At 47.6% G+C, this 69444-nt stretch overlaps 3 protein-coding genes and 1 long non-coding RNA gene across 8 annotated transcripts; 1 reads left to right on the forward strand and 3 right to left on the reverse strand.

The window, feature by feature from the left end:
• Nucleotides 1-3028: 3028 nt before the first annotated feature.
• On the reverse strand, nt 3029-29033 carry NEMP1 (nuclear envelope integral membrane protein 1). 3 transcript variants are annotated; one of them, XM_059403483.1, is made up of 9 exons: nt 28845-29031; nt 15377-15501; nt 13995-14214; nt 12167-12239; nt 10776-10869; nt 10193-10307; nt 9275-9500; nt 8317-8490; nt 3029-7576 (listed from the first exon to the last, which is right to left on the reverse strand). In XM_059403483.1, exons 2-9 carry the CDS (start codon nt 15476-15478, stop codon nt 7399-7401), a joined length of 1182 nt encoding a protein of 393 aa, XP_059259466.1. In that variant the 5' UTR covers nt 15479-15501; nt 28845-29031; the 3' UTR covers nt 3029-7398. The 3 variants fall into 3 exon arrangements, with proteins under 3 accessions (XP_059259466.1, XP_059259465.1, XP_059259467.1); XM_059403482.1 differs by having other exon boundaries at nt 28696-29030; XM_059403484.1 differs by lacking the exon at nt 10193-10307 and having other exon boundaries at nt 9275-9363; nt 28696-29033.
• Nucleotides 29034-35685: 6652 nt separating this feature from the next.
• Nucleotides 35686-37846, reverse strand: LOC132020785 (uncharacterized). The gene is made up of 2 exons (XR_009405083.1): nt 37418-37846; nt 35686-35816 (listed from the first exon to the last, which is right to left on the reverse strand). It is a non-coding gene; the product is annotated as an uncharacterized LOC132020785 (long non-coding RNA).
• A 56-nt stretch (nt 37847-37902) lies between these two features.
• NAB2 (NGFI-A binding protein 2) lies at nt 37903-43990 on the forward strand. Of its 2 annotated transcripts, XM_059403487.1 has the most exons (7): nt 37903-38225; nt 39631-40504; nt 40959-41092; nt 41430-41481; nt 41571-41703; nt 41923-42114; nt 43117-43990. In XM_059403487.1, the coding sequence occupies exons 1-7, from the start codon at nt 38143-38145 to the stop codon at nt 43224-43226; spliced, it is 1578 nt and encodes a 525-aa protein (XP_059259470.1). In that variant the 5' UTR covers nt 37903-38142; the 3' UTR covers nt 43227-43990. The 2 variants fall into 2 exon arrangements, with proteins under 2 accessions (XP_059259470.1, XP_059259471.1); XM_059403488.1 differs by lacking the exon at nt 41923-42114.
• STAT6 (signal transducer and activator of transcription 6) lies at nt 43930-57717 on the reverse strand. 2 transcript variants are annotated; one of them, XM_059403485.1, is made up of 22 exons: nt 57446-57717; nt 54644-54783; nt 54106-54244; nt 53719-53802; nt 53154-53292; nt 52975-53027; nt 52616-52764; nt 51635-51766; nt 51321-51509; nt 50903-50990; nt 50662-50784; nt 50001-50093; nt 49433-49639; nt 48138-48232; nt 47907-48043; nt 47431-47577; nt 47153-47216; nt 46937-47047; nt 46659-46742; nt 45616-45681; nt 45396-45524; nt 43930-45305 (listed from the first exon to the last, which is right to left on the reverse strand). In XM_059403485.1, exons 2-22 carry the CDS (start codon nt 54757-54759, stop codon nt 45116-45118), a joined length of 2535 nt encoding a protein of 844 aa, XP_059259468.1. In that variant the 5' UTR covers nt 54760-54783; nt 57446-57717; the 3' UTR covers nt 43930-45115. The 2 variants fall into 2 exon arrangements, with proteins under 2 accessions (XP_059259468.1, XP_059259469.1); XM_059403486.1 differs by lacking the exon at nt 57446-57717 and adding an exon at nt 56684-56757.
• Nucleotides 57718-69444: the final 11727 nt, after the last annotated feature.

Below are 69444 nucleotides of genomic sequence, written 5' to 3' on the forward strand. Positions count from 1 at the left end.
TTTTCCTGGGTACCCTCTCAGTCACCCAGGAAAATTCCTCAACAACAGGCTCCGTCTGCCCACCATCCTCTCTCCCAGGCATGCACAAAGAGCAAATGGGTCATTACACACACTTAGCTGGAAAGAGACTCGATCCTCCAACTCCCAGGCACAGCTGCTTGGTTCAAGGTCCAAACTCTACTGCTCTCACAGAAGCATTCTGCATACGCCAGGCCCATCAGCAGTTCCATTATCAGCCTCCCCGTACATGATTTATTGATCTACTAGATATACCCAAAAGGAGAAAGAGGCAAGGGAGAGAGTGAGCAAGCCAAGCGGAAGTGCCATCAGCACACTAATCCAGGTGTATGTGGACCACAGACCCCCTCTTTTCTGTGGAGAAAACAGAGCTAGGATGAGAAGCCACTTTCCCACGGTGTGATCCCAGGAACCTCAGTCTGGAATCCAGGTCTCTGTTCTCCAGGCCAGGAATCTGTAGCTGCCCACAGTGAAGGGTTTATCTGTGTGTCCATGCACTGACTCATTTTCTGAGTGCCTCTTATGTGCTCCATGACAGAAGGCATCACACAACGGCATCAACATCACAGCTGGGGTGACCAACCACCCTAGTTTGTCTTGGACCTAAGGCAAGTCCTTTAAACATGGGAACTTGAAAACTAAAACTAGGAAGGTTCTGGCCACACTGGGATGAATGGGTCACTTTAAATGGATGAGGTATGAATACACTTCCAAGTCCGTGGGGATTTCAAAATCTGTCAAAGCATTCCTGCGGTGATGGAGAGGAGGCGGCCTGGGGGATGCAGGACTGGGATCTGATCTCCAGGCAAAATTCAAGTAAATGGAGCTGCTGGTTTTCCTCCACCGCGATTCTGAAACCCCCTTCCTCTTCTCTCCATTAAATTTTCTAGTCTGTATAAGGGGCATGAGGGAACTCTGGGGGCGATGGAAAAGCTCTATATCAAGACTACGGTAGTGGTTACACAACTGTCAATTAACTCCTTTTGTCAAAAGCCAGCAAAACCTAAACCGAATTTTATTATATATAAATGATATTTCAATAGAGCTGGCAAAAAGAAAAAAAAAAAAAGAAACAATTCTAGATCCTTTAGCACTGATTACTGGCAGGGCTGGGAAGGCAGTAATCTGATTAAACTAATTCATACGCAGAAGTCCTCCCAAGGATATTCATTTTTAAAAGATGCTACACAATAAAAACAGAGAAGTTTTCAGATATAGTGAAGATGTTTGGTGGTAAAAGGTCTTCTTGACTCTCACAAATTATTTGGGGTCAGTAACATTGACTAAATACTTACTGTGTGCAGGCAACAAGCTAAGTGTTTTACACCCTTGCTATTCAAAGTGAGGTCCACCCCACATCTGAATCACCCGGGAGCTTATTAGAAATGCAGAATCCTGGGCCTCAACCCAGACTTATTGTATCAGAAGTCTGCAATTTTTTAAAATATTTTATTTGAGAGATAGAGCACAAGCAGGAAGAGAGGCAGACAAGAGGGAGAAGCAGACTCCCCAGTGTGCAGGTAGCCGGATATGGGGTTCGATCCAGGGCTGGATATCACGACCTGAGCTGAAGGCAGATGCTTAACCGTCTGAGCCATCCAGGTGCCCCTAGAAATCTGCATTTTAACAAACTTCCCAGACGATACTATGCATGTTCAAGTTTGAGAAGAACTTCTTTACATACTTTATCTTTTCTGTCCTTACTAAAACCCTATGGTGTTGCATACCTAGCAATAATGCTCTTTTATTAATTCAATGATTAATAATCACCTCCATCTCTTGTTTACCTAGTATAGTTATAGAAGGGAGAGAAGATGCCATTATTGTGTTCATCTACATAAATTTACATATGGTCTCCACCCTGGTTCTTCCTATTTTATGGTCTTTGAAAAACAGACAATAGATTTCCATGTAGCCTAAATAACTGGGAAGAGAGGACACAGGCAGAGAATTAATGCAAATGCTCCAAAGGATCCCCAGAGCAAAGGAAATAGCTAAAACATAAAAGAAAATGGAAGGTACCAGACTCCTCCCACAGAAGCCGGGCCTACACATAATTGAAGTTTTTATTCCATGGCCCTAATACTCACTGCAGCCCTGCCCCCTCTCTCCCTACACAAAGCTCTTGGCAGACATCCCACAGCTGGATCCGAGGGTCCATCTCTCATCCCAGTGGAGAAACATAGGATATTTTTTATTTTTATTCTTTTAAAGATTTTATTTATTCTTTTGAGACAGATAAAGCATGAGCAGGGGGAGAGGCAGGAGAGGGAGAAGCAGACTCCCTGCTGAGTCAGGAGCCCTAAGTGGGGCTCAATCCCAGGACCTGGAGATGATGACCTAAGCTGAAGGCAGACGCTTAACCATTTGAGCCACCCAGGCACCCCACAAAAGATACTTTTAAAAAAGAAAGAAGTAAGGATGCCTGGGTGTTTCAGTCAGTTGACCAAGTGACCAAGTTGACCCAAGTTCAGTCAGTTGACTAAGTTGACCAAGAGTGTCTGATTCTCGGTTTCCGCTCAGGTCATGATCTCAGGATTGTGACATCGAGCCCCAAGTAGGGCTCTGCCCTCAGCAGGGAATCTGCTGGAGATGCTCCCTCTCCCTTTGCCCCTCCCCCCTGCTCAGGCTTTCTCTCTCTCTCGCTCTCAAATAAAAATAAATAAATCTTATTTTTAAAAAAAGAAGAAGAAGAAGAACTAAAATACAATCAGAGTAGCTCCCTGAACTAGGAATAGCCTATACATGTTTTTTGCCTGTGAGACTGCATGGTCACACCCCATGACTCCTGCAGGAATAATTCCCCCTTGAGATCGGGCATGCTGAGAAATCATCTAGTCCAAGGATGGAAGCAGACCAAGGCAGACCCAGGGTGGGCAGTGGTGGGTAAGAAAAAAAGGAAAACAGATGGCTTGCAACACCGTCTCATCAGAAAGATGAAACTTAGAAGCTAATTGCCTCAAGAGATCCAAGTAAGAAAAGTACACATTCATTAAGACAGACTACTACATAGTCTATAAAACTTTATTAAAATTGGCATTACTTACAAACTTGTAAAATAAAAATGAAAAATATATAATAAGACATTGTTATTTTTTCTTACAGAAAAGAGTGAAAATGAGACCCATGGCAAAGAGCCATCCCTGATCGTTTTGTTCTTTTGAAACATTCATGAACATTTATTTTAAATATAAATGGCAAATCTTTTAAAACAACACTAAGGCATTACCCACAGGTTAAAACTTACCTAGGAATTCCTCAGCCCTGCTATTTTACCACCAAGTCTACAAACATGGGAAGCAGAGACCATGGCAGGCTCTAACAGTTCTGACACTCACATTACGAGCTACCTAGAATGCTAACATGACACGAATGTTGCCCATACTGTAGGAGAGTTCACAGAAGATGATTTCACCATTTTCAAGTTACTGTCAAAAGCGTGAAGAGGAAGATGACACACGCAGGCAGGGAATATGGGAGCCCAAAGTCCCAAATGTGGGGGAGGCTGTATGCCATTCCCACCCCCCACTAAAGCTGAGTGTTGATGTGGACATGAATCTGCCTTGTCTATTCCTAGCAGGCTCTGGCTCCCATCACATAAGGCACCACACACCTTTTCAAGGTAGTAACCACCTAGAATCTAACTCAACAGCAACTGGGGCCATAAGCTACGTTACCAAGAGATACTACTGGCTCACCATACTGCATAGGTTTCCTTAAACATAATCATCAATTTCTGCTACATCAAAACATAAACAAGAGGTTTTAGGTGCATCTGCCTTGTGCAAATGGCTATTTTATATGTTTATTACTTGGTTTCAGTGCCTATGTAACATGAAGGCATAATAAATCTGTCAAACAGTCCTCTCATTGGTTGAGATAAAGTTCTTGGCATTTCAATATAGGTTATTATCTCATATGTCAGACCTGAGTCCAAAGGAATACTAGAAGGACATTTAATTTCCTTTCTTCCTACTTCAACTTTCACTACTCAATTCAGAGAAAAGTTATGAGTACACAGCTAAGAACCATTTTTACGCAGGCATCCATCTGAGCCCATCCTTTTTTCTGGAAGAAAAAGATTGAGGGCAATTGCATAATCCATTTCCAAGCTTTTTATGGATATCAGGGCCGGGGAGGACTATCTGGCCTATTTGGGTCCTTTCATTCATCAAATCTCTAACGTATATGCCAGTTGGGAATGGACTGAAGGGAACACAGTCGGTGGAGAGAGGGCTAGGCCCCAGATGGGATGTATCTGCACAAAATAGAACACTGGAACCCAAAGCCTGTGATCAGCAAAACTCCCTTTGTAACAGACATGAAAGTCATGAATCTGGGGGAGAAAATAAACTAGTTTTGGTGGGATGAAGTGGCTGGTAGGACTTCCTTATTAGAAGACATCCAAGTTGCTAAACCTGTCCTTATTTTTAGTAATTGGCTCTGCAGGTCTCATGAAAGCAATCTGAGTGGGAAAGTGAAGGGGGCAAGGTTTTAGGCCAGCTGGCTCTCATATTCCCATTAATGGCAGTTGTGCTCTCCATAACTTGGTCAGATCAATTAGGGGTGATAGATTTCCGATGCTGAAGAGACCCTCAGCCCTGGGGCCAATTTACAGCTTGGTATTTGCAAGCAAGACGCTGACGCTGACGTGGCAGGAGATGTGGCTCCAGTGTCAGTTCACTCCATGGTTATCCCCTCAATCCTTTTGCATGAGATCAGTCTGAGAGACAAAACTATGCTGAATTGCAAGAGCTGTAACTGCCAGAGAAAATTAAGTGGGGGCTTCAAGTAGTGACGGAGCCAGCAGACTAAGTGGCCAAGAGGGAGACAAGAGCGGCTTCCAAAGAGGGTTTATGGAGTCAAGCAATCTGTGGGCACAAGGAGGCACTGAAGCATCTGGGGCAGGGCCACACGGGCAGGCAGAGCAAGGACACACAGCACACCAAAGGCACCGTTGTCCTTCCCAGTCTCAGAGCAGCTGCCACGCTGCGGGACCCACGGTCACCTCCTCTGCCTGCAGCTCCGGTTTCCGACTACACACACACACACACACACGCACACACGCACACACACACACGCGCACACGCGCACACACGCGCACACGCGCACACACACACAGAGTAATAAACTGGGTTTGACTATACTCCCCCCAAGTTCAAAGTCGGTGAAAAAAAGTGATCTGGAGATGGAAACGAGATTTCATGAGGAGTTGAACAAAACAGAAAAAATGTTTCTTAGCGCTTTCTCATCAAGATAAAGATAAGAGGCGGGGCAGGGAAAGTCACCCTGGAGGCAAGCCACCGCCTCCGGAACAGGCTCTCTGGGGGAAGGCACCAAAGTCTCCAGGTAATCCTGAGACCACTTGTACAGATGAATTATTTTTTCAAATTAACAGCTGCTCAAATATGCTGGATCCTGATTTCTATAAATACAGAGCAAAAAATAGTATATTCCAGAGGCCCTAACAGTTCTCTGCAGAGGGATAAAATTTTACCATGTACATAATTTACAAAGGCATTAAGGTTTCCCAGTATAAAGCTCCTTTGCCCGGCAACTTTAACCCACAGCATCTTCCCAAATCCTGCCCTTTCACTTTCCACTGTATTTGCTGCCAATTGAGGTAGTTGTCACTTTAGGACAGTGTAAAGCTATGGAAAACACTGGTGGTAATAATCAACTGGCCACCTGGATGGGAGTCTCAGAGCTGACATTTTGGAAGTCAGCACTGAGCCCAGGGCCCGACAAGATTATCTGCTAAATGGCTAGCCTGAAGGAGTCATTACAGTTTTTTAAAAAAATCACCTGCCTTCTCAGGGATCCCGGTGGACCAGGGCACCTGTGGCTGTGCTCCGGCCGTCAGTGCCCATATTCCTGGCTAGAGTCATTATGGCCTCTTCCAAGGTACGGGGCTGAAGATCACTGAGCCAGAACCAACCAAATGACAGAGACTTGGGAATTTGCTCCCTCATAAATGACATTGCTGGTTTATAAGGGTACTTTCCAATGGCAAAAGAATCTGAAACTAATGCCACTGTAATAAAAGGCAGCATGAATCTCTGATCAGAAATGGAACTGCAAGTAAGTATACTAAGTTCAAGGAAAACTGTGTCTGATTCTGAGAGGTGAATAAACATCCGGAGGCATAAAGGTGACCTGGAGGACTATTTCGTGGCAATGCAACTTGTGGCCGCTACATAGCTACAGTTTTATGTTATATTAAGGAAATTTCACAGACAGCCTCAGGGCTTGCAAATTAGCCAGATTATGGCCGGGGGAGCGGAGTACAGGTGGTAAGGAGAGGCTGAAAAGAACAGGTAGAATGGGTAGACAAAGGAAGAGAAAGGAAAAGGAGAGTTTCTTGATTCCACAGCAACTCAAAGATATGTGTCCCACTGACAGGAAAAATGGAGGACGCGTAAAAAATTCTCTCAAAAATGAGCACTTCTCCCAACTTGCAGGAATAATACTACAAATGAAGGGGAAGAGAATAAGAAATGAAACGAACTCAAAATTGTACATACTTCACAGCTGAGGAAATAGACACTTCCTGGAAGGGCAAAGGGGGCTGGAGGAATGACAAGGAAAGAACGCAAATGTCTTAAGATAGAATTAAAACTTGAATATAATAAAAGCCTGACAGACTTCCCCTACAGAAGAGTTCACAGGCATGTTTCTTAAAAATAAGCAAGACTTAGAATATCGTATGTGTGAACTAATTCAAACCCCACACAACAATTCTGGGGCTTTAATGGCTGACCCATACTAACAAACACGTAGGGGCCCATGGGCTTGTCAATCTGGAGTACTCCCTGGTTCTGGAACATGAATTTGTGACATTTAAAAAAATATATTCATTTCAAAAGCAAGACAGAAATAAAAATCTATATTCCTCTTAAAACAGCTAAAACATGGATTATTCTAAAGTCACTGAAAGAAAAGCAGAAGTGAAGGAGGCTCAGATTTGTGGATTTCTCTCTGGAAGACGCATCCTAAGGTCCACAAAGAGTTACCACACATGTAACACAGTTCTCACTTTTGAGTGCCAGCTGTGGTGGCAGAAACGCCACCACTGAGTCAATCTTTAAGAGGAGCTAGAACACCGTGCTAGCTGTGGTCATCTGGTTTTTTGTTTTTGAAACATAAACATGGGAAGCATTGAAAGCATTCACTGCTTTACCCATCCTCCCTCAGAGATCCCACGGAGACCACCAAGACCATTTCCAGAGGGAGGCCTACTTCGGCTTCTAATTTCAGTGGGAGAAGTTTTGCACTATCTCACCCTGTTTCAAGGAGTTGAGAAGCAATGGTGCACACATGCAACATGGACCACTGAGGTGCCAAGCCAGTCCATATAAAAATAACGAACCACCACCTAAGTCAGGAGGTGATCTGTTGTGTGATAGCAGGATACGGAAAATCTGAGTCCTCCTCCTCAGTGGATGTCTCCTCATAGATTTCATCCTCAGCAATGATGCTCCCTAATCCATATTCCTGCTCATGGACGGAAACCTCATTTGGTGTGAGGTGAGAAGAACCTTCCACAAAGTCAGCAAATCTGGAAGAGAGAAGATAATACTCATTAAGAACCTGCCTTATGTCCTTTCTGGTTTTCTTTCAAAATAAGAACGAAGTGAAACCCTCCATATACTCACAGCTCAAATTATACAGAGCCTGCCTTACTCTGGCAGGGAAGCAGACTAAAAGCAAGAAATAAGGAGAAAAGGAAAGCTGGGCTCAGAGGCCAACATCCCATGAAACCCTATCCTGCTTAATAAGCACTAGCCTATGCTTTTAGTTAGGAAAGTGCTAAGGTTCCTTTAGTCATCTGTAATCCTGATAAGAGAAGATTATGGGGCATTACACATTTATTCACGTTTATGGCCTTATAAACTTTATGCCATCAGGATTCCAAATTGAAGCTTCACATACTCACCAGTACGGTGGTGCCCAAGTAAAAAGGGAACACCCCCCCCACCCCACCAAAAACAAAAAACAAAAAACAAAACAAAAAAACCCACCCAGAGAGCAATGGGAAACTTAATATGGTACTGGAGTACTGGAGTCTTCTCCTCTCAATGCTGCCATCAAATCTAGAGTAGATGGTTCCTTGAGGAAGCAGAAAACAGGCTACTGCTTAACATATGATGATACATTTATCTTTTTCCCAACTACCCCTCGATGAGCAGGAAAACTAAGCTATGAATACAAAATGTTTATCTAAAAGTATGATCTCTGTTAAAACTCAAGGTCACAATCAACCTGATAGATTCCTGGCATAGATGGCCAAGAGTTTACCTCTTTGGAGACTGGATTCGAGAAACAGTCTTCCAAGCAGAGCAGTCTGGACTGTTACAATATTCTCGAAGCTCCTCTAAAGCCTTTCGCGTCTCCACTTCTCCTTGTATCCTATATTCTTCTTCTGTCAGGAGACGAGGGGGGACAGTCTTTTCCGCTGCCTTACACATCTTTCTGTGCTCACCAAAATAACATCATGAATCATTAATCAGTAATTTCTATCCAGCCTGCCCTCTAGCTTCCTTCAGTGTGCCAAGTACACAGCAGAGAGCCTGGACATTAAGAGTCATCACCCCACCTTTCTTCTAGAGACATCTTTACCTATAACATACTCCTGACATGTTAGACTAGGAATGACAAGTCAAAGTAATCAATAGTATTCACTAATGTGAATAAATTCACTTATTTTCCTATAAATGATAGACAAAATATTTGGAAAGTAGAAAAATGACAAGAAAAATGGTATAAGATTGTGGTCCATTAACTTGAGATTCCCCAAACTGATGGCATCACCTTGACTATGTATAACAGAACCACCACTGACAACCTCAGAATCTATGACCACTCCATGTTCACTGTGCAAGACGATAACACACTTTGAACTACATTTTTAAGACTAGAACTCTTGAAGCAATCTGAGAGCCAGTGTGAAATAATACAGAACCAGGTGACCAGAGGCATGTGGTATAAAAGTCTATGCTTTGCACCACCTAGTGGTAACAGGAACACATGACACTTTACTGGATGCTTTTATTTTAGATAAAATGACGAAAATAAAATGAGAAAAATGCCTTGAGAGAGTCTAAAAAGAAAGACTTGGAAGGAACAAAAGCAGAAGCATAATAAGATCAATTTCCATGAACAAACAGGCTCCCAGGTCAACGCCTCTGTACCCTTTTGCCGCAACTGCATCCCACACGGTGTGTTTCAATACAAAGTTATATTGTGTTTCGGTCACCTGTAGGTGATGAACAGCCACTGAATAGGGTACTCCAGGTTCTTAGTACACAGTGCAATGATGATAATGGCAAGGGCAATATGTGGTATCTGGATACCGGAATACATGAAAAATAGGCCCATCAGCTGCAAGGTCCAAGTCAGCAGGTTGATGCTCCGCTCATTCTCCAAGGGCCCGTACTTGTAACAGACTGCGAAACTTATGAATCCAACTGTAAGGACATAGCCTAAGAGAAGAGTTATCAGAAAAACATTCTTTCTGATCTATAACTGGTAAAAATAATTTGTGCGGGAAGCAGCAGTGCATGCGCTATATGGCGCCTACCGAACTAGGAACATGGATAAGATCTTTACCCAGGATTCACGCTTTTTTCACTACTCAAACATATTTATCTCTTGAAGTGTCTACTCTTTCTGTTGTTTCCAAATTTATCTGGTTCAAATGGAGGATTAAAGCTACATGTTGAACAACGCTAGAACAGTCTGTTTAAAAAAGCCTAACATATGAAAATCCAGATTAATCACCTCTCAAAAGATAGATTAAGGGTTATCAACTATATAACCAAAGGATCTTCACTTCATAGAAAAATTCATGGCAGAGTCCTTTGCTTCTTAAGGTCTTCAAGTGCATTTAAAATAAGACACTATTAATAAAGTCAATTTATAACTTTTCAGAAAGATGCCTATTGTGTAAAGAGAGGTATACTTATAAACACCAACCAATTAAAGTCTTTTCCCTGGCAGCACCATTTTCATTTAATGTGTCGACTACACAGGGTTAGAAATAAAGCAAAGAACTATGATTCTTAAAGATTAATAAAAGGGCATGGACTATAAGCAGGCAACATCTTTTCAGGATCAAATGAACTAAAACAACCTATAAACATATAAAAAGGAAAGCAAAACCGACAACACTTACTTAAAAGATACTGCCAGTAACACCTCCAGATCTCTTGTAAATTTTTTAAAACTAGCTGAATGAGGTACAGAGAAAAGGACCAGCCTCCCACCAGGATGACGTAAATGGGACTTTTCTAAGACAGAGTAGAAGCGAAAACAAAAAGTTACAACAGGCTTTCCATACATAAAAGCAGCAAAATGGAACTACGATTTTTAAAAAATTCAACCTATTGAAAATACACAAAAACCACATCCCTTAAGAAGACATCCTTTATATTTAAAATGGTACAGTGTGCAAAGACCACTGGGAAAACGAGGTGCTAAATAACTTAAAAGCCTGGCTATGTAATTAGCAAACAGGAAGGAGACTTTAATTCCCCACTGTGCACAGGATTTTCAATAAGAAAGGGGAGTTTGTATGCAATCAGACTCCAAGTTTCATCATGGAAAGTACCTTTCTGAATCAAGGAAAAGATCAGTGAAAAAGGACATTAACTTATCAGCCACAAATGCAAATTCTTAGAGCTATAAGATTATCCAAGAAAACAGTCCCTCAACTTTCCAAGTTCCTCCTGACTGCAGATGAGGATTCTGCTACTTACCTTGGGCATGAACTTGGACAGTACGAAAATGACGATTAGTAGAGAGGCCGCAATTCCCACACTCATCCCAGTGGAATAGTAGAAAATTTGGCTTCTGCAGAGAGAAACATTACTTCATGACCATGTACGCGGTCTTCACACACGGCATTGTTCGAACAAGAACAAGTAACCCAGGGGCGCCTGGGTGGCTCAGTGAGTTGGGTCTCTGCCCTTGGCTCAGGTCATGATCTCAGGGTTCTGGGATGGAGCCCCCTTCGGGCTCTCTGCTCAGCGGGGAGCCTGCCTCCCCCTCTCTCTCTGCCTGCCTCTCTGCCTACTTGTGATCTCTCTCTCTGTCAAATAAATAAATAAAATATTTTTAAAAAAAGAACAAGAAACCCAGCCGAAAGACAGAAAAAAGCTATCAGACGAGAGCAGGTGTATGTCTAAATCTTGAGGTCTGAACACTGACGGGACTGGTACAATGCGGTTGCTGCCGGCTCAGGAGGATGGGTATCAGTAAGACCCCTCAAACATATGCCGACAATAAGCCTCGGCCTAGCTGCGCAATCCCATCACAGCATCTCTCCCAACCTAGTTTTAAGGAGAATCTTTCTTCTAAAGAACTGCCCGGCTTCACTGGGGAAAAAGAAGGTACAAGGACACTGCCTGAGTGGACACTGGAAACTGGAACTGGACTGACTGCCCAGAAAGATAAATGTCTTTCTAGGCCAGACGCAGGGCCTAGAATAGAGAGCTCCAGCTCCTACGCCGGGCTCTTCCTGCCAGGCATTCCTCCCTCACTGTGAGTTTCTCTCAGGATCCCCAAAATAAGGAACCACTTCTACCAATCTCACTCCAGCCCAACTTCAAACTCCGACGGGTAGCTTTCATTCATTATTCCACAAATATTCTTTTTACTTTTGTACAAAGTTAATGTCGATTCTACATTTGTTCAATGTTCAGTTACCTGTGTTTTCTTCTTGTTTGTACATGCCAGTTTTACCTAGCTTAGCTGGGAGGTTCCTAAAAACAGGAAATGCATAAGTGGTTGGTGTTTGTTCCTCTACCTCTAAATGGCATGAAACTCACCAACACATGGCCCTGGAAAAAGGAGGACTTAACATGTTATTCCAAATGGTGGAAAAAGTGGTGATGTATTGGCTAAATCCCATCACATGATGGCTCAACCTAAAAGGAGACTTTCATTCTTGCCAATCTTATTCAATATAAGAAAAAAGCAAAAATTGTAACATGTATTAAAGTATTGAAAGATTTTTTTTTTTTCCCAAGCAGGGAATGGCCTAGCCATAAAGCTCATGGAAAAGGGAAGGGCAGCTCTTTCCCCATGATAAAAGTGAAGCAGGGTGGGTCTAAGCCTCGTCATTCTGCACTCCAACCTTGGAACCTACCTGCTCAGCAAATCTCCACAAAAAAATAGCACAAGTCCAAGGAGGAAAATGAAGAAGAGTTTGGGGTCAAATCCTGAAACAAATAAAGACTTCTATTTGATCGGGAAAACAAACAGTATAAAGGATTATAGAATGAAAGACAATGATTATAGAATGAAAGACAAAATAAAGTACAATTGGCCCTTGAACAACATGGGTTTGAATCGCACAGGTCCACTTACATACAGACTTTTTCTGACAAATAAATCACAGTACTGTAAATGCATTTTCTCTTCCTGTGGCTTCTTAGTAACATTTTCTTTTCTCTTACTTCATAGTAAGAATACAGCTATATAATATGTATAACATAAAATAGGAGTTAATTGATTGTTTATGTTATCAGTGAGTCTTCCTATCAACAGTAGACTATTAATAATGACATTTTGGGGAGTCAAAAGTTATATGCAGATCTTTGACTGACGGGGTAGAGTAAATCAGCCAGCATCTCAACCCTGTACTATTCAGGGGTTAACTATAAACACAAACAACCTACCTAAACAGCATTGTAAATGCCACACAAAGCCTGGGAATCCTTCCAAACAGGAAATATAAGTAGGTCTCTGTCTAACCTCTACTTTTTTGGAAATATTATTATTATTATTATTTTTTGGTTACCTGTGCTAAGGCTAAAAGAAACTAGGGCTTTGCTTCAGATAGAGCTAGGCCTAATGCTCTCAGCACTTCATGCGATCGCCCACAAGGGGTCTCTACCACTCCGGCTTTCACTCAAAAGTCTCTCGGGTTCCGATTCAGCAGATTTGCCTAGAACTTTGGGTCTGGGCCCTCTGTTGTTCTCTAACTGGCTGCTTTTCTTGCCCAATACCACCACCTACTTCCTTCTGCTACACAAGCACTGTGTTGGAAAAGCCTACACTCAAACACATCTCACCCAGGACCAGGGGGCGCCCCCAAGCAGAGGCCTCTCAGTGGCATACCAGACACTCCCACAGCATTCACATTCAAGAGCTCTGAGTCTCAGGGAGGCCCTCAGAGCAGGAGCAAGAAATCAGTACATGTGAAAGGGGCACAAAAACAAACAAACAAAACAAACAAACAAAAAACCCCAAAAGGCAAATTCTATACAAGCAAAAAAGCCTGTGGAACCATAGGGCAGTTAAAAGAGCACAACCTATTTTGTAGCAAAACCCAGGGATGTTTCTGCTATTCACAACATCCCAGGACCCTCGGTAATAACCAGGGAGAGACCAAAAGTCAGAAAGTTCAACAGGACACTTATTCTAGTCCTCTGTGAAACCTTCTCATACATATTCAGAAAAGGGAAAACTTCTCCCAGTTCCACTGAATAAGGCTTCAACTGCAGTGATTTTCATAGTTTCTTATGGTTCCACAAAACCTTTTTACTTGTGAAATATTATATTCAGTTCTGCTTGCCTTCAGTTTTTATTATAACAACTCAGGTCTTCAAATATAGGTCTTTATATCCAGAACGCCTAACTTTGTCTAGGAGTGCCCAGAGAGCAGGAATAAACGTGTCTTACCCTGAAGAACACTAAGCATATCAGCTCAGGGCCTCTGGAAGTATTAGGACACAAGTCTTCACAAACCTAGGTAAGGAGGTCCTCCGAACCACCTAAGTGAGGTCTTTATTCTAAGCCTAAAGGGTTGTATGTGGGAGAGAGACTCTCTTAACTATTTGGAACAGTGGTATACTCTGGTTATGATCAGAATCAAAAGGGAGCTGTCTTGAGCTAACTTCTTTGTCTCGCTAATTACACTCTCCAAAGCCCTTTTCACGATAGAATCCACCAGAAAAAGAGGAAAGACTTACTCCGAGTCACCGTGACATTGTACTGGGTGTCTTCCTCTATAATCTCAACTTTGAGGCAGGTTTTTGGGCTGTATAGACCCACGTTTACATAGGTGTCATTCAATTTCTCTTTTAAAAAGGAGGAAAAAAAGTTCCAGATACTAAACTGCTCTAACTCTTTCAGTTTCTCTTCATTCTCCACCTGGGTGACTCGTACCAGTTTGGAACTATTTACCCGGATCTGTAACACAAGTAAAACCAGCATGAGAAAGAAGTAGGAACTTTAAATTTTCATAAATACTAATTTAAAAAAACCTTTAGAGTAAATAGCTAAATCAGTAATAATGCCAGTTTTCCACAAGGCTTACAAGAAATATAGAGATGCAATGGCTCAAAAATAATTGGGCAAATAACACTGCACATAGCACACAGAGGCAGCTGTTAGAATGTCTTGTTGTTAACATGATCTGAATCTACTATTAAGCAGAACAACACAGGAGGAAAAAAGACTTCCGAGCTGAGTTAGCCCTATAGCTATTTATGAGAAATCATACAAAACAAGGCTCTAGAATATTAAGAAGATTGCCAGGCAGAAACAGCCCCAGAACACTGAAAATGTTTCCCGTAATGACAGACTGAGAAGTTCAACCCTTTGTCACAAATCACTGATTATGGGTAAATGCTGGTTATAATGTGTCTCAGATGGAATATGATCTTTATATCAGACAATAAAATAAAGAAAAATTTAAAAACCCACAAGCCCACCCTTAGGTTTCTGATGTGAACAACAAACGCTCTTATCAGTAACTATGCTTACAGCAGCAGCGGCATTTCCAAAAGAACTCATTTTGTTCTATTATTATTATAGCCAGACGTTCTCGCTTGCCAGGTGGCTTAATAGTGTTATGAAATAAATGAAACCAAAGCCATTCTATCAAGGGAAAACTTCAGGCATGGGGTTTATGAAACATTTCGTGTTGAATCAAAATAGAGTAAGAACAGCAAGGCAAGAGTTTACATCCTGACAGGCATGCAACAGTTTCCAGGCCAAAGAAGGCATAAGGCCTGACGGGGGGTGGGGCATGCCTGTGTGTTCATGTACGCATGTACGTGTGTGTGTGCGCGCACGCGTGCACGCAGCAAGGAGAGAAAGGACAAGAAGGAAGCTTCTTTGGGAAAAAGAGGAAGGAAGGTTACCTCAGGGTCAAGTATTATAAGCCACTTAAAGGAACAGAGACAGAGAGGGAAAAAAAGTATAAATGCTAACTGATGAAAATCCAATTCAGAATAATCTGAACCCTACACCAAGGTTGCTGATAGGGGACAATGTATCAAAGTACTCACTACTCACATACAGACAAGACTCACAGAAGCTGCCCCAGTCAGGGCCTCCAAATTATTACCTGTATCCGTGTCCACACATCATGCCACTTTGGGATAAGCACATTTTTATAACAGAACTGTTGCCTGTGATTCGAATTATGAACTTCGGATTCCTGAAGCATGACCACGCTTGCATTGATTCCGGCTTTATGCAAAGAAAGGAAACAAGAACTGAGTATAACAGAACAAGTTAATAGCTACAATTCATTCCATAAAAAAGAATTAACCTGACCACTGTTTTTGTTTTCTTTTTTTTAAAGAATTTTTTTTTTTTTTTTTGAGAGAGAGATCACAAGTAGGCAGAGAGGCAGGCAGAGAGGCAGGTGGGGGAGCAGGTGGGAAGCAGGCTCCCTGCCAAGCAGGGAGCCCAATGTGGGGCTCAATCCCAGGACCTTGGGATCATAACCTGAGCCAAAGGCACTTTAACCCACTGAGCCACCCAGGCGCACCAATGTTTTCTTTTTTTAATTCAAGTAGAGTAGACACACAATGTTACGTTAGTATCAGGTGCACAATACAGTGAATTCATCAAGTCTATCCCTTATGCTGTGCTCACAAGTGTAGCTACCACCTGTTACCAGGCAATACTGTTACAATACTGTCCACTGACCACTTTCCTAAAATTGGGGTTAAAATGTGAAGGACTAAGAAACAAGAAAACTGAAATGAGAGAAGAAACTAGATATTATAGGCACTAACCCTGAATAAGCAATAATAAAAGCTACTAGAAAGTGCTTATTTTTTACAAATTTTATTTATTTATTTATTTGACAGAGAGAGAGAGAGAGAGATCACAAGTAGGCAGAAAGGCAGGCAGAGAAAGAGGATGAAGCAGGCTCTCCACTGAGCAGAAAACCCAATGTGGGCCTCGATTCCAGGACCTAAGACCATGAACTGAGCTGAAGGCAGAGGCTTAACGCACTGAGACACCCAGGTGCCCCCACAAGCTAGTAAGTGCTTATTAAGACAGTATGCTTTCATTTCAACTCTCCAACAGTGCTATGAGGCAGGGACTCTCATAATCCCTATTTCACAAATTTAAAAAAAATAATGCTTAAGGGGCGCCTGGGTGGGTGAGTGGTTAAGCATCTGCCTTAGGCTCAGGGTCCTGGGGATTGAGCCCCCCATCACGCTCCCTGCTCAGTGGGAAGCCTGCTTCTCCCTCTCCCACACCCCCTGCTTGTGTTCCTGTTCTCACGGTCTCTCTCTGTCAAATAAATAAATAAAATCTAAACAACAACAACAATAACAACAAAAATTGATGCTTAAGGAGGATTAAGCAACTTGCCCAAAGTCACACAGCTAGTGAATAACTTAACTGAGATTTACATCCAGGTCCTGCTTCTCTTATAAAGGCACAGCCAAAGAAATGCCATCTACTTATTTCCTCTACCCTTTTTCTGAGTAGGATGAACAGACTTAGCAATGTTTTTGCATATACAGTACTTTAAGAAGATACTAAAATATCACAAAGTTCCTTTTTTCCAGCTGCTTTGTTTCAGGTTTTAAGAGCAGTCATTTAATACATGCACTCCTTTGATTTTTGCCAAGACAGATGAGCCTCTATTCAGAAGTCTATATTCAATCCCAGCCAATGCAAGGCTTAAAAGTGACCCCTCTCATACCTTCCCACCCAAGTTTGCACAAGCTACATTTTTTTCCTTTTAAGATTTTATTTATTTATTTGACAGACAGAAATCACAAGTGGGCAGAGAGGCAGACACAGAGAGAGGAGGAGGCAGTCTCCCTACCCAGCAGAGAGCCCAATCTGGGGCTTGATCCCAGGATCCTGGGATCCCAGAGGCTTTAACCCACTGAGCCACCCAGATGCCCCCACAAGCTACATTCTTTACCACAAAATAGTTTAATAACTTTTTCCTTGAGTTCTATATTGTACTAACTTATTAAATGCTATTGTAAGTGGAAATTAAGTTATCACTCTGGTCTAGGTACAAAAATAGGTAAATTTAAACTAAATAAACTAAATATATTAAATAATAAATAAACTGAATATAATAAATAAACAAAACACAAAACACAAAAAAACTCTCAACCAAACCTTAAAATACCAAAGTTACACACACAAAAAAGGCAAGGACACTTGCCAGTCCAAAATGGCTTTGTGAAGCAATGACTAATTTAGAAGTTAATTTCTGCCTTAAACCTAACTAGGAGAGCAAAAACTACAAAACTCTTAGAAGAAAACACAAGTTGAGTCTTCCTGACCATGGATTAGGCGATAGTGTCTTAGATATGACACAAAAGCACACGCAACCAAAGGGAAAAAAACAGACGAATCAGAGTTCATAAGTATCTAAAACTTTTGTGTTTCAAAGAATCTTATTGGGACACCTGGGTGGCTCAGTGGGTTAAAGCCTCTGCCTTCGGCTGGGGTTGTGATCTCAGGGTCCTGACACCGAGCCCTGAATCGGGCTCTCTGCTCAGTCATTGGGGAGCCTCTGCCTTCACTGAGCAGAGAGCCTGCTTCATCCTCTCTCTCTCTCTCTCTGCCTGCCTCTCTGCCTACTTGTGATCTCTGTCAAATAAATAAATAAAATCTTAAAAAAAAAAGGACCTTATTAAGAAAGTAAACAGACAGTAAAATGCACAAAATGGAAAACAGTAAAATGCACAGAATGGGAAAAAATATTTGCAAATCATATATCTGAGAAGGGTCTACTAGCCAGAATATATAAAGCACTACAACTCAATGATAAGAGGAGAAATAATTCAACTGTAAAAATAGGCAAAGAATCTGAATAGGTATTTCTCCAAAGAAGATACACAATGACCAAGAGACATGAAAAGATGTTCAACATCTTTAGTCCTCAGGGAAATACAAATCAAAACCACCAGGAAATACTATCTTATATCCATTAGGAAGGCTAAAATCAAAAAGAGGACAGTAACAGGAGCTGGCCAGGATGTGAGAAACTAGAACCCTCATAAAGGGCTGCTGGGTATGTAAGATGGTGCAGCCTCTTTGGAAAACAGTTTGTCAATTTCTCAAAAAGTTAAACATAGAGTTATCATATGACCCAGCAATTCCACTTTACGTATATACCCAAGAAAACAAAACAAGCTCACCCAAAAACTTGTACATGAATGTTCATAACAGCAACATCCACAATAACTAGAAAGTAGAAACTCAAACATCCACCAACTGATGAACTAATGGATAAAACAAAATGTGATATACCCATCTATACAGTGGAATATTGTTCAACCATAAAAAGAAGTACTTGTTTCATTTTTCCTAACCCCCAATCCCCCAGTCTTGCCTCTCAAATTCCTCACATCAGAGAGATCATATAATTGTCTTTCTCTGATTGACTTATTTCACCCAGCATAATACCCTCTAGTTCCATCCACATAGTCGCAAATGGCAAGATTTCATTCCTTTTGAGGGCTACATAGTATTCCAGTGTGTGTGTGTGTGTGTGTGTGTGTGTGTGTGTGTGTGTGTGTATGCCACATCTTCTTTATCCATTCATCTGTTGATGGACATCTAGGTTCTTTCCATAGTTTGGCTATTGTTGACATTGCTGCTATAAACATTCAGGTGCACGTGCCCCTTCAGATCACTACATTTGTATCCAGTAGTGTGATTGCTGGGTTGTAGGGTGGGATTGGGAGGGAGAAAAACCATAAGAGACTCTTTATCTCAAAAACAAACTGGGGGTAGCTGGGGGGAGGTGGGGTAGGGAGAGGGTGGTTGGGTTATGGACATTGGGGAGGATATGTGATATGGTGAGTGCTGTGAAATGTGTAAGCCTGATGATTCAAGACTAGTACCCCTGGGGCAAATAATACATTATATGTTAATAAAAACAATTAATTTAAAAAATAGTAATAAAAAAATAAATAAAACTTTTTAAATCCTTAAAAAAAAAAAGGAAGTACTAACACATACTCCAATGTGGATGAACCTTTAAAACATTCTCAATGAAAGAAGCCAGTCCAAAAGACCATATCGAGTGATTCCATTTATATGAAATGTCCTGAATACACAAATCCAGAGAGACAGAAAGATTTCTCCTCACTGCGAGAAGTGAATGGTGAGTGACTGCTAAAACACATGGGGTTTCATTTTGGAGTGATAAAAATACTCTTGAAATTGGTGGTGATGGATGATGCACAACCTTGTGAATATACTAAAAACCACTGAAAGGATGAATTTTATTATACATGAATTATATTTTAATTTTTTTTTAAATTCAGTCTTAGGGAACCTGGGTGGTTCAGTTGGTTAAGCATCTGCCTTCAGGGGTGCCTGGGTGGCTTATTTGTTGAGCATCTGCCTTCGGCTCAGGTCATGATCTTGCACTCCTGGGATCGAGTCCCGCAGAGCTCTGCATCAGGCTCCCTGTTCAGGCTCCTTGCTCGATGGGGAGCCTGCTTCTCCCTCTCCCTCTGCTCCCCCTGCTTGTGTCTCTCACTCTCTCTGTCAAATAAATAAATAAAATCTTTAAAAAAAAAAAAAAAAAGCATCTGTTCAGCTCAGGTCATGGATCCCAGGGTCCTGGGCTGGAGCCCTATGGGCTCTCTGCTCAGCAGGGAGTCTGCTTGTCCCTCTCCCTTTGCCCCTCCCCCCACTCATGCTCGCTCTGGGACTCTCTCCAAGAAATAAATAAAATCTTTTAAAAAGAGAGAAAAGAACAAACCATAAGTGACTCTTAATCTCACAAAACAAACTGAGGGGGAGGGGGTTTGGGAGAAGGGGGTGGGATTATGGACATTGGGGAGGGTATGTGCTTTGGTGAGTGCTGTGAAGTGTGTAAACCTGGTGATTCACAGACCTGTACCCCTGGGGATAAAAATATATGTTTATAAAAAATAAAAAATTAAAAAAAGAGAGAGAGAGAGAAAAGAAAAGAAAAGGGAAAGGGGAAGGAAGAGGGAAAAAGAAAGGGAAAGGGGAGGAAATTCAGCCTTCATATTGTAGGGGAAGAAAAAGTTTTCCTCTATCCTCTTAGGATCCCTGGCTGGGTCGGAAAATTTAAACTGACAAAGATTAACAACAGAAAACCATACACATTTAATAAAAGTTTTACATGACATGAAAGCCTTCATAAGGAAATGCAGACCCAAAGAAACAGTTTGCTTCATTTCATGAAGAGTAGACACTTGGGAAAGAGTGTGATGGGGTAAAGAAAACTGTGCTAATGGTAGTAAGCTGGGGGAAACTGAGTGAGGCTTGTTTGCTTGGATTCCTCTTGCCATTCCCTTATCTGCATTTCCTCAGGTAGAGGGAGGGAGGGCGCCTCTCACAGGGTTTTACGGTCTGTTTCACAGAAGAAGGGTGAGGTGGGGAGATCAGAGAGACCTTCCTGTTTCTACTGTTTCTTAAACTCCCTCAGCTTAAAACATTCAATATGCCAAGATGCTGTATTTTGAGGTAGCATGCCCTGATTCCCATCCCTCCCCCCATCTATCAGCTTCTCACTAGGGTTTAGTCCAGTAGTAATTAGGATTTCCTCCTAGACTATCTTTTATAAAATGAAACTTTTTAAAGAGGTCTCACTAGGAAGCCCACAAATGTACTGATAAAATACCCACTCATAAATATGGCTCAAGAGTTTATTTTTCTTGGAGCACCTGGCTGACTCAGTGGAAGAGCATACAAATCCTGATCTCGGGGTTGTGAGTTCAAGCCCTATGTTGGGTACAGAGACTACTTAAATAAATAGAACTTTTTTTTTTTTTAAAGATTTTATTTATTTATTTGACAGACAGAAATCACAAGTAGACGGAGAGGCAGGCAGAGAGAGAGAGAGAGGGAAGCAGGCGCCCTGCTGAGCAGAGAGCCCGATGCGGGGCTCGATCCCAGGACCCTGAGATCATGACCTGAGCCGAAGGCAGCGGCTTAATCCACTGAGCCACCCAGGCGCCCCTAAATAGAACTTTTTTTAAAAAGGCTTATTGGGATGCTTGGGTGGCTCAGTCGGTTAAGCCACTGCCTTCAGCTCGAGCCATGATGTGAGGGTCCTGAGATTGAGCTTGATGGACTCTGGGCTTGGCAGGGAGCCTGCTTCCCACCCCCGCCCCACCCCACCCTTCTCTGCTTGCCTTTCTGCCTACTTGTGATCTCTACCTCCCTGTGTCAAATGAACAAAATCTTTAAAAAAAAAAGAGAGAGAGAGAGAGAGTAAGGTTATGTGTATGCTAAAGCTACTATACTGAAAAATTCACTGAGGTATATAAAGGCACTGGATGTATTAAAAAAAAGATGTACAGAATCTATCACTTCCTTAAAAGAACATCCAGTCTGTGTACAAAGCCCTAAGTAGGGGCACCTGGGTAGCTCAGTCGTTAAGTGTCTGCCTTCTGCTCAGGTCATGATTCCTGGGGCCTGGAATTGACACCTCTATCCAGCTCCCTGCTTGGCAGAAGCCTGTCTCTCCCTCTTCCACTCCCCCTATTTGTGTTCCCTCTCTTTTCAATTAAATAAATAAATAAAATCTTGAACAAACAAACAAACAACAAAGCCCAAAGTAAAAACATACACTTGTTCAATAAAAAAAAAAAAAGAGTCACACTTGGTAACTCCTTCTCTCCCACAGCACCAAGTAATAGAAAACTACACATTTTTAAGCCCACTGTTATTTTCAAAAAGATAGAAAGATACAAATAATGTCAATAGTACAAGGCATTTAAAAAACTTAATGCCAAGAGAAGGCATCACTGTTTTGAAACTAATTTTAAAATTCTCTGATACCATTTTCTTAAAGAAATAAAATGGCTCTATAATAAGCAACATCTTTTAAAATCTAGTTTGTCGGGACCCCTGGGTGGCTCCGTGGGTTAAAGCCTCTGCCTTCCACTCGGGTTATGATCCCAGAATCCTGGGATCGAGCCCTGCATCAGGCTCTCTGTTCAGCAGGGAGACTGCTTCCCTTCCTCTCTCTGCCTGCCTCTCTGCCTACTTGTGATCTCTGTCTGTCAAATAAATAAATAAATAAAATCTAGTTCATCATTTTCCCAAGTTACAGAACACTCTAGGGAAACAATTTCAAGTAAATTAATTAATTAATTAATTAATTAATGTCCTTAGTAGCAACCCCCTATGGAAATCAGCACCTTGGCCAGCCACATCTTTGGAAAGTTACTGAGCGGTCAAATACACCAATTCAGTCAAAAGGGATACTCTCTCTGTGAAACAATCACCACTCCAGCTCTAGGTTAAATTGTTAACAACACAGAACTAAACCAAGTGACCTTAAACATATACAAGTTGTCAAAATGCTCACTTAATTTGTGCTTCCTGTAGCAAAAGGATATATACCACCTTTCTTCCTCTCCCCTCAAAAGCCAGCATGTTAAAAAGCAGAACAGATTAAACATTCGAGAAAATGCCTTCTGAGCCCAAAGATTTTAGAAAATGCCTTCAAGGAATGTAGTGAATCATAACTTGCTTATCACATTTACCCATAAAGCAGTTCTTCAAAGGTTAATAACTTCATATTTGCTTACAGACATTACAAACTAATCAATAGCACTAATCACTTAACGTCTACAGGTAGAATTAATAAAAATGATTCAAACTATCTGAGGACAGGAAGAAACCCTAAAGTCATTAAAAACCACCTCTTAAATAGCCTCTGTTCATTTCTTTCAAGAGGTAATTCAGCTCATACTTAAAAGTCTTCTTAAAAAATAACATAGTGGGGCACCTGGGTGGCCTAGTTGGCTAAGCCTTTGCCTTCGGCTCAGGTCATGATCTCAGGGTTCTGGGATCGAGCCCTGCATCGGGCTCTCAGCTCATCGGGGAGCCTGCTTCCCCCTCTCTCTGCCTGCCTCTCTGCCTACTTGTGATCTTTCTCTCTGTCAAACAAATAAGTAAAATCTTTAAAAAAATAAAAATAAATAAAGAGAAGAAATTTCCAAAAAATTATAAAAAAAAATAACATCTTAAACAGTGCACTTAGCAAAGCATCATTCGATGGGATGCTGGGACAACTGACTGGTTATTTGGAAAATAAGACCTATGTAGATCCTCACCTTACACCAAATACTAACATTAATTATAGATTAAAAAGTAAAATAAAAAAATTAAAGAGTAGCATAAAAATGATAGAAATTCAATTTTTGAAAGCTCTCTAAGCATAAAGTTATGGAAATAACTCTAGAGAATAAAATTAAGTGACTACATAAAAATATAAATCTATTTGGGGCACCTGGGTGGCTCAGTGGGTTAAAGCCTCTGCCTTGGGCTCAGGTCGTGATCCCAGGGTCCTGGAATCAAGCCCCGAATAGGGGCTCTCTGCTCAGCAGGGAGCCTGTTTCCCTTCCTCTCTCTCTCTGCCTGCCTCTCTGCCTACTTGTGATCTCTGTCAAATAAATAAATAAGATCTTTAAAATATATATATATATATATATATATATATTTAAAAAATCAAAAAAGGGGCACCTGGGCGGCTCAGTCGGTTAAGCTTCTGCCTTCAGCTCAGATCACAATCCCAGGGTCCTGGGATCAAGCCCCACATCAGTCTCCCTGCTCAGCGGTAAGTCTGCTTCTCCCTCTCCCATTCCCTGTGCTTGTATTCCCTCTCTCACTGTCTCTCTCTCTGTGTCAAATAAATAAATATTTTCAAAATAAATTAATTAATTAAATTAAAAAATAAAAAGGAGGGTGCCTGGGTGGCTCAACCAGTTGACGACTGACTCTTGGTTTTGGCTCAGGTCATGATCATGATCTCGTGGTGGCGAGATCAAGCCCAACTTGGCGCTCACACTCGGTGTGGAGTCTGCTTTGGATTCTTTCTCCCTCCTCCTCTGCCCCTCCCCCCTCGTACTCTCTCTCTACCCTAAATAAATAAAATCTTTTAAAAATAATAATAGGGGCGCCTGGGTGGCTCAGTGGGTTAAAGCTTCTGTTTTCAGCTCAGGTCATGATCCCAGGGTCCTGGGATCGAGCCCTGCATGGGGCTCTCAGCTCATCGGGGAGCCTGCTTCCCTCTCTCTCTGCCTGCCTCTCTGCCTACTTGTGATCTCTCTCTGTCAAATAAATAAATAAAATCTTTAAAAAATAATAATAAATAATAATAATAAATAAATAAAAATAATAATAAATAGGGGCACCTGGGTGGCTCCATGGGTTAAAGCCTCAGTCTTCAGCTCAGGTCATGATCCCAGAGTCCTGGGATCGAGCCCCTCATCAGGCTCTGTGCTCAGAAGGGAGCCTGCTTCCTCCTCTCTTACTACCTACCTCTCGGCCTACTTGTGATCTCCGTCTGTTAAATGAATTAAATAAAAAAAAATTTTAAATAATAATAAATAAAAATTTAAAAAAATAAAAAGGTAAAACAGGGCTACACCTATTGTGGTGAGTGAGCATGGTGTAATGCATAGGTTAGCCAAATCACTATGCTGTATTCCTGAAAATAATAACATTGTATGTCAACTATACTTCAATTTAAGAAAATAGGGTAAGGATGCCTGGGTGGCTCAGTAGGTTAAGCATCTGCCTTCAAGAGAGGGGGGGGGGGAGCGTCTGCCTTGGCCTCAGGTCATGATCCCAGGGTCCTGGATTGAGCCCCAAAGTCAGCTCAGAAGTGCCAAGCCAGCTTGGTCATATCACTGTCCTTGGGGATCCCTGCTCCCTCTACCCCTCCCCCAATGTGTGCTCTCTCTGGCTCTCTCTCTCCCTCTCAAATAAATAAAATCTTTTTTTAAAAAAGGTAAAAGAAGGGTGCCTGGGTGGCTCAGTATGTTAAACCTCTGCCTTTGGCTTGGGTCATGATCTCAGGGTCACAGGATCAATCCCTGCATCAGATTCTCTGCTTAGCGGGGAGCCTGCTTCCCCCTCTCTCTGTCTGCCTATGCCTGCTTGTGATCTCTCTCTCTGTGTCAAATAAATAAATAAAACCTTAAAAAAAAAAAAGTAAAAGAGGGTAAACAAATTAAAGAAAAATTTTCAATAAATAAACAGATTATAAAATATATATACCCTTAATATAGTAGAACGTTCATACAAATTGATCTTTAAAATACATAAAAATTCCAGGGCCATCTGGGTGGCTCAGTCAGTTAAGCATCTGCCTTGGGCTCAGGTCATGATCCTGGAGTCCTGGAATCCAGCCCCATCAGGCTGCCTGATAGCAGGAGCCTGCTTCTCCCTCTCCCTCTGTCTGCCCCTCCCCCTGCTTCGTGTGCTCTCCTTCTCTCTCTGTCAAATAAATAAAATCTTAAAAGAAAAACTCCAATAAAGAGTAATTACAAGTACACCAAGAACAAAAAACACACACATTCCAAAAAATCTTAGTCTAAAGAAAAATTAAATAGCTACTAAAGGAGATGCTCCCTCAAAATAGTGCAAATGTAAAGAAATGCCATCTTAAAACACTACTTTTGGTCTATCAAATTAACAAAGGTGTATATATCCAATGCTGAAATATCCAATACTGGCAAGCATATGGGTCACAAGCAAATAGTGCTGTTAGTGGTGTAAACAAGCACACCTTTTCAGGAAAATATTTCAGCAAGGTGTTTCAAGGGTCTTAAATATGTTTTGGTTTTTGATATAATAAATCTATTTCTGAGAATCTATTCTAAAAATATAATCTAAATGCAGTAAAAAAAAAAAAATTATACACAGGGACGCCTGGGTGGCTCAGCTGGTTAAGCGGCTGTCTTCGGCTCAGGTCATGATCCCAGCGTCCTGGGATCGAGTCCCACACTGGGCTCCTTGCTCAGCAGGGAACCTGCTTCTCCCTCTGCCTCTGCCTACCACTCTGTCTGCTTGTGCTCACTCTCGCTCCTCTCTCTCTCTGACAAATAAATAAAATCTTTTTAAAAAAAAATTATACACAAAAAGTTCACAAAGTGTTATCTACAATGAAAAACTAGAAACACAACAAGTGTCCAACCAACAATAGAAACACCACACATTTACTTCAGAAACATTAAATGGTCTGTCCAAAAAATAGAATACAAATAAAAATAACATTTAAGAAGAATTTTAAATGATATAAGAAAATGCTTATGGGGGCATCTGGGTGGCTCAGTGGGTTAAAGCCTCTGCCTTCGGCTCAGGTCATTATCCCAGAGTCCTCGGATAGAGCCCCGCATCAGGCTCTCTGCTCAGCAAGGAGCCTGCTTCCTCCTCTCTCTCTGCCTGCCTCTCTGCCTACTTGTGATCTCTGTCAGATAAATAAATGGGAAAAAAAAAAAAAAAAAGAAAGAAAGAAAATGCTTATGTTACAAAATCAAATAACGGGTGGCTTACAAGGAGAAGTGGCTTGCTGACAGGTCTATGAATGTATTATCAATAAAAAAAAATTTTTTTTAAGATTTTATTTTTAAGTAATCTCTACACCCTATGTGGGGCTTGAACTCACAACCATAAGATCAAGGGTCACACGCTGCACCAACTGAGCCCTCCAGGCACCCTCCAATTTTTTTTTTTAAGATTTTATTTATTTATCTGACAGACAGAGATCACAAGCAGACAGAGAAGCAGGCAGAGAGAGAGGAGGAAGCAGGCTAGGCTCCCTGCTGAGCAGAGAGTCCAATTCGGGGGCTCGATCTCAGGATGCTGGGACCATGACCTGAACCAAAGGCAGAGGCCTTAACTTACTGAGCCACCCAGGCACCCCTCCAAATTTTTTTATTAGCAACACATTAAAAAAAAAAAAAGAGGGGCGCCTGGGTGGCTCAGTGGGTTAAAGCCTCTGCTTTCGGCTCAAGTCATGATCCTAGGGTCCTGGGATCGAGCCCCGCATCGGGCTCTCTGCTCGGTGGGGAGCCTGCTTCCTCCTCTCTCTCTGCCTGCCTCTCTGCCTACTTGTGATCTTTCTCTGTCGAATAAATAAAATCTTAAAAAAAAAAAAAAAAAAAAGACCAGGAGAAAGTGTGCTACAATGGATTGTCTCTTAAAAGAATAAACAGTGAGGGTTTTTTCTACTTCTTTATACTTAATTGTGCTTCCCAAATAATCTAAAATAAACTCACATCATTTTTATAATGAAAAACTTCCAATGAGAAAATACTACCTACCTTTTGAAGTACTGCATTTTTTTTTTTTAGGTACATCTGGCTTTTAGAAAGTTCTTCTGTACTACATGATCAGCTGTTTGTAGCTGCCACACACATGATCTACCTAGTCACACAGAACATCAACCTAAGTCTACTCTCCTCCAAGCTAAGAAGTCCCTGTTCCTCTCATAAAAGTGTCTCATTAAAGTGTCTGCTCATTGAGCACTGACTAGACAGAGACATTTTTGCATTTATTTTTCTCTTTCAACCCCACAATCCACTACCCCATTTTAGAGGTTAACCATCTGGCCCAAGTTCATTCAGACCATAAGTACCCTTCAATGTTACTCTGGCCCTCTCCTCTGGAAAAGTACCTTCCTGCAGACCTACTACGTTCTCTCCCCTGCCCCACACCCCCACTCCGGGGTGGGGGTGGAGGGACCCAAACCATTGCCGGAGGACGTTACCTTTGGAACTAGATCTATGGATTCTGAGACAAACTTAAAGCTGCAGCTACGGATAATCTTAAGTGACAGCATGAGATAGGCAGCAAAGGATGGGAGAGGTGACAGCATACTGTGTTTCCAAGATACGATTATCCCGAACCTCACGTTTCAAACTCTCTCCAGCAGAACTTGGAAACCTCACTTATTTTTGTGTTGTGCATTTGATAAGAGGGTAGGAGGTTTTTAGAAACATTCTAGGTTTTATGAGTTAGAGCGTTAAAGGGAAACAGTTTCATTTCAGTCCAAAGCCAATCATCCACCAATAGGTAGATAGCAGTAAGTTTGCTTGAGAAATGATGTTTTTTGTTGTTGGTGTTGGTTTTTTGTTTTTTTGGAAACGCGAATTTAACAGTGCCAGGATCTTACAAGGACAGAAGACATTAGATAGAACTCACTCCAGTTCAGTGAATTAAAATGATCCGGTCAGCCACACCCATGCCCAGAGTCTGGACAGAACAGACGCTCAGAAGGTGTTGCTAACTTGCTCAATGAATGGGATGCCCCCATTCCAGTGGCAACTCTGCCCGCCAAGAATGGAACTCGGGTCCCCTCACTTTTAACCAGGAAAACCAAGGAGGCCCAGGCAGCGCGACGCAGCCCTCAGGACCGCATCTCACCCAGTCCAGGCCTCCCTTCCAGTCTCTGCCAAAAGGCTCCAGGCTCCTCCCCACTCTAGTAGCTCCCCCAGGCCATCCCATAGCCCAGATCCCTCAGTGACGACGACGAAGCTGCTTTTTCCGCACCACGTCCGCACCCCACTGCGGAAAAACGGTCCGCACCCTGGGGACACTCCCCCACTTTTCTAAATATAACCCTCTCGGCACCCGCCCCCAAGGCGGCGGCTGCCCCGGCGGTACCTGAGCCGCAGGCCAAGCAGCCAAAGATGATCAGGAGCAGCCGCACTACCCCGCCGCCCTCACGGCCCCCAGCCCTCCAGCCCCAGGGCCCGGCACCAACTGCCGGGGAGACCGCCACTTTCATTCCTCCCGCCGTGGTCGCCTCTCACCGCCTCCTCTTCACGTGCCTCTCCCCGGCAACTAACCGGAACAGGCAGGGCCAGCAGCCTATCCACTGCAAGACCTGCCCCCTACCCACCAATCGGATGGGTGGAGCTTCGAGCCCTCAGTCCTTTACGAACTCTATAATCCCGCCTCTTAGCAACTGCTGCGAGAGGGCGGGAAAAGCAGCTTCCAGCCTATTAGAGAACGGACCCTCCACCTTAGCAATGGCGACAGGAAGGTCCCACCCCTTAACAACATGCTTCCGTATCCAGTTTATTTACAACTGGTGAGATTGATGGTAAGCTTAGCCAATAGAAAATCAAAACGGGCGAGGTCCCTCTTGACAGAATTTGCTATTTCCATCGAAACTGAAGTTTCTTTTCTTCTCTTTCCTTTTTAACCACGATCTGCTTGTTATGGGAGACTTACCCTTGAGACCTCTTTATAAGTAGGAGTCCCAGACGGGACAATTTTTAAAAGACTACATATCCTCCAAAGTCCTATGTGATTTAAAACAAGTCACACAGAAAAAATTGTGTCAGTGTTTTATGGCAAAAAAACATTAGCATTTAAAAATGTAGGACTAGAGGGGCGCCTGGGTGGCTCAGTGGTTTAAGCCTCTGCCTTCGGCTCGGTCATGGTCTCAGGGTCCTGGAATACAGCCCCGCATCGGGCTCTCTGCTCAGCAGGGAGCCGGCTTCCCTTCCTCTCTCTCTCTGCCTGCTTCTCTGCCTACTTGTGATCTCCGTCAAATAAATAAATAAAATCTTAAAAAAAAAAAAATGTAGAACTAGGGCGGTGCCTGGCTGATTCCGCCCCTCTTGATTTCGGGTCGTGAGTTGGAGCCCCACATTGGGTGTAGTGATTACTAAAAAAAAAAAACAGTAATTTTTTAATAAATGTAGGTATAGGGTTTTGGGGGTTATTATTATTATTTTTTAAATCTCTACAGTCCACGTGGGGCTTGAACTGCACCCTGAGATCAAGAGTGGCATGCTCTTTAGATTCAGCCAGGTACCCATGAAGATGAGAGGATTGGAAGTGAAATGAATGTGAGGATTAGGAGAAAATTTTTTATTCCTTGCAGCAAGATGCGAAACAAATATCTCCATTTAAGAAGCCAAGGCTAGGACACAGAACCTGCCCAAGATTGCATAGTTAATTGAGCTGGGCTAAGGTTTGAACCCAAGTCTTACCCAAAAGCCCAAGTCCTTCTATGCATCAGGCTGCTTCCCCTTAAATGATTTAACACAATGAGGGCCTAGAAGAATGTCTAGCACATAAACAGATATTCAGTTAATGTTAGTAGAAATTGAAGCATCTGACTTTTTTAAAGGATCTGAGAGTGGTGGGTGGGAGCACTAGAGATTGTGGAGCCCAGTGAGCTGAGAGGAAGTTCTGGGAAGGAGGTTACTGATGGGGAAGTTTCAAGCTTTCAAATACAAAGTATTTTTAAAAAGTCAAAATGGGTCTGAGCTATGCTCAGGAGAAGAAATTTCATCCTCAAAGAGAAAAGTCTAGGTTACCCCTGCTGCAGTAGTCATCGTGTCTCTCTCACGCACATTCCCCCGCTGACCTGGAGAGGTCAGTATCAACAGTACTAAATCACATAGATACTATGTATGCCTGATGTCATGCAATGAAAATGGCATTTAGTGTCTGTGGTTTTCCTCCCCCAAACCCATAAAACTAACCTAATCTTGAGGAAAAAAATAAATTCCAATAGAGGGTCAAACTAAAAAATACCTGACAAGTACTCCTCAAAACTATCAAGGTCATCAAAAACAAGGAAAGACTGAGAACTTGTAACAGCCAGCTATTTCTAGATAGAAAAAATATTAGGTAAAACTCAGAAAATCTGAATAAACTGTAGACTTTTCATTAATAATAACATAAGAATACTGGTCCATTAATGTTGGCAAATGCACCACACTGGTAAAAGGCAACAATAGTGAAACTGAATATATGGTATAGGGGAACTCTCTATATTATCTTCTCAATTTTTCTGTAAATTCAAAAGTTCTTTTTTTTAAAGATTTTATTTATTTATTTGACAGATCACAAGTAGGCAGAGAGGCAGGCAGAGTGAGAGAGGAGGAAGCAGGTTCCCTGCTGAGCAGAGAGCCCGATGTGGGGCTCAATCCCAGGACCCTAGGATCTTGACCTGAGCCAAAGGCAGAGGCTTTAAACCATTGAGCCACCCAGGTGCCCCTCAAAAGTTCTTTTTAAAAAGATTTTATTTATTTGACACAGAGAGAGAGATCACAAGGAGGCAGAGATGCAGGCAGAGGGGGAAGGGGAAGCAGGTTCCCCGCTGAGCAGAGAGCCCTATGTGGGGCTTGATTCCAGGACCCTGAGATCATGACCTGAGCAGAAGGCAGAGGCTTAACCCACTGAGCTATCTTGGTGCCCCATGTAAATTCAAAAGTTTTAAAAAACAAACATGCACACACACACATGCACACACACACACGCACACACACCTCATTTTCTACTAGGCCCCAAATTGTCACCATTCAGAGCTCACTCTTTGGTTTTGAATAAAGGCCAGAGAACAGAGGAACTAATTCCAGATTTGGGAACTAATTCCAGAAGATCACTGACCATTGACTTTTGCAATGGAGATATACAATAATGAGACTGTATTGCCCATAAAAACATTCCACCTTACCATCCAAAAAAGTTCTGACACTTCAAGGTAGTCACAAAAGAAGCTTTTAGCTTTATTTTACCATGAGGACACTGCTCAAAACACTTTAAAGAATCTGCTTCTGGGGGTGCCAGTCTGGATCAGTAAAGCATGTGACTCTTGATCTTGGGGTTGTAAATTTGAGCCCCACATTGGATGCAGAGATTACTTAAAAATAAAATCTTAAGGGACACCTGCATGATTCAGATGGTTAAACATCTCTCCTAGCTCAGGTCATGATCTCAGGGTCCTAAGGATAAAGGCCCCCAAATCCATGGGGAGTCTGCTTCTCCCTCTCTCCCTGCCTCTCCCTCTGCCTGTGCTCTCTGTCTCTCTCTCAAATGAATAAATACAATCTTTAAAAATAAATAAAATAAATAAAATCTTTTAAAAAGGAGTCATTTTCAGAGTCTATAGCACACAATGCAATGAATATTCATTATCTGCAGGTGGATCTGATGTATGCAAATAGCCAAAAACTCAGACCAAGACTGTTGAGTAAATGGAGTGGAAAATCTGGATAGTAAATGTGTTTTAGAATATTTTTGGATTTTAGAAAGGTAATATGGTGCATATACAACATATAGGGCAACAATCCCAATGGGGCCTAGGACAGCAGCCTGTAATCAAACAAATTAATTTTTCTGCATTGAGACATAATTATTCACACTGGGATAAACAAAAGTGGGATAAATGAAACTATAAACAACTTGATATAAATTTCGGAGGTGTGCCACAAGTAAGTTCGGGTCAGATTAGGTTGTGGTGTCAAATGAGTTAAGAAAAAGTTTTTGTTTTCACAATTATTATTTTTTTACTCTAGGAGAATTACAGACCATAAAAATTTGATGAAGACACTCCATTTCAACTCTTCAGTCGCCCAAGCTAGAATCCCAGCTACTTGAGCTATTTGTATACATCTTACCACTTGAACCACTTTAATTTTCTCCAAGCTGGTTTCCTTGTGGTTTTTGCAACCATAAAACCCTTCATCCACACTACTCTTAAATGCAGATCTGCCTGTGTCACTTCCATATTACAAAGTCCTTATGATTCCCTAGTTTCTCCAGTGATGAAGCCCCGGGTCTTGACTGTGATCTAAAACATAGATGTAAAGAAACTAACTACAACTGGGCTGTTCAAAGTTTGTTACCAATCTGCAATGGAAGTATTTCAGAAATTAAGTGTAAGCATTTAGAAACTTTTCTTGCAGTTTGACAGAGAATTTTTGTATTTGTTGAATCTAATAAAAATATGGACTTTGTTTTACTTTTCTTTTTTTTTTTTTGATTTTTTTTTAAGATTATTTATTTATTTATTTGACAGAGAGAGATCACAAGTAGATGGAGAGAGAGGCAGGCAGAGAGAGAGAGGGGGAAGCAGGCTCCCTGCTGAGCAGAGAGCCCGATATGGGACTCGATCCCAGGACCCTGAGATCGTGACCCGAGCCGAAGGCAGCGGCTTAACCCACTGAGCCACCCAGGCGCCCCTGTTTTACTTTTCTAACAATTCATGTTTGGTGTATTTTACAGAAGTAGGGAACAATAGATTAGAATTTTTAAAAGGTTTTATTTATTTACTTAAGAGAGAGAGAGAGCACAAGCAGGGGAAGCAGGAGAGAGAGAAGCAGGCTCCCTGCTGAGCAGGGAGCCCAATGCAGGGCTCAGTCCCAGGACCCTGGGATCATGACCTGAGCTGAAGGCAGACACTTAACCAACTGAGCCAACCAGGCGCCCTGGAATTTGTTTAATTGGTCCTTTGCCATAGTTTGAGAAAGCACAAGTCTAAAATACACTTAATAAAATGGCCTTCTACACCTCCCTTGGCTGGTTTTCTTCTAAAGATTTTATTTAGTAGGGTATGTGTTGTAATGAGCACTAGGTATTATGTAAGACTGATGAATCACAGATCTTACCCCCTGAAACAAGTAAGACATTATATGTTAATTAATTGAATTTAAATGTTAGAAAAAGTAAAAAAATATATTTATTTATTTTTAAAATTTTTATTTATTTACTTGACAGATAGAGATCGCAAGTAGGCAGAGAGGCAGGGAAGCAGGCTCCCTGCTGAGGGGAGAGCCCGATGCAGGGCTTGATGTGGGGCTTGATCCCAGGACCCTGGGATCATGACCTGAGTGGAAGGCAGAGGCTTTAACCCACTGAGCCACCCATGAATCCCTTATTTATTTATTTATTTATTTGAGACAGAAAGAGAAAGCGCACACATAGGCATGGAAGGGGAGGGGGTGGAGGACCAGAGGGAGGACAACTTGACTCCATGCTGAGCACTGAGCTGGTACGGAGACAAATCCTACAATCCTGAGATCATGACCTAAGCTGAAACCAAGAGTAGGACACTGTAACTGACTGAGTCAATCAGGTGCCCCTCCCGGGGCGGCCTATCCAGCAATAATGAATAATTTCTTTATTTTTTTAAAGATTTTTATTTATTTGACAGAGCAAGAGAGACCTGAGCCAAAGGCAGAGGCTTAACCCACTGAGCCACCCAGGTGCCCCAATAATGAATAATTTCTAGTTTCTGAAATATATTCTGTTTCATATCTCCATGTAAGTTTCCATTCTAATCTGACTTGACTGGCCCTAGAAATATTCATACATCAATATCCTAGGCTACATCAAGTACTTTGGATGCCTGTCTAAACCAGTTTCCTACAACACCAGAAGACATCAGTTGCCCCCTATTCTTCTGTCATTATTGGGTACCCCTTTTGTTGCACTATCTCCCTACCTCCTTCAAGGCAGAGGTTAGGATTATTTGTCTTCACCTGGTGAAGCATCTCTTGTAAAATGACTAACTGAAGGAGAACACTCCTTAGACCACAATTATAACATGTTACAAAGAGAAAAAAATGAGGATCTTTATTTTATATTCATATTTTTCTGTTACTAGCAAAGATTTCAGTCTCCTACCTTTCCCATCTGGGTATGAATTAATTTACCAGAACACTGGACATTTTATTTTTTTAATTTAAGTAAACTCTGCGCCCAACCTGTCGCTGCAGCTCACCACCCCAAGATCAAGAGTCACATGCTATACTGACTGAGCCAGTCACATGCCCCACAACAGTGGACATTTTCGAAGACCAAGGGGCCACACTTGCGAGATTCACTGGAAACTTTAAGTAAAGGAGACCTCTTCACTTAATAGTTTAGCCCAGATTTGGCCCCTTTTGGAGCAAAATGTGTCAATCGCCCTTTTCAGACCAGGAAATAGCATCATTAATGCATTCATTTCAAAGGGCCCACCAGAGAGCAGACCAGCGCTAGAGAAGTCTTGCGCTGAGGGAGAGACAAGCAAGTATAATTGAAAGGCTTACAAAGAGCCTTGAGGCCTCTGAGGGATGGAAGGAATTAATTCTGCCTGGTGAGGGAGTGGGGCATGAGGGAGGATGACATTTGAGCCAGACCCTGCTGAGCGAACTTGATTTGGCCTGGTAAAAACATAGTGGAGGGGAATGTGAGCAGTGCAATCTGCTAGATGAAAATCTGCACGTGCCCAGGAATGACAATCCTTCTGGTTAGCAATTTCCTCACTCCTCTTCCACCCACTTCTTCACACTCTTTCCCCCTGTTCTTGGAAAATTGGGACTGGGGATACTGTTTCCCTTCCTGGAAGAGACCGGTGTAGACAATAATTAATCCTTGATTAAATGGGATCCCTTGCTACGCTATGCGCTATGCGTAAACTCTGAGAACACTCGGATGGGGAGGGGGAAGCAGGTGAGTCAGGTAGGGAGGGGTCCTGATCCACACTGGGGAGAATAGGGCTCACGGAGAAAAAAAGGAGAAATAAAATTTTTGTATTTGTGCAACACCTTTTATCATCCCCCCCCTTTTATCTTTGTTTTTCTGTAGCTTCTCATAGTCTCGGTCTCTTTGTCTCTGTCTCTCTCCAATTGCAAAAGGCTGGAAATTCCTAGTTCTCAACGGAAGGGAGTAGGAGGGGAGTTGGGGGTGGCAGGAGTGGGAGGGAAGCGAAGAACAGACGTCTCAGCAGCTCCGGCTGCGGGGGCGCTCTGGGCCTCTTGCGGGGCTTCACAAGTCAATGATTTTTTTTTAAATGTACATATTTTTAAATCCACACATAGGGGCTCACATACAAACCTAGAGAGAGACAGAGACACAGATACACAATTCGATGTAAAGAAACATATAAATACATTATCTGAGGATACAGAGGCACAAACTAGCAATAACGTCTTAAATTTGCTTGGCACTTTACAGAGTCTTCATACACATCTTCTCATTTGAACCTCACGACAACCCTGAAAAACAAAGATACAAACCCTCAGGAGTTCCACTCTCCCACACAGGTTCACACCCAGGGAGACCCCCTACTTATTACTCCCCTAGGGGACTGGGCAAGCCCAGGTCTTGGGGCTGGTCTCCCTTTCTCCCTCTCTGGCCGAATATCCGCCCCCAGAATAAAAAAGTGGAGGACCCGGAATCGGCTCCTCCCTCGTCCCCTTTCCCGGACTGGGACCCAAGGGCCCAGCGTCCAGCTGGTTACCCTCGCCGGCTTCACTCGCTACTCCGCCCTCTTTCCTGGGCCTGCGTCTCCCTCCGGACCCGGGGGCTCAGCACCGCCCCAAAGGGGCCCGGGTGGGAGGGAGGGGGGCGCCTGAAAGAGGCTGCGTGGGCGGAGGATGTGCGTCACGGGGCGCGTGGGCAGGGGGAGGGAGGAGGCACGTGGAAACCCGGGGCCAGCGGCTGGCAGCCCAGGCTCCAAAATAACCAGAGAAGAGTGGGGGAGGGGGTGCCCACACACTTCAGAGAGGGTCGGGGAGAGTCCCGGGAGGGAGCCCGTCTAGCCGCGCCTTCCAGTTGCAGAACTGGGGATGGGGAGTTGGGGGAGGAGGGATCTGCGCTTTCCTATTACCTCCTCACTGCGTTTGGGGCTGAAGGAGAAGTGAATCTTAGGTACCGAAATCCCACCCCGGGATGCACTCCCCCTCTTCTGCCCCCACCGGAGACGGAAAGGTCCCCCTGCTGAGCCGGAATGTAGAACTAGTCCCGGCCCACGCCGCCCACGCCTAGCCAGGCCCCGAGCCACTCAGAAGTGCGGAATGGCGGGGCGGGGCTGAGGTTTCGGACCAAGGAGAACCTGACCCCCGGCCGGTCCGCTCGGTTCCCCATCCACCATGCCTTCATTTTGTCGGGGCCTCGAGCCAGGACCGGCCCTCAGAGCCCCTGCTGGCCCCCCACCCCCACCCCCACCCCCACCCGACCTCCCAGCCGTGGGCGGGAGTGTAATGGGAACCAGATGGGGCTAGGAGAAACAAACGGGGAGGGTGGGTTGCGGAGGGGGGCTAGGCTCCTTGAGGGAGCTCCTCCCTCCAACTCCTCCGCAGGGAGCCACGTCGGACTCTCCGGCCTCCCGCCCATCTTCCATTAGACTCTCTAGAGCGCAGGTCCCTAAAAACGTCCGCAGAATGGATGTTCTCCCTACCCCAGCTTTGCCACAGAATTCCCGAGGAGCAGGTCCTCATCCTTAACAAACAGGGTGCGACGAGTAGAGGAAGGAGGGGTACCTCCTTCCATCCCCGCCTGACCAATGCTCTAACAGCCCGACGCGACTGATCGACGCGTTAGCTTCTACCATAACCCTCCCATTCCTGTACCCCAAACTTCGACAGGGACTCGAGGCAGGGATGGAGGCCTGGGTTTCTGAGCAGGGGCCTTCAAATGACTCCTTTTGCAGCAGAGTAAGAGTGCTGGGATATCCGAGGAATTCCTGCAGAGACCCGCGCTCGCAGACCTGCCCTAAGCGCACACTCAAGGGGAGTCGGATGCACGCCCGAGAGGAGCCGCGCACCCCAAGACTCCGCCAACTTTTTCCCGGCTCATTCCTAGCAATCCCACGTACAGCATCGCGAGGCCGGAGTGTGGGCAGCGGGCGTCCGCGTAGTTGTTGAGGCTCGTGTGCACGTTCGTGCGCTTCTCCGTGTTTTTGTGTACCCGCGCGTGGTTGTGAAACTCCGCTCTCCGCTCGGAGGGGTAGGAGCGGGCGGGGAGGGCGATGTAGGAATGTCGCCGGCTGGGCGCTCACGTGGGTACGTGGGCGCGAAGAGGGCCGGCTGTGCATCCGGCGTGGGCGGCGCGGAGCGACCTCGCCCCGCCCGCCGGGTCCCCAAGCCCGACCTCCCGCAGCTCGGCCTCGGTCACCTCAGTCCCAAGCTCGGCGCCGCAGCTCCGAGTCCCCGCCTCCGCCTCCCGCTCCACGCCCCCTCCCCCTAGTCTCCGCCTCTCTCCGACGCTCAGCCGCGGCGCCTCCACCGCCGGCCCCAAGGCCCTGGCGCCCGCCCCCCGCCCCCGGCCCCCGCCCCCGGCGCTGCCCACGCCCTCCGCCCGCCCGGCAGCCAGCGCCGCGCCGGGCCTCGCTCCCCGTGCGTCCTGCGGGGGCGGCGGCGCGGAGAGGCGGCAAGCGCAGCCGAGGAGGGGGGGGCAGAGGCACAGACAGAGGCGCGGAGGCTCGGAGAGAGGAGACGTGGAGGGAGGGACGGAGCCCGGACAGCGGCGGACACGGCAGCGCGCGCCAGGCGCCGAGCGCTGGGCACCGAGAGGGGCAGCCCCTGTGGCCTCCGGCCGTCCATGCACAGAGCGCCCTCCCCCACAGCCGAGCAGCCGCCGGGCGGAGGGGACTGCGCCCGCCGGACCCCGCAGCCCAGACCCAAGTTAGTGGGCAGAGGGAAGCGGCGGGGAGTGGAATGGGTGGAGCTGGACTCAGTAAAGGGGTCCGGAGGGCGGAGGTCGAGGAGAGAACGAGGGGAAGCGGGACGGGGGTGGGGGGTGGAGACAGATTGAAAAGGGGGTGCGTCTTTGAATTAGGGGCCCTGGGAGCAGATAGGGAGTGGATGAAGCTGGATATGAAAGAGTAGTACTTAATTTTCCATCCCTCGTTTACTCTGCCGATGTGATCTGGCATGTGAACCCCCTGCAAAGAATGTGGGGGCCCCCAAACGCCAGGGGAAGCCCTGGAGCTCTGGCTGGTAATAGGGCTGGGGGAGGGCTGCTGCGCTGTTTCAGTCTTCCGTTGATACGGAGTACGCGAGCCCCGGGGTCCGGGAGAAGCCGGCGCCTCGGAGCCAGGGGAGAGCATCAGCAGAGCTGTAGAGAAGCTTTAGGCTTCCCTTCTCTTTTCTGTAGCTATATTTACGGCACGCGGAGGGGAGTTTCGGTGTGCAGCCCCTCCCTCAAGAGGCTTTGAGCCGCTCCTCCGCTCCACTTGGAGGTGTGGGTGGAAAATGAGGGAGAGGAGGTAGGTGGGAGCCCCCAGGCGGTTTTCGCCCACTCACGCGGCCGCTGTAGGAGTGTGTGTGGGCGGAACAGGCCCCAGAGCAGAACAATTGAGGCACTCCTCCCTGCTGGCGCCTGAGCTGAAGGGATCGGCCTACCTACCCAGCAGGTGGGGAAGGTCACTGCTGGGAGAGGGGCCAACTTAAGGGGCACTGGGCAGTCGGGAGGAGAGGGGAGGTCCTGCGGAGCAGCTCAGGGGAGCTGAGCAGAGCAGGGGTCCGCCAGGCTTGCTGAGTGAGAAAGGGCCACACCCCTCCCTTGCAGCTGCCTGGGTAGGACGCCACCACGGAGTGAAACTGGCCAGCAGTAGGTCCCAGGCATCAACTGTGGGGAGGACAGGGGTCCTACATGCACCTCAGTGTAGAAAGTCACCTTGAGTAAAGCTGAGACTGCTGGGCATTTAGGGTGGAGGGTGAAGACTGTTCTGGGGGAAAAGGAAGCCCAGCCATCCCAGGGGGTGCTGGCTGGCCTCACTGCTCAGGTCTCCTTGCCCCAGGCCAGAAAAGTAAAAGCTGAGAATGGGGGTGAAGAGCCTTTGATTTTGGCAGACTGGGCTGCCTTTTGGTACTTGTGGCCAGTCTGGGATGGCACTGCTGTGTTTATGTCTCCTGGTAATGCCTAGTTCTGAGTCTGTGCTCAGGCTTGGGTCTTGGGCAGAGAGCACATTAGAGGAGGGGAAGAGAAGCAAGCAGGAAAGAGAGGACAATTGCGAGTGTGGGTTGGTACTCAGCAGGAGGACCCATACTGACTGCCTGCCTTTCTCTCTACTGCACTCCTCTTCAGGCCCAGTGCCCGAGCCATGGCACTGCCTCGGACACTGGGGGAGCTGCAGCTTTACCGGGTCCTGCAGCGCGCCAATCTCCTTTCCTACTATGAAACCTTCATCCAGCAGGGAGGGGATGACGTGCAGCAACTGTGTGAGGCTGGCGAGGAAGAGTTCCTGGAGATCATGGCACTCGTGGGCATGGCCACCAAGCCCCTCCATGTCCGCCGCCTGCAGAAGGCACTGAGAGAATGGGCCACCAATCCAGGGCTCTTCAGTCAGCCAGTGCCTGCTGTGCCTGTCTCCAGTATCCCACTTTTCAAGATCTCTGAGACTGCAGGCACCCGGAAAGGAAGCATGAGCAATGGGCATAGCAGCCCAGGGGAAAAGGCAGGCAGTGCCCGCAGTTTTAGCCCCAAGAGCCCCCTTGAACTTGGAGAAAAGCTGTCACCACTGCCTGGGGGACCTGGGGCTGGAGACCCCCGGATCTGGCCAGGACGGAGCACTCCAGAGTCTGACGTTGGCGCGGGAGGAGAAGAGGAGGCAGGCTCTCCCCCCTTCTCCCCACCTGCAGGGGGAGGAGTCCCGGAGGGGACCGGGGCTGGGGGGCTGGCAGCAGCTGGGGCTGGGGGTGGTCCAGATCGCCTGGAACCAGAGATGGTGCGCATGGTGGTGGAGAGTGTGGAGAGGATCTTCCGGAGCTTCCCAAGGGGGGATGCTGGGGAGGTGACGTCCCTGCTGAAGCTGAACAAGAAGCTGGCGCGGAGCGTGGGGCACATCTTTGAGATGGACGACAGCGACAGCCAGAAGGAGGAGGAGATCCGCAAATACAGCATCATTTACGGCCGTTTTGACTCCAAGCGGCGGGAGGGCAAGCAGCTCAGCCTGCACGAGGTGAGGACCCCATTCTCCTAGGATTGCACTTGGCTCCCAGGCCTCACCCTCCTCACCGTGGAGAACCTTCGCCCTCCCCAACCTGTTTCCTTGCCTCCTGACCAGGACCCCATGCCCCAGTCACCCACACACATACCCACACCCCACACACAGCCCGGTCCCTGCCACTGCAGTGCTTCCCTCCTCAGCTGAGGGCGAAGCAGAGGTACAGGCCAGTGCCGGGCAGTCGCGCTCAGTGCCGCTCGGGACTGCTCTGGCCGAGGGGACTCCAGCCTCCCTCGGCAGCCAGGGATGTTGGCCTTTGTCTTCCACCTCCAGAGAACTCCATAGCATCAGATCCTAAGCAAGCGTCTAATGCACAGGCTTTATGTGTCTGATGGCGAAGGGTGGGAGGAGGTCTGGGCAAGGCAGTGGGGCCTGAGGACTGTGCCCGCTCGGGCGGCCCTCTCCACAGCTGACCATCAACGAAGCTGCTGCACAGTTCTGCATGCGGGACAACACACTTTTACTGCGGAGGGTGGAGCTCTTCTCCCTGTCGCGCCAAGTGGCCCGAGAGAGCACCTACCTGTCCTCGTTGAAGGGCTCCAGGTGAGACTTCCTTCTCCAGGTCCCTCCTAGATTAGAGAATCCTGCCAAGGAGCTGGGTCCTGGGCCAGACTTCCCAGGCAGGGACCTCTAAGCCTGCTTCCTGCCCACGTGCGTGTCCTGCTTCGCGCCAAGCCCACTTGTCTGGGCCTGGGCCCTCCTCCTGTCCATCTCGGGTTTTGTCTGCTCACCCACAACAGCAGTACCAGAGCTAGACACTTCTGCTCAGTCAGCTGCTTTCTGATCTTGAAAGAGCACACGCTCTTCCCCAGATTCTATGTTCTGCCCCACCATGCTGCCCTCCCCAGCTTCACCTTCCTTACTGCTCTCATCTTCGCAGGCTTCACCCGGAAGAACTGGGAGGCCCTCCACTGAAGAAGTTAAAACAGGAGGTAGGTTTCTAGGGTGGACACACGGTGTTAGCGCCCTCCCCCACCCCTCCCTTGTTAGGTCCTCATCTTCCCCTTTGGGGCATCCACAGGTTGGAGAGCAAAGTCACTCGGAACTCCAGCAGCCTCCACCAGGCCCAGAGTCCTATGCACCCCCATACCGGCCTAGCCTGGAGGAGGACAGCGCCAGCCTGTCTGGGGAGAGTCTTGACGGACACTTGCAGGGTGAGTGTCCATCAGAATACTTTTCTTCGAGCTCTGGGCGTGGAGTAGGTGGGAGGAAGGAGCTAGGAGGCCTCTGCCTGGAGCAGGGTTGGGAGGCCTGGCTGGATGGGGGCAAAGGGGCCTGGGCCTATGGGTCTGCTTTGCGTTTGAGGTTGGGGGGGGGCGGGGCGGGGTTCCGTTGACTGTAGTCCCTTACCTGATCCGTGCCCATGCCCACAGCTGTGGGGTCATGCCCAAGGCTGACGCCGCCCCCTGCTGACCTGCCGCTGGCATTGCCAGCCCATGGGCTGTGGAGCCGCCACATCCTGCAGCAGACACTGATGGATGAGGGGCTGCGGCTAGCCCGCCTCGTCTCCCACGACCGCGTGGGGCGCCTCAGCCCCTGTGTGCCTGCGAAGCCGCCTCTCGCAGGTGAGGCAGCAGCAGCGCTGTCCCCAAGCACCCCTGCCACCCAGGCCCCACCCAGCAGTCCTGGCGTCCTGGGGCCAGGTGGGAAGGAGAGGGATGTAGTCACCAGAGAGGGCAGCCTGTAGGGTGCTGGGGCTCCAGCCATCCAGGCCTTGGGCTGAGGAAAGGGGGATCCTACAGGGTTGTTTCCACTAGGAGGATCTGATCCTAATGGAGATCTGTGAAAGGGGCGGTGCAGTGAGCAAGGGGACAGAGGGGGACTAGAGGAACAGGAAGGGAGGGTCACCAAGAAAGGAAGCAGAGACAGAGCTGCCACCAAGGCAGAAGGGTAGGGTAGGCTAGGAGTTGCAGTGGGGTTGCCTAGCTGGGAAGTAGAGAAGCCCAAAGGGGGATGCTTTGTGTGTGTATGGGGGAAGGGAGTAGTCCGCCAGAGGGCCAGAGCGGCTGGGCTGAGAGTGATGCAGCAGACAAAGCCACCAACCCTGGCTTGGTATTTTTAAACTGTGCGTGGGTGGGAAGTGGGGGTGGGGACTGGAAGGGGGGGCTCTTTTTGGGGGAGGAGTTGGGAGGCTGGATTCCTGTGTTCCCCCTGATTTGGCTTCTAAGAAACTGGAGGGGCATGGTAGGGTAGGTGGGGCCTGGGAGGGGGCCAGGGATGAGTGGGGGCGGCAGAGCCTGGGGGGGAGGGGGAGAGGTCAGAGCCAAGCCACCCCCACAGCTCCTGACAGAACCAGAAATTCCAGCAGAACGGAGGCGGAGGCGGGAGAGACAGAGGAGAGAGACACATACAGAGAGAGCGCTACACACAGCCAGAAAGGGGAGGGGGACGCACACACTTGGGTATGGAACACCCCCCATACATACACCTATAAACGTGCAGTGGGCAGGAGGCAGCCTATCAAATCCAGCTCATCTTTGCAGTCTCCCGACTCCTGCCTCCTGTCCAGCCACCTCCTTGCATCATCCACCCTACGGCCTCCTAACTTACTCCTTTTCTCCCTACAGAGTTTGAAGAAGGGCTGCTGGACCGATGCCCCGCCCCAGGACCCCATCCTGCCCTGGTGGAAGGTCGCAGGAGCAGCGTCAAAGTGGAGGCAGAGGCCAGCAGGCAGTGAGGGGTGCACTGGTGTCCTCAGACCCAGGACTCGGGCTTCTGGCTCACATGGACTCTGACATTCTCCGTCCCTGGCATCTAGTCACAACCCTGGATCCTTCAGCTGCCCTTCTCCTGCCTCCCCACCTGCTCCATGGGCATAGAACTATGGGGCTTCAAGCAATAACGAGCAGGGGCCTGGCAAGAGGACACAAGGAGGGTGCGTGGTGCCCCTTCACCCTTGCCTAGAGCAAGGGGGCAAGGACTCTGTCTCCAGGGTGTCTGGGGTTCTCCCCTCCCTTACACAACACACTCCCATTCTCTGTAGCTTGAACCAGTGGTATGAGCAGTTGGATTCAGTTTGGACATGGGGGAAAAGGGGACTTCCCTGGGAAGGTCCAACAGCTAAAAATGGCAATGTTTCCCCCCAGAACTGGGGGCCTGGGAACACTGGACCTACTCCTCCCCTCTGCCCCCCCATTTTTGTGCTTCTAGTTTGTTTCTTTAATTTAACAAGTGCTGCAGTTTGCCCACCTATCCCCATCTTTCCCCCAAGTCCTCAGCAACTTTTTCCCTCCTGCCCTCTTGGGGGGTAGGGGGGAGGGTGAATGTGGGGTCCCCTCGACCGGCCCCCTCAGGAGGCCTGGGTTGGACTCAGGGTCTCCCTCAGCTGGGGGCTGGACTGCAGCACCTGTCTGAGCAGTTAGAGCGTCTTTCTTTTCAGATCGTGTACAGTAGATTATTTATTTTGTTATTTTGGAATAAAATTTATTTTATGGCTTAGGATCGATGACCCCCCCCCCCAAGAGGGAGAAAGGGTGGCACGGGAATGGGGCAGTGGAGGGAAGCTGGCAGTGAATGGGCAAAGAGAAAAGCAGCAGCAGGGAAGGCCCCCTAATTCACTCAGAGGACCTCGTGCCCGGGCCTGGGTCCCAGACTCACCCCTGGCCTTTGGGCAAGATTGGCAGGGTTGAGCCACCAAAGCTAGAGCCTCATACAGATGTCACAGCCACACAGACCCACGGGGGCCACGGTCCTACGAAAGCTGAGTACATCTGGGTTAGCGTGCATCAGAGAAGCTAGCGCATTCGCTGGTGTTTTTTGTGCAGTGTTTCACACTTCCGAACTTGTCACAGAGGCAAGATCAGAAAGATACATGTATTTTTGTGGCCATAACAGTGACTGTGTGTGACATCTGTATATTCACACGTCTCAGGGATGCACACTTTCACACGGCTGCCCATAAAACACAGCCCTTGACCTGCACGGTCTCCTACACATAACCAAAAATCTCCATCTGACTGGCAGGAATGTGGGGCTATTGAAAATTTGTTTTTTAATCTGGGCATAACCCACCTCAGTAACCCAACTGTACAGATTTTCCCACCTCCTCCCACCCAGGGTCTCCTGAACTGCTTCTCCGTCTACCCCAGGGCTGGGACCCAAGCCTATCCCTCAGTTCCCAGCCTCCCGTACAAACGTGTGCACATATCTGCATGTTTCTACGTGTGTGTCCTGGGCTCGGGCTCAAGATGGGCAGAGAAGACCTCTATGCCCTAACCTGTGCTGTTGCCCAGCCCCCTTCCCACTCAGCCCCATCTTCCAGGGAGAGGTGTGTGTGTGTGTGTTTTCTGTGTGTGCAGGCGTGTTGGGCCGTGTCTTACTTTGGAACCTGAATTTCCCTTCCAGCGTTGGAAGGGGGAGGACAGGGGTGTGTGGTAGGAGGAAGGAGTGGATAGGCTCCACCCACTGTGCATTTTCCTGGCAGTCTTTTCCTCCTGACCAGGGAGTAGATGGGGATAGGAGGACACTCTCCCCATCTGCCGCTTGGCAGGAGCGTGGGCAAGTGTCCAGAGCAGGTCCGGCGGGGTAGAAGAGCGGTCTTTCTCGGGGCTTCCGTTCCAGCTGGGATCACCAACTAGGGTTGGCCCTTAGGTCCAGGTGGGACATTGAGATCCCAGACTGCCCATAATGAGAGGGCTGCAAGAGGGGCTGGGTGCCCAAGGCTCCTCCCCCCGATTCCCCTTGCCCCTCCAAGAGAAGCTTGGTGAGGTCCTGTTCAGTAGGAGGCAGCAAGGGTGGGAACATGTCTTCACCAACCCTGTAAGAAGGAAGGGGAGAAACAGTAGGGTAGCTATGGCACCCGCTCCTCCAGCCCTTGCCCAGCCATCACCCCCAGGCTGCCACTCACCAGGTTGCCTGAGGGAACCCTCCCACCGACTGGCTCATGCAGCTGTCTTCAGCCATGGTCACATCTGAGCAGAGCAGGGGCTCAGGAGTGGACACGGCATGCTCCTGAGATGGGCATGGGAGCAGGCCCCTGCCAAGACCAGAAAAGTCAGTAAGATGGGGGTGGGATAAGGATGGGAAGGAATGGGGAGCATGGGATCGGGAGGGGTGCTGTCACTCACTGAGGGTGAGTTTGGTCAAAGGACAGGTTCATCGGGTTCAGGTTGGGGGGCATCTGCAGGTGAGATCTGGAAACAGGAAGGAGGGCACAGTCAGAGAAAGGAAGGCTAGACAAGGGCACCATGTTCCAAAGTCAAGGTCGTTGAATGAGGAAACAATTTCCAGCTCCTTTTCCCAAACACATAGTCTTGGGTAAGCCGTGGGCTCAGCCTTCTCATCTGTAAAATGTGTATGTGTTGGGGATTGGGCTGGGGGAGGAGAGAAGGGCTGAGCTAGCTGATCTCTTTATTTATTTGGGAGGGGGGGAGCAAAGAAATGGGGAGAGAAACAGACTCCCAACAACACAATTGCCAGGGATTTGGAGGGAGGCTTTATCCCCGGGCCCCTAAGATCATGACCCTGAGATCATGACCTGAGCTGAATCCAAGTGTCAGATGCTTAACCGACTCAATCACCCAGGAGCCCTTGAATTAGCTAATTTCTAATGTTTCTCTGGACTCTGGTGGCTCTAAGCCCCCCAGTCTCTACGCTACCTCAACTCCTGGGAGAGGAGATGTTGTACCTTGTCTAAGAGTCAATAAGCACCTGCAGTTATTATAATAAGAGTGTTACTTAGGGAGGAAAAATGTCTAGGCCACTTCAAGGCCAAAACAGATGAATAAATAAAAATCCAGACAGCAGATAAATGACAGTGGCAGGAGAGGTCATCTTAGTTCTTAACATAGTTTTTGCTATGAGCTTTACAGGTATTACTAATTCAATTAACCTTCATAATAATCCCCCGAGGAAGGTATTATTAGTATTATTATCAATACTCCCTATTCTCAGGCACCAGTATGAAGCAACCTGCCCAAAGTCAGTAGGTGGCGGAGCTGAAATTTGAACCTGGCTAAGTCTGGATCTTAACCACTAACCTCTCAATGGAGTAGGCAGAAGAGACAGAGTGTCAGCCTTTTGCCGTCCCTTTCTCACAGCGGAGCCTCTCCTAACAAATGGTAAATGCCCATCCCCCTTACAGGTGGGTATCCATGTCCCTTCCACTTACTCTGGGAAGGTTGTCAATGTGTCTTCCCGGGAGAGGGCTTGGTACGAGGCGATGGAGTGAGAGTGCGGTGGGTACACTTGGGACCTGGGGAAAGAATGCAGACCCCTCTGAGGCCAGCCCTTCTGCTGGACACCCCCACCTCCTGCCCCAAGATGGGAATCCCTCTCCTGGAAAGGGAAATCCCCTCCTTCAGTCCCTAATGCCAGCTCTCCCAGCTGCCCAGGCTTAAACACCTGTCCCCACAGACCACTCCCATTCCTGCCTCTCAAGCTCCTTACACCATGTCTGGGCTGAGCTGCATATTCATGGGGGAATCAGCGGCCATTCCAAGATCGTAAGCTGGCACCATGGTAGGCATTTGGGCCTCCAAGGTAGGAAGTGGCTGGTCCCTGGAGGAGGGAGGGAAGGTCCGTGTGACTGACCAAAGGCTGATGCCACCACTTCTTCCAGCGAGGAGTACCAGGCCCGCCCACCGTTCACAACGCCACACTCACCTTTCCACAGTCATCTTGATGGTAGCTGGGACATAACCCCTGCCGTCCTTACCCATTTGTTCAGCTGTTGTGGGGGAGGAAAGGAGAGCCATGGAGTGCCCCAGCATTGGGGAGGAAGGGATGTGCAAAAGTGGGCATAGCTGATGGGCAAGTAAGAGAAATGGGGCTTTGAAAATGGAGAGAGAGTCAGGGATGACATACACTGTGTAGGAAGGGGGCAACTGGGATGATGGAAGAGATGGGCAAAAGAAGGGTTCAAACTGCGAGCTCCAGCTTACGCTTGTAGTGGCTCCGGAAAGCTTCATCCTTGGGTTTCTTGGGGTAGAGGTTTTTGAGCTGAGCAAGGTCCCGGATTCGATCTCCCAGTGAACGAATGGATAGGTCTTTGGCAGAGAATGGCTGGATGTTCTCTATCTGTGGGGAGCCTACAATAGGAATGAGACCCTGAGTCCCCTCTGTCCAGACATTCTCCCCCTCTCCATCCAGCCCCAACACAGGATCCACTCTCAGTCTACCAAGGTGAGGGGGAGAGGAGTTAGGGTGAGAGTCCTGGGGGAGGGAGACCAACCAGTCTCTGTTCCAACAGAGCTCACAATGAGAAGGTAGACTGCAGAAGGGTGGAGGGAAGTTGGATCTAAGGAAGGACTCCCTGAAGATCAGGCTTGGCATCAAGGAAGGCCAAGACATTTCCTTCCCAGAAGAAACCCCAGAGGGCACAGGCACAGAAACAGAGAACTGGCTGGGGTGACCTCACCATCCTGGCCCCGGATGACATGGGCAATGGTGATGCCCCCAATCTCTGAGTCGCTGAAGCGAAGGAGGAATGTTCCATCAGGCTCGTTGAGAAGAAGGCTAGTGACGTACTGTTTGCTGATGAAGCCAATGATCAACCTGGCCAGGATGAAGGAGAGGATGGGGTTGGGGCACTGGCTGTGGAGAAGGAGCTAGGGGTACAAGTGCTCAGGCCACTGGGGCAAGGACTCACCGATCTGACCAGTAGCTCCGGAGACAGCGCTTGGTGAGGTCCAGGACACCGTCGAACCACTGCCAAAAGGTGAAGCCACGACCCAGCAGGATCTCCTGGGGAATAAGGAAGAACTAGTGTGAACACAGGAGGGCCAGAGCTAGGGCCTGGTTAGGACAGGCCCTAGCTTTGTGTGTGAGTGCCCACACAACAGAGTCACAGGGCTGAAGGACAAAACAGAATCTGTCTCATCAAGGACAATGGCCAGCCCTCACACTGACCAGGTGCCAGGCAGTATTGCACGTCCTTTCCATAAATTCACTTACCGGATCTTTACAAGCCTCTAAGTATCCCATTTACAGATGAAGAAGTCAAAGCCCAGAAAGGTCAAGTAACTTGCCCAGGTCTACACAGCTGGTGAGAGGCAGAGCTGGGATGTAGCCCAGGAAGTCCAGACCAGAGTCCTTCCTAACAACTGCGCTCCACCGATCCTTGATTAGAACAAGGGCAGCGGAGTCCAGACAATGCAGATTGCCAGGTGCGAGTGTCCTGTTCCCTCTGCTAACACATCCTTCCGTCATGTAGACTTCTCTTTCTTTTTTGCTAAGAGAACAGTACATGACTGCATTTACCCAGCTGGTTCTCAACCAAGACATCCAGACCTTTTCCCCCATTCTTGTAACAGGTCCAGTTCTGAGCCACCTCCCCTTGAGGGCAGTTAAAAATACGGTGGCTAAGAACGAGAAATAGGGGATTATATCCCACCCTCCTCACCTGCTGGAGAAACGACTTAACCCCTCTGAGCATCACGTTCCTCACCTGTAAAATTCGGATAATAGCAACTACCTCAAAGGGATGCTGGGAGGGGTAAGTAGATGACGTACCCAATGTGCTAAACACAGTTTCTGCCACATAGTAAGGTGTCAGGGCAAGGTTGCTGGTATCACTGTGTGTGTCCCTGGGGGATTTCATCCTGGTTTTTGAAATAGGAACTATTTTCCCAATGGGTCAAAGTCATTTTGAATCAGAGCTGTGTTTACACACAATCTGGATGAGTCATGCGAGTCACTGGTAGAGAGGGAGGACAGAGGGCCCCCAGTCCAAAACATGAGGGACGCTGGGGAATCCTTCCTCTGGGCTTACCCGCCCGACTGAAGGGTTTTCCTGCCTGGGCGGTGACAGAGGCTTCCCTGATCCCCATGATGGGGCACCACAAAGACCCCAGAGGTCAGTCTCTGGACAGAGGTTGGGAAGGTCCTGAGTGCCTCATGGATGAAGAGCTTAGGGGTGGGAAGTCCAAAAAGTAGGGGAATGACCTTATTGAACTGTGACCAGGACACAGAACGGTGCTGGAAGGCCTCCATGCTGAGGCTGTTATCATTGAAGATCTTCTGGGCTAGGAAGAGGAAGTGCTCTGGGAGTAGCCCCCGATTGGTCCCCACTTCAGCCATGAACTTGAGGTTGAGAGTTTCACACATCTTCTCCCAGGGCACGCGCTCAGCCACCACAAAGGGGACACGGTCCTGGGGTGAAGTGGAAGAATAGGACACTTCAGACTATCATTCTCCTTCTTCCTCAGGAGGGGCCTTCCTCCCTCCCACCTCCCCAGCGCTGCCCTTCCCAGCCATTATCCCCCTGAGCTCGCTCACAAAGATGGCTCTTTTCCGAAAATAGTTTAGGGTGCTACGACATGGTAGCTGTTAAGACCAGCACGAAAAGAGGTCAGAAGTATAAAAGCGTGAAGTTAGAGAGTTTGATGAAAGGAGTTATGGCCACTCCCATTTGAACATGTCTGCTCCCTGCCTCCCCCAACATGACTGCCCATGTTGCTTGCCCCTGTTCCTCCCCTCTCTCCCTCCATGGCCACTCCAGGTCTTTCCTCACCATCTCAGAGAAGGCATTGTCCCACAAGATGGTGGCTTTGGCATTGTTGTCCTGGTTGCCGTGGACAATGACCACTAGCGGCAGAGACAGAGCCTGATAGGGGCGAGAAGAGGGGGATCTTCTTACTGGAGCAAGGGGCTTCCTCAGGGGTTTGGCTCTGAGAATGCAGGGACACTCTAGGAGTCACACAACATAGTCCAATGTTCCTGGTGTGTTATCCAATGTTTTCTGAAGCTCCATTAAGGCCTAACTGTAGACAAGTGGTTATGAGTCAGTGTTTTAGAGCCAGACCTCTGGGTTTCCAATGCCAGCTCCAGCACTTCATAGCTGTGTGACCTGGGTAAATTCCTCAGTCTCTCTGTATCTTAGTGGACTCATCTGTGAAATGGGGCTAATGATAGTACTTATCTCTGTGTGTGTGTATGTGTGACTTAAAACAGTGCCCTGGTCTACACGAAATGTATAATAAAAGCTAGTCGCCACCACACGATTCCCAGGTAGGCACACTCTTGCGCCTCCCGCTCTCGCCCTGATCCCAATGCACACGGATCCCAGAGGCACGGGCTACGGAGCCATCATGAGGAGTGAGGAGCCAGGGCCCCAGCATGTAGCATGGTGGGGAGCCGGTGCCCTAGACTGGGCAGCCTGAGGCTCAGTTCACCTGGAGCTGGATGGGGAGTTTGTTGGGGCCAATTGTGAAGCTGGTGGAGAAGAGCACCGCACACTTCTCCTCGGTGACGGACTCAGTGCCCTTCCGCTCACAGCGCTTGATTTTCTTCAGAAGCTGCAGGAGTGGGAGGGGGAGCAGGGGTGAGGCTTCCCAACACCCTCTCCAAGGACAGTCCCTCAGTCTGAAGACCCCCCCACCCCCACTCTTCCCAATGGCTCCCCAAAGCCCTCACCAGGTTCTTGAACAGGGCAGAACAGCAGTTGCCAGGAATGCTGTTCTCCAGGGCCACGGTGTTGTTGATGATTTCCCCAGTGCTTTCTCTGCCAGGGGAGGTTGGACACTGAGTGGGTGCATCCCAGCAGGGCCAGGGGTAGGGAGAAGCTTGAGTCCAGGGGTGGATAGCAAGGGCGACCGGCCCCAAATCTCCATCTCCCTGCTTGGATTCTCAAGGAGGTCCCTATCTTGGCCAAATCACAATTCTCCATCCCGTTCCAGCCCTGATATGTCCCCTCCCTTCCTCTGCCGTGACCATTCAGGGTCCACACACCTCACAGCCCTCCCTCCTCACCACCCTGCTCTTTTGGGGTGCCAGTCGCCCAGGCTCCCCTGGCCTCCACCAGCCCAGCAGGCCTTCACCAGCCCTGGCTTACGCTCCAGTCCCAGGCCCCTGGGGCATGCTCAGCTCCCTGGCTTGCTTCTCAGTCACCATGTCAGCCCTGACCAGCGGAGGCTTGGCTGGGGCCCCCAGGAACCGTAGGCCCAGTAAGAATCGAACCCCAGCCTGGAACTTGGTCTGAGTCTTCAGAACCTGAGGGGGCTGCTTCTCCACCAGGAAGGAGCTGAGAGGAGTGAAGACACAGGGGAGTTTAGTGGCTGGGTCCCTTCTGGCACCCTTCCCACTGCTCTAAGCCTCTTCCTTCCTCAGGATCTGCTCTAGGCCGGGTTGAGGGCTCAGGGGGCATACCTAGTAACAAGGGTTCGCAGGACTTCATCCAACCGGCTGATCAGCACTGCCCGGGCCTTGGGCTCCAGCTCCCCACCAGCTGCCCCCACTTCCTGCTGCAGCTGGGAATAAATGTCCACCAGGCTCTCACACCTGGGGCCAGGACAGTGGTCAGGGGACACACAATTCGGGCGGCCCAAACTCCCTACCCCTAGACCCAGAACGAAAGCAGGAGAGTGTGTATGGCTGCAAGATGCCTGGGGTGAAGGGGCTGTGGGACCTGCCTTGACTCTGGGTGTGAGGCTCCTTCTCTGCGCCTGGACCCCTGTGGAAACCCGGCTGCCTCTTCCCCAGGACTCTGATGCCCACGTCAGCTGCCAACACGCATGGCACTTTGGCGCAAATTGAAAGGAGCCTCCGCCCAACAGACCAAATAGGAAAAGACTGCCCAATCCGCTGGGCAAGGGGCTCGAAGAGAAAAGCACGGGCCAAGGGAGGCCTGGGTGGCTCAGTTGGTTAAGCATCTGCCTTCAGCTCAGGTCATGATCCCAGGGTCCTGGGATTGAGTCCCACATGGGGCTCCTTGCTCAGCATGGAGCCTGCTTCTCCCTCTGCCTGCTGCTCCCCTTGCTTGTGTGCACTCCCTCTTTCTGTCTTGACAAATAAATAAATAAGATCTTTTTAAAAAGAAAGAAAGAAAGGAAGGAAGGAAGGAAGGAAGGAAGGAAGGAAGGAAGGAAGAAGGGAAGAAAGAAAGGAAGAGAAAGACAAGAATGGGCCACATGAACTCCCGCTCCTACCCCCCTCGGTGGGGCATGCTCAGACAGGACAGGATGGGACCTGACAACAGCGCAAGTGCGCAGCCCTGCTGGAATTGGCCTGCTGGGTCTCTTTCTCACACCTGTGTCACAGAGAGACACCTCGGTCTCTCACCTGTCCTCCAGCCAGGACAGCAGACACCCATCCCTGGCCCTCCCTCAGTCCCATCAGTCTTGCCCCGACCTCTCCTGCAATGGTGCCAAGCTCTCTTCAAAGGGTGCGCCGTTCCCTGCCAGCTGCTGCTGCCGTTTCCAAATCTGGATCCTCTTCAGCACCAGGGCCTGGGCAGCTTCCAGCTCCCCAACAGTCTCCTGCAGCAACGTGGCCAGGGCCTGCAGGCAGGGTCGGCCTGAGCAGGGGCCAGCCTGGCTCCTCCTCCAGCGCCAGAGGACAGGCCACTCTCTCTTTCCCCTCTCAGTCCTGCCCCTTCTCCGCCACAGTGTGTATCCCTCTGAGGCCTAATCTCCATCCCTCCACAGAGCTGAGATCCCTTCCGGACTGTACTTTTGAGTCCAAACTCCACCTCCCAATCCATCAATTACCTCACTTGGCCCCTTCCCGTTGGCAGGAGCATCTAACAAGTTGTGCAGAGACACTGAGGGTGAGGGCAGAAATAAGGGGTACACATAAATCTGAGGTTCGGTCAAGGGTGAGGTCCAAGAGGGTGTCACTCCCACCCACTCCCCAGAACCCTCTCGGAGTGCCGGACCCACGCTCCCACCTTGGCCAGCCTCAGCCCCCGGCTGCAGGGCCTCTCGGAGAAGGCGAGTTTCCCCCACCCGGTGCTGCAGCCTTTGCAGCGCTGTGGTAAACTTCAGTTCCTCCTGCTTCCAGTGGAAGGGCATTGGCAGGTGGCGAAACTGCACAGGAGGGACAGACACCAAGAGGTGAGATACTCCGTTCATCCCTCTACACTAGGCCTCTGCTTCCTAAAGGGCTGCCTGCCGCCATGCTCTGCCGAAAGGAAACAAATCACTTCCCTTGTCTGGCTCCTTTTCCGCTTTGAAGGTTCTCCCTGACCTTTTGGAATCTCCCAGGGATAAAAATCTCTCTCTTGACAGAAACAGTTTCTTACCCCTTGCTCTCTCCTCGCCAGGCCTCACTACCCTCAGTCCCTCATTTTGAAGCTTCCCTGAGCTTGGCTTGGGGAGCACTCTGACCCCTGGAACCTCCTGGGCCTAAAACATTGAGCCTCTCCTGAAGTTCAAATCCCTTCCAGTTTCTCATGGCTCAAGCTAACATCCCAGGGAGTTGACGTGGGGTGGGAGGTGGGGTATTAACAATACCTGTTCCATAACAGCTTTTTTCTCCCCTTGAAGGATTTGTCTAAAAGTGGCCACCAGCTTCAGGGGATCCCTTTGATATATGCTCTAGAGAAATGAAGAGTGGCGGACTGGGTTAGCCTGGCTCTCACCCATGTTATTCTCCCCCTCCAATCCACGCCACACACACCCCCGCCCCATTCCTAAGCACACCGAAAGGCAGCGCAACTGTGGACTCCAGAAGTTTTCATGCATTTGCATGCTTTTAAAACCTCATTTGCATGCTAACTAACAGCTAACTACAGGAACACCAATTTGCTCTGGCATCCAATTTCTTCAGGTGTTCCAGGTCTCATCCCAGCTCCACTCCAGCCCCACTCCAGCCTCATCCCCTCCCCTCCCTGTCCCTACCTCCAGGGTGCTGATGTGTTGCAAGATGGCGCTCCCCTCCCCCTGCTTTCCAGCGGAAGTCTGAAGGCGCTGGACAGTGGCAGAAAGGAGGGCACTAGCCATGTTGCAGCAGAAGGTGTCTGAGCCGACCAGGAACTCCCTGTGGGAAGATCAAAATGAGGTGGCCTTGGGTCAGGGTTTCTTCAGCTCTACTGATCTTCCGCCCTTCAACAAACAGCTCAACAGCTCCTTCCCAGTCCTAGTCTCCATCCATGCCCTGTACAGCCTCATCCATGTGCCCTTTGTTCCCCAATTTTCCAGCTGCTATGGGATGTCTCCTTGCCCCAGTCCTGACCTTCTTCCTCTTTGACTGGGGCTCCTCAGGGTGTGGGGGACCCCATGTGTCAATGTGCATAATCTGGTCCCCGCTAAATCTTGGCCACCACACAGGGAATAATGCATCCCGAGTCCCGACATGGGACAGAGCAATCTAAGGAGAGGGAAGGTGGGAGAGGGAAGACCTGGAGGAGACCAGCAGCACAGGGCAGCTAGGACTTACCAGGGCTGGTTCTCCAGCCAGTCACTCAGGAGATGCCGCAGGTGTTGGGGAAAGTCGACATAGAGCCGCTGCAGTTTTTCCGGAGGCATCTTGGAGACCAGACCCCACAGAGACATGATCTGGGGTTTGGAGGGTGCCTTCTGGAAAGGAACAAGGCCACTCTGAGAGGCACCCAAGAAAGTTGGCTTACGTTCCGGGGGCAGCCAGCAACCTCCTACAGATCCCAGATCCCAGAGACCATCCCCATCACAACTCACAGCCTGACACCTCAAACGGGGGACATCATTGGTCAATGCCCTAAACAAGGTAATCCCTCCAGTTGTAAACAAAGGGATGATGGGGTAGGAAGAGCTGAATTGCAGCCAGAGGGCTGGAAGGACAGGACAGGTGGGCAGAGTACAGAAAGCTCTCTGAGAGAAGGCAGAGGACTTGGATTGCAGCTCTGAGCTGGCTCTGGTTCTGTGGGCAAGGAACCTCCCCACTGTGAGGCTTGATCTTCTCATCTCATAAAATATGAGACTTGGATACATGCAGAACTTTCCAAAAATTTCTAAAGTAGTAGACAATTTTAGTGTTTAATCTGTGGAATCCCAGTTATATAAAAGGTATAACACTAGAGTTTCTCTGTTGAAAGCAAGTGTGGTAGGCCCCAAATCCTACGGCTTCTACTTCCCTCTCCCTACCTCCTGACCGCAAAGATGTCACTAAGGACACCTCTCAAAATCCTGGGGCTCCATGAGATAATTTGAAAACGACCAGGCTGGACGATGACGAAGAGAACGGGAAAGCATTCACAGCTACCACTTATTGAGAATTTACTATGTTTGAGGCAGTACATGAAGCTCATTATCTCAGAGCTTTGCAGTGATTTTTAAAATATGGAACTATGCCCTTTCATAGATGAAGAAACTGAGTCTAACGGAGGTTCTCTAGCTTGCCAAGGCCACTGAGCCAGTGAGTTCAGAAATCAGGATCTGATTCCAAGAGGTAAGTGACATCGTTCTGTGAGGGCCCCTTCCACATCCAGACCCCAACATCCTAAGAGGTGGGGCTGTGGGAGGAGAGCTGACGAAGGGAGGCAGAGATGGAGGAAAGGGTGAAGCAGAGAGAACTTGGAAAGAAGGTGGGAGAGATTGGAGAAAAAGTAGTGTTAGCAAGCCTGGAGTGAAGAGCCTAGAAGCTGGGAAGAGGAAGCTAGAGGCTGGGCTAGAGGCCAAGGGCAGAGGAGAAAAGGAGAGAGGAAAGGAGGAGATGGAAGGAGTAGGGGAGAGGGTTGCATCCCCATTTCTGGGTGGGCTGCAGGGTGGGGAGGGTCAACCAGTGTTTTCCCAGGGGTCTCTCAGAGCCTGTGTCCCATAGTGCCCCTCTCCTAGAGATGAGAGAATGGAGAGGATGGCGGTGGATATTCCCTGAGTCTCCCCCAACCCAGTAACCGCAAGCCCTCTTGCTGGGCTTTTGGCTATTCCTCTCTCCCAAGACTTCCAAAGGGATAGAAAAGAGAGGGACCCCTTCTCTGGAGATTCTTGGTTCCAAGCCTTCTTGCTCCCCCCACCCACCAGCTTCTATACCCTCTAGCTCTTTTCTCTGAAAGGCAGAATCCTCCCGCCTGCTCAGGATCTCCCAACAGGCCTTTCTCTACCACCTCCCACCCTGGAGTGGGGCACCTATTGGTCTATGTTTCAAATTCAAGAGAGGACTCCATTCCTCTCTTCTCTCTTCCTCTCTTGTTTCTCATGGTGCTCAGACCTTTGACCCTCTATCCCTACCCAAGTGGAGACAGGTAATCCTTAAGCAGAAGGCAGCCCCCCCACTTGCTCCCTTGTCGAGCGACCAGCCTCCCGGCAAGGCCCAGGCTTCAAATCTCCTCCCCTAATCCATCCCCAAACCTCAGAGGGCCACCCTATAACGAAGCTGAGCCCAGGGGCTTGCACAGACTGTGGACTGCCCGCACCTTAAGCTTTAAGCCCCCCAGAAGACCGGCGGGGAGGAGGAGCCACGGCGCGGGGGGGGCGGGGCCAGCGTTCCCCAGCACTTTCCAACCTGGAAGGCAAGCCCGGACGTCCACCAGGCTCCGCAGCCTGCTTCCTGGCCTAAATCCGATCACCTCTGTCCCTGCATTCGCGAGCCCTCTGACCGCGGAACCACAGGATCAAAAGTCAAAAGAGCTTCTCTGAGTTGCCCAATATGTGTATGTGGCAGTGGGGGCGGGAAGGTGGAGCCAGTTCAGCACGAGGAGGGTTAACCCTGCGCCGCCACCGGGAAATCTCGGCGTCTACAGCAGCCAAGCGTGGAGCACTTTTGAGGGGGAAATTCCCCCTTCTCCGGGGCACCATGAGGTCTACATCTGGGGCTCGCTCATCCCCCCAAGCCACACCCTTGAACGACAGCATTTATGGGGGGACAGGATAGGGGCTTGTCAAGGACCCACCTCCCTCGGGCATCAACCTTCTAGGGAGGGGCACCGCCTCCCCTCCCCCCCCCCCCTCCAGGGCAGAGGGGCACCTCCTTGCTCTCCTTTCCGTGCCTTTACTTGCCCCTGGAGGTGCGGGGGCGGGGGTGTGGAAAAAGTGACCCACGCGGGGAGGTAGGAGTGCCGGGCCTTGCCCAGACCAGATTCCTCTGAGAATTCAAAAGTGCCCAAACCCAGGACCACCAGCTCCCAACACCAAATGAAACAATTTCCCGGGAACCATACACTCCGCCCAGGATAGGGTCCCGAGAGTACCCCTGCTAATCCACACCCCCCTACACACACTTAAAGTCAGCACTTCCCCCTCCCCCTCCTCGGAGGCATCCCCTCACCTTGGCAACCCCTCCGCTGTCTTCTCCCTCTCTCAGCGGGCACTGCCAGGCCCCATGAGTCCGTAGCTCTATCCAGCGAGTTCAGGCCTGGCCCTGCGGGCACTCCCCCTCTCCCACCACCACCACCACCACCAAAAACAACACACACACACACACACACACACACACACACACACACACACAACCTCTCCCGTCTTTCCTCCTCAGTGTAAGCACTGGCTGCCCCAGCCCGCTGTTTCCGGCTTCTCCGTCTAACCAGGTCCCTCCCTGGAGCTCTGACGACACAGAGAAGAGAAAGTGGGCTGGAGGAGGAAGAGGAAGAAAGTAGGGTGAGCGTGTGTGCCTCCTGTGCCCAGTGGGGGATCATGGGTTCCAAGGAGCAAGGACTGGGGCTCCCGACCCTGGGGCCAGACTGGAGGGGAGCCTGACCCCCACTTACTGTGTCCCCTCAAAAGCGATCAACTTTTCTCCAGAAAGTCACCTAAAACCAAGCGGAGACCTGTGGCTCCAAACTGCCTCTCCCATACTCAGAATTTTGCTGGGGCCTGTGATTTGGGCACAGGAAGAACTGGGCACCCCCACCCCCCACGCCGGGACCTCTGAAAAAGCTAAATCCCTCTGGGCTCTGTGCTCCCTCCAGTGGAGGACCCTGAAAGCAGCCAGGGAGCTCCAGGCTGTCTGGAACTCCTAGATCCTCCTCCCTTCTTGGCACGGGAGACTTAAAGGTTGCATGACCACTGATGGGAGGGAGTGGGGGAGGGGACCCCAGAGCTCAGAATTCTGGAAGACTCCAGAAGGACTCTCTTGTACTGAAAACCATCTCGGCCCCCTCCTTACAGAGCACTACTCTTCAGACACTTGTGGGAGCCAGCACAACCTGGAGTTGCTGCCTGCAGATTCCCAAGGGACAAGTTTGACTAGGAATCTGCTGTGCGGCCTTGGCCAAGTTCCTGTTTCTGTGGTAAACACGGAGACACACCCAGAAACAAACACATACATGTGCAACTTCCCTGGCCATCAGACCACGCACACACACACACACACACACACGCTTACACATGTGCGGGCAGGCTCACAGTCATGTCAGCCCTCAGAGCCACAAGCAGTCACAATGAGACACAAACTCCAAAACACTAGGCTTGCTCAGCTTCTGAGTCATCGTTGTAACTAGTGGATGGTTTTTGCAGCTTTTGCTGGCAGAGGAGCTGAAGGAGGACAAGCGGCCTAGAGAGGCCCCAACATCCCCAAACCTGGGAGACAAGGTATATAAAATGGGTGGTCTCCAGGGGGTGGTGGAGGTGGGAGGAAGTTTCTACTCCCTTCTTCTCTCTCCCAGCAGGGCGGGCTGAGGGGCCAAAGCCATGCCTATGCTGCCCCCTAGTGCTTGAACTGATTTCTAGAACCCAGCTCCTTCCCCGCCCTCCCCATGTGGCGGGGATGTGTTTGCGTGAGTGCATGTGTGCATGGGGTCCCCAGCCAGGCAGCAGAGGATAGCAGCTAAGAACTGGGATTCTAGAGACAGGCTGCTTGGGTTCCAATCCTGCCAGTGCTGCTAACTGAACAACTCTGAGAGAGTTACTCTTTGAGTTTCAGTTTTGCCATCTGTAAAATGGAGCAAGTAAGTCTTCACTCATAAGGTTGTGGGAGAGAGATACGGTAATATTATGTATAGGCTTAGAACAATGCCTGGCACACAGTAAATGTTAGGCATTATTTTTACAGGCTGGACTAAGGCAGGTAGGAGGAAGGCAGAAGGACTTCCATCCCATATTGGGGACCCCTGATGTGGGGGTAAAAATAGTGCCACAAAGATGAGATATCGGAGGTAAGTGTGTTTATGGGTTTGCCGGGTCTGGAAGGCAGTGGAGTGGAGAGGCTGTCGTCAAAGTGTGGAGATGACAGGTAGGGAACCTAGTCCATGGGTTTGTATGACCAGCAGTGCTGGGATGGCAGTGTATGCACACAAGTGCTCAAGACACATGTTCTCAGGGGTGCACCTTGCCTGCAGACTTCCACAGAGAGTAGCTAAATTAGTGAGGGTCTCAGAGCCCTAAGTTTCCCCGAATGTTGGCAAGAGAAGGAGAGGATTGAATGTAGTCTCTAACTTTAGCTCCTTTGCAGGGTAGAAAGATGAGGACCAAGGGCTGGTTGGAAAACAATATTTATTGTCATCCTCTCTAACTGATTGCACCAATGGGGACACTGTGGTGTCATAGAAAGAACCTAGAATTAATTAATGAACTAATTAATTAATTGAGGACCCAGAATTTAGAGGCAAACCTAGCTTAGATCTGACTCCACTTAAGAGCTTTGTGGCTGTGTGTCAACCCCTCAAATAGAGTTTAGCAAAACTAACAGTTTAGCAACCACTTAGTAAAACTAAAGGAGGCACTCATCTTCAGGTTGTACAATCGTAGGGTCAGCTAGACTTTCAGTGATGATATCCCCACTTGTGTGACTCTGGGAGTGAGGGCCTTGCTTGCCTCACCCTCCTCCCAGCCCTACCATCCCCCAACGGGTCATGAAGATTATATGAGAGTAAACATAGGAAAGAAGAAATTTGTGGTCTGGGGCTTCTGGGTGGCTCCATTGGTTAAGCATCTGCCTTCAGCTTGGTTCACGATCCCAGGATCCTGGAATTGAGCCCCATGTCATTGGGCTCCTTGCTCAGCAGGGAGTCTCTTTCTCCCTCTTCCTCTGCCTGCCACTCCCCCCTACTTGTACTCTCTCTCTGTGTCAAATAAATAAATAGAATCTTAAAAAAGGAAAAAAAATTGTAGTCTGTATAAAGGGAAGTTTAATAAGCTAACAGTGAGTCAGAAAATAAGTTTGAAGGATATATTAGTTTGCTGGGACTGCCATCACAAAACACCCCAACTTGGCTTGGCTTAAACAACAGAAACATATTGTCTCACAGTTCGGGGCGCTAGAAGTCCCAGATCAAGGTGTTGGCAGGGTGTCCCTTCAGAGAGCTGAGAGGGAAAATCTGTTCTAGGAGTCATTCCTTGGCTTGTAGATGGCTGTCTTCAGGTTCTCATGGTGTTCTCCCTATATTTGAGACTATCTTCAAATTTCCCCTTTTCGGGGCGCCTGGGTGGCTCAGTGGGTTAAAGCCTCTGCCTTCAGCTCAGGTCATGATCCCAGGGTTCTGGGATCAAGCCCCGCGTTGGGCTCTCTGCTTGGCAGGGAGCCTGCTTCCCCCCACCCCCTCTCTGCCTGCCTCTCTGCCTACTTTTGATCTCTGTCTGTCAAATAAATAAATAAAATCTTTTTTTTTCAAATTTCCCCTTTTCATAAGGACACCAGCCATATTGGCTTAGGGCCCTCATTTTACCTGGATTACCTCTGTAAAGTCCCTATCCCCAAATAAGGTTCATTCTGATGTACTGGGTGAACCTCAAATGAACATGAATTTTTAAGGGCATAGGAGTTCAACATATGAAAATATGAATTAAAAACAATTTTTAGGGGCACCTGGGTAGCTCAGTTGGTTAAATGTCTGACATTTAGTCTTGGCTTAGGTCATGATCTCAGGGTCCCGAGATCACACCCCACGTCATACTCGGCACTCTGTGTGAAGTCTGCTTGTCCCTCTCCCTCCGCTCATCCCTTTGTACTCTCTTTCTTTAGAATAAATAAATAATTTTTAAAATTGTTTTAGGGGTGCCTAGGTGGCTCAGTGGGTTAAACCTCTGCCTTTGGCTCGGGTCCTGATCTCAGGGTCCTGGGTTGGAGTCCCGCATCAGGCTCTCTGCTCAGCGGGGAGCCTCTTCCCCCTCTCCCTCTGCCTGCCTCTCTGCCTACTTGTGATCTCTCTCTCTGTCAAATAAAAAAATAAAATCTTTTTAAAAATTTAAAAAATAAAACATTGTTTTAAAGTGATTAAAATAAGTTCTACACCCAATGTGGGATTTGAACTCATGACCCTGAGATCAAGAATCACATGTTGTACTGACTGAGCCAGCTAGGCTCCCTGAAAATATGAATTTTTCAGAGACACAGTTCAGTCCATCACAACGAGCCTTGACCATCACTTTTTAAAAACAAAGTAGAATAGAATAGAAAATATCAGAATGCATCACACAAAGAAAAGGTAAGTATTGTTTAATGAAACTTTTGTTTTTGTTACATCTAAGTATCTGAGTTCTAGGTCTTGATATAACAGATACTTTTTATTGGGGGCTGTGATCACAAAGCAAAGCACCAGTTGTTTGTTGGTAACCACCATGTATCATTTTGCATTGCTTTTAAATTATTGTATGGGTGTTTCCTTCTTTGACAAGAACATAAGCTCCCAGGGGGCGGGGATTCACATCACACTGTCCACACTCCTCTGCAGCTAGGTAAGACAACATGCATTACTGCTAGTGAATTCAAGGACTACCATTTACTGATTCTTTGCTAGGTACCTAGTGCTGGGCCACGTGTTTTACAATCACTCTCTTATATAAGGACTACACTTAGTTATGGATTGATGGCAGGAGCTCAGTGCATTTCACAGACAAGATGAGTGGGTGCCATGTTCAGGAGCACTGGGTAGTGTCCTGGGATTCGTGGAGGATTGAGGGGTAGAAGGAAAGGTCACAGAAGAAGTATGGGAAGCTGCTGTGGATCCCTAGCCAGCTCAGTCTTCCAGGCCTTTGCCATTCTTCCCCAAATTTTCATCCACCTTAACACCAACTCAACACTTAGATTAGATGAAACAGAGGCCATAAATTGGAAACTCCCCCAGTTTCCTCCCCCCAGCAAACACATATATTCATCAGCACCTGCCCCTTTCCTGTAGGCTGGGGAGAAAGGGAGTCTCTGTGCCTGCCCTGGCCTGAGGACTGTTCTCCACCTGAGGGACCTCTCCCTCTGCTTCCTCAGGCACTGTTCAATTCATTGTCCCCTCAATCCTCCAAATCTCCAAACTTGCATTCTCTCATTATTACAGCTCTTTACTCTCAGTATATAAACATGTTCAAATCCCCCCATCTTTAAAAAAATAAAATCAAACTGATAACAAACATAGAAAGCCAATCCTCCCAGAATATATGTTAAGTCAACAAAAATTTGTTTGGTGTCTGTTCTCAGTTTCTTTCAGTTGACGGGGAGTCAGATTAGTTAGCAAACAGTGCTATTATGTGACTCCAGTGAATGACTGGGTGCCATGTGGGCCCATAGGAGAGGCATCTAAACTAGGTAGGAGATAGGGGAGATCAGGGAGGGCTTCCTATAAGAGGTGATGCCTGAACTAAATCTTGAAGGAAAAATGGGAGTTATTCTGCCAAAGAATAAAAGGAGAGTTAAACCAGGGAGAGGATCCAGCATGTGCAGGAGTATAGATCTGTGGGAGCATGGTACCTTCTGGAAGTGGGTAGTAGTTGGCAACGGGAAGCATTAGAAAATTTAGACAGGTGAGTAATATGATGCAGTTTGCAGAGAGATCACTCTTGAGACTGTGTAGAGAATGGATTTTAAGTCTAAGTCTGAAGCCAGGAGAACAGTTCCAAAGGTTAGTAATAATGGAGGAAGAGACCATTTCGTGGAGGAGCAGGAGTAAAGCATTGTAGAATCAAGGCTGGTTAGGAAGTGAAGTAAAGACATGAGGAACTGGTGGGTAGGGAAAGAGTCAAGGAACTGGAAATCTCCCCAGACCTAAAGACCAGCCTTCCTGAGAGCAAAGGAAAAAAGAGCTGGAGGGCTGGCATCTTGTATTTGGAGACTAAGGGATGAGATTTCAGTCCTGCTTTCCTGGAGGACACGGTGTAGGTCGTGGCCCTGGGAATGAGTGGCTATGGCAACATGACAGTGAGTCCTTGGAGATGAGGAGGGCAAGGGACCGAGAGACCAGAGTGCTGGCTGGACTACTACATGAGTATCTGGGTTTGCAAAAGACCTGGGGTGGACAGGAATACAGTGGATGAGATGCCAAGGTCTTCAGGGAGTGTGGGCAAGTGACCAGGACAACAGTGGATGACAGCAAAAATAGAATTCACATTTAGTGAAGGTTTATGTGTCTCTTCAATTCCTACCTGAAAATCTAAACACTGTGCATTTTCCTTAACAGTGACACTATGAGGTAAAACTATGTGCCCAAGAGGACAACCATCAACCACATGTGGCTGTTCAATTTTTTTTAATTAATTTATTTATTTTAGAGAGGGGGAGGGGCTGAGGGAGAAGGAGACAGAAACTCAAGCAGACTCTGCGCTGAGGACGGAGCACGGAGCGTGACGCAAAGCTCTGTCTCATGACTCTGAGATCACAGCCTGAGCCAAAACCAGGAGTCAGTCCCTTAACTGACTAAGCCACCCAGGCGTCCTGTGCCTTTTTAATTTTAATTTAAAAATTTAATTTATCAGATAACTAGCCACATTTCAAACACTCAGTAGCCACATATAGCTAATGGCTACTATATTAGCACAGACATGAGTCATTATCATCATCACAGAAAGTCCTATGTGATAGCGCTGATAGCCCTCATTTTACAGAGAAGGAAACTACAATGTGGAAAGGTGAAGTAACCTGCCCAAAGCCAAAGACCGGGCAAATGAGCGAGCTGGAATTTGAACCTAGTGAGTCTGGTGTGATCACCATTGCCCTGAAGTGGTAGGCTACGCATCTTCTCAATGTTTAAACAGGTGGCCCTTAAAAGGTAGGGAATTTATAGGACTACCAAGGTGAGCTCTTGATGGCATCTACTCAGCAGCAAACCTTTCTCCCTGGCTGACGAAGTCTGGATTTGGTACAGGTGTTCCCCTCCCACGCATTCAGGGATGATTCTTACTGGTCTAGCCAATCTCAGTGTAGCCCTTCCCCTCACCAGTAGGACCTTAGGGGGTTCTTGGGAAAGATTCTGTTCTTCAATGCTAAGTTCATTTATAAGGACTGGAACAGTGGTAACCATGGATGGCACTTAGGATAGAGTACAAGCGTGAAGAGGTAGAAAAGTCTTGATGAATCGATCAGCCCTGGATCTATTCTAGAAGTCCTCCATGTTCAATTTACTTTAATGGGGTTTCATGCTGTGGTGCCTGGGTGGCTCAGTTGGTTAAGTGTCTGCCCTTGGCTCAGGTCATAATCCCAGGGTCCTGGGATCAAGTCCTGCCTCCAGCTCCTGGCTCAGTGGGGAGCCTGCTTCTCTCTCTGTCTCTGAGTATGTGCTTGTGCACTCTCTCTCAATCACTCTCAAACAAATAAATAGACTTTTCTTTTTTTAATGGGTTTTGTGTTACTTGCTGCTAGATGTATTCCTAACTGAGACCTGGGTGGAGCTATACTGACTCTTGGAAATGGAGAGTCCCAACGTTGGACTGCCCATGCTCCCACGCTGTGAGAAGATAAGTGATAGCTCGTAACGGAAGAGTGTCCTCAGGGAAGAGCCAGGTTTCAGACAAGCAAAGAGGGCCAAGGACAGTCTGAACCAAGGGTGGATTAGGGTTTTCTGCAAGGAGGAGGGTAGGGAGCAGTGCAAGGGTGGTCAGGAGGAGGAAGCTTAGTGGAGAAGGGTGGACGCCCAATGAGGCCTGCCAAGGATGACAGGATGTGAGCAGTGGCGGGGTCAGCTGATCTCAAGGTTCTGAATGGAGCCCTGGGGCTGTCAGAGGCTTACTGTGGCCAATAGATCTTCACCTCACAGAAGGACAAGTGGCAACCTTGGTGGGTGGGCAAGCATCTCTGGATGGAGTCAACTGTGGTCAGGATTGAGCCTCTGCAAGAAAATTCCAGCCCTCAGCTGGCCCTCTAATTACCATCTTGCCTCTCTGTCTCTCTTCCCCTATATAACCAAGCTTCTTGGGAAAGTTATTCACATTCACCGTCTTCCCTTCCTCACCTCCTCAGGACACTGCCACCGAGTGGCTGCCCCCAACAGTCAAGATCAATGAAACTGCTCTGGCCCATGTCACACACGTCCATCTACATGCTGGGGACAGTGACCCATCCCTGTCTTTCTCTTGCTGGACCTCTCAGCAGTATTCAACATTGTCAGCCATTCTTTTTTTTTTTTTTTTTTTAAGATTTTATTTATCTGACAGAGAGAGAGACATCACAAGTAGGCAGAGAAGCAGGTGGGGGAGTGGGGGAAGCAGGCCCCCTGCCGAGCAGACAGCCCCATGCGGGGCTCGATCCCAGGACCCTGAAATCATGACCTGAGCAGGAGGCAGAGGCTTAACCCACCAAGTCACCCAGGTACCCCGACTGTCAGCTATTCTTCAGTAAGCTCTCCCCTCATTGGTTTTCCCCGACCCTCTCTTCTAGTCTTCCTCCTACCCCTCTGGGTGCTCCTTCTCAGTCTCCTGTCTCCACAGGCTGTGTCATCTCCTCCACACCCAAGGCTGAAGCATCCCAGCAGCAATGTAATGTGGTGGTTAAAACCATGGCCTCTAGGGCCGGGGCTCCTGGGTTCAAATCCCTACCCTGCCACTCCATTGCTGTATGACATCCAGATATAGATTGTTGGGCGCCTGGGTGGCTCAGTGGGTTAAACCGCTGCCTTCAGCTCAGGTCATGATCTCAGGGTCCTGGGATCGAGTCCGGCATTGGGCTCTCTGTTCAGCAGGGAGCCTGCTTCCTCCTCTCTCTCTCTGCCTACTTGTGATCTCTCTCTGTCAAATAAATAAATACAATCTTTAAAAAAAAAAAAAAAAAAAAAAGATATAGATTGTTATCCTCACCCACCCTCCAGGGGGAGCCACTGTTCTGATCTACCCCACACCCTCCCCAAGGTGGATTAGTTTGTTCTGGAATTCATGTAAATGGGGTAAAACAGGAAGTGCTTTTTCTGTTTGGCTGCTTTTTAATCACCGATGAGTGTTTTGAGACGCATACACGTTGTTGTGTGTATCTGTACTTTGTCCATTTTTACTACTAGGTAGTATCCCACTGTAGAGATAAACAATAGCTTATCTTCTTTTTTTGTTTTTAATGATAGACACCTGGGCTGTAGCCAGTTTTTCGCTATTATATAGAAGACTGCTATGAACATTCTTTTTCAAATCTCTGTTTTCATTTCTCCTGAATAAATAACTAGGAGTATAATTGTTGGGTCATAGGTATATGCTTAGTTTTATAAGAAGTGCTACATATTGTTTCAAACTGATAGTACATTTTATATTCCTAATACTGTGAGTGAGTTCTGGTTACTCTACTTCTCACCAGCATTTGGTATCATGAGTTCTTAAAACTTTAACCATTTTGGTGAGTGTGGCAAATGATGTCATTATGGTTTTAATTTGCATTTTTTTGATGACTAAAGATATTGAACACTTTTCATGTGCTTATTGGCCATTCACACATGTTCTTGTGTGAATTATATGTTCAAATCTCTTGTCCATTTAAAAATATTGGGTTGTCCTTTTATTACCGTATTGTAGAATTTTTTTTTTCATATCCTGGATACCAGTCCTTTGTCATATCAAATTTTGCTTACCCATTTGGCTTGCTTATTCATTTTCTTAATGGCCTCTTTTGATAAAGAAAAGTTTTAAATCTTGATGTTTCTTTTATGGTTATTGCTTTCTTCAAGACATTTTTTTTAACCTCCAAGTCATGAAGATATTCTACAAGTTTGTAATTCTAGCTGTTATGCCTTAGTCCTTTGATCCATCTTGAATTAATTTTTGCATATAGTATGAAGTGGGGATCAAGTTTCACTTATTTCTTCCTTATGGATATTCAGTGGTTCCTGCAGCATTTGTTGAAAAGACATTCCTTTCCCCAGTGGATTGCTTTGACACCTTTGTCAAAATCAAATGACCTTTAAGTGTGGGTCTATTTCTGGCCTCTCTTATTCTGTTCCATGGATCTGTTTGTCAACGCTTAATGCCAGTACTGCATTGTCTTGATTAATGACGCTTATAAGTCTTGAAGTCAGGTAATACAAGTCTTCTAACATTGGGATTTCAGGAGCTCTTCAGGTGATCCTATTGTGCAGACAACATTTGCGAACTTTGACAGCGTCCCGATGAGAGGAAGTCTCCAGTACTAGCTTTCTCTGTCACTATCCTCTAGGCTGACATGACAGAACAACTAATGTACTTGATCCTAACTCCTTAGTCTGGAATCCTCTTCCCCTTCAACTGTATGGCTGATGCATTGGGACTGCATCAATTTCTCACCTGGCTCCCCACTACTTCTAGAAAAAAGAAATTCTACCTACTTAGTGTGGCCAAAATCACCCTTCATGATTAGGATCCCTGGTATTTCATCCATTACCATTCCCAATAAATTTATTGAACTTCAGCCATATCATATTTGCCATTTTTTTGTTTTAAACTTCCTCATGCCTCTATGTCTTTGCCTATCCTCCAGCCTAAAACACACTTTCCTCCTGTCATTCACTGCTTGTCATCTTCTTCCTCTGTTAGCATGTAGTTTGGCATCATCCTCCAAGCTCTGCTTTGATCCCTTTATCTGGAAGAGTTATCCTGCTCTGGTTCCGTCTGTTCTTTACCTTTATCACAGGCATTAGGCACTGTGTTGTGATTGTCAATCATCAGGCTGAGCAATCCCACCAAGGCTAAGACTGTGTTTCCACCTCTTGTCCCCAGTACACACCTAGAAACATGTCCAGCACATATGAGGTACCCAATAAATGTTGATTAAGTGAATGAAAACTGGGCTCCAATCTGCACTGTGATTCCCTGAGCCTCCATTGTTTTCTCTGCAAACCGGAAATAACACCTATGCCACAAGGTGGTTGTGAGACATAAGTGAGCTAATCCATGTAAAATCCATTGCGTGGGCTTGGTACAAGGTAACCGTTCAATAAATCTTGGTTCTTGGGCTCAATCAGTTAAGCGTCCCACTCCGTTTCTGTTCAGGTCATAATCTCAGGTCATCTCAGGGTCATCTCAGGGATCTAGCCCACGATCCAGTTCCGTGCTTCTCTCCCTCTCTGCCTCCCCCTGCTCAAGCTCTCGCTCTTCCTCTCTCTCTCTCTCACTATAAAATAAGTAAGTCCTTAAAAAATAAAAAGAAATCTTGATTCACTTCCCACCTTCCACCTGACCCTTCCAAGACCTCTTTCCTAGTCACACTTCTTCAACTAGCCACTAGGTGGTATCAGTCTCAGGCCTGACATTCAGTCCCAGAGCGACTGCCTCAATACCCCATCCCAGGGCAGGTTATACTTAGACAGGTAAGGGAGATATTTCATAATTTGCTGGGAGATCCAAAAAGAAGATACCCTCTTTCTGTACCAACTTTTTTGCCCACTGTCACCATTCTAGGTATCCCAAATATGGATCGCAGAGCATTCCTCCTTGATTTCCCACTATTTGGGTTATAATTCCAACCCAAGGATTCAAAGGAAGAAACTTCTTAAGAACAAAAGGGGCGTGGGGCGCCTGGCTGGTTCAGTCAGTAGAGCATGTGACTCTAAATCTTGAGACTTTAAATTCAAGCCCTATGTTGGGAGTAGAGATTATTTAAAAATACAAAGCCTTTAAAAAAATATAAAAGTGGGTCAAGCTTAACTGATGTATACTTGCTAAATAAAAATTGTATATGTTTGGGGCATGTAGGTGCCTCAGTGGGTTAAGCCTCTGGGCTCAGGTCATGATCTCAGGGTCCTAGGATGAAGCCCCACATCGGGCTCTCTGCTCAGCAGGGAGCCTGCTTCCCCCTCTCTCTGCCTGCCTCTCTGCTTACTTGTGATCTCTCTCTCTCTGTCAAATAAAAAAAAATCTTTAAAACATTGTATATATTTAAAATGTAAAGAAAAAATATAGAAGTGGGATGATAAGAAGCTGAGGCAAGTGTTTATAGTCATATCTCCTTTGACAGTGAATAATCAGATTGTCTCTTCTCCCGGGGCAGGTACCCCTAGTCCTAACACTCCTATTAGTCTCTCCAACACTCCTATTAGCCTCCTCCATACTGGATGGATATAAAGAAGTAAAAGTTATGATCTTTGCCCTTAAGGAGTTTATGGTCTCCTGGTGGGCACAGAACTCCCAAACTGAGTGCTAAATTCTAGGTATTGAGGCTATCTTGAGTGCAAGTTTGGAAGA

This window comes from Mustela nigripes, chromosome 6 (genome assembly GCF_022355385.1).
Source record: "Mustela nigripes isolate SB6536 chromosome 6, MUSNIG.SB6536, whole genome shotgun sequence".
Lineage (NCBI taxonomy): Eukaryota > Metazoa > Chordata > Mammalia > Carnivora > Mustelidae > Mustela > Mustela nigripes.

Coding starts and splice junctions, on each gene's coding strand:
- NAB2 (XM_059403487.1), top strand. CDS start 38,143: ATGCACAGAGCGCCCTCCCCCACAGCCGAGCAGCCGCCGGGCGGAGGG. Junction 41,093..41,429: donor TCCTCGTTGAAGGGCTCCAG/GTGAGACTTCCT, acceptor TCATCTTCGCAG/GCTTCACCCGGAAGAACTGG. Junction 42,115..43,116: donor TGCGAAGCCGCCTCTCGCAG/GTGAGGCAGCAG, acceptor TTCTCCCTACAG/AGTTTGAAGAAGGGCTGCTG.
- NEMP1 (XM_059403482.1), bottom strand. CDS start 28,819: ATGAAAGTGGCGGTCTCCCCGGCAGTTGGTGCCGGGCCCTGGGGCTGG. Junction 10,870..12,166: donor TGTGGAGATTTGCTGAGCAG/GTAGGTTCCAAG, acceptor TTCTCTCTGCAG/AAGCCAAATTTTCTACTATT. Junction 8,491..9,274: donor TGGCTGTTCATCACCTACAG/GTGACCGAAACA, acceptor TGGTGAGCACAG/AAAGATGTGTAAGGCAGCGG.
- STAT6 (XM_059403485.1), bottom strand. CDS start 54,759: ATGTCTCTGTGGGGTCTGGTCTCCAAGATGCCTCCGGAAAAACTGCAG. Junction 47,578..47,906: donor TGTCATCCGGGGCCAGGATG/GTGAGGTCACCC, acceptor TTCCTATTGTAG/GCTCCCCACAGATAGAGAAC. Junction 47,217..47,430: donor TTTCCGGAGCCACTACAAGC/GTAAGCTGGAGC, acceptor CCCCCACAACAG/CTGAACAAATGGGTAAGGAC.